At 40.5% G+C, this 72,089-nt stretch overlaps 1 protein-coding gene and 1 long non-coding RNA gene across 3 annotated transcripts; one reads left to right on the top strand and one right to left on the bottom strand.

Annotated features, from left to right (window-relative positions):
- Window positions 1–17,674: 17,674 nt before the first annotated feature.
- Window positions 17,675–39,208, bottom strand: MXRA5 (matrix remodeling associated 5). Its single transcript, XM_068921714.1, has 7 exons — window positions 38,870–39,208; window positions 36,216–36,431; window positions 32,901–33,030; window positions 32,185–32,575; window positions 24,507–29,546; window positions 23,058–23,958; window positions 17,675–20,410 (listed from the first exon to the last, which is right to left on the bottom strand). Exons 1-7 carry the CDS (start codon window positions 39,040–39,042, stop codon window positions 18,499–18,501), a joined length of 8,763 nt encoding a protein of 2,920 aa, XP_068777815.1. The 5' UTR covers window positions 39,043–39,208; the 3' UTR covers window positions 17,675–18,498.
- LOC138062712 (uncharacterized) lies at window positions 38,344–47,100 on the top strand. Of its 2 annotated transcripts, none has more exons than XR_011136586.1 (3): window positions 38,344–38,454; window positions 45,127–45,286; window positions 45,599–47,100. It is a non-coding gene; the product is annotated as an uncharacterized lncRNA (long non-coding RNA). The 2 variants fall into 2 exon arrangements; XR_011136585.1 differs by lacking the exons at window positions 45,127–45,286; window positions 45,599–47,100 and adding exons at window positions 40,357–40,502; window positions 40,623–40,750.
- Window positions 47,101–72,089: the final 24,989 nt, after the last annotated feature.

Here is a 72,089-nt window from a genome sequence, read left to right as displayed (position 1 = left end):
TGCTTTACATCACTGATACTTGTGACAGCTTCCCAGCCGCCAGTAGTACCCAAGACAAGAACATCTGTATTACTTAGCTGCTGTTGAGCTCCCAGGATGTGTGATTTTCTGGGTGAAAATAAAAAAAAAAAAAGGGCCAATGCTTTCAGGTTTCCCAGCATGGACAGACCCAAACAACTGCAGCACTTTGCAACTTGGAAACTGATGCCTGTGGTCCACAGCTCTGAGAGAATACAGAGAACCTCAATACCCTGAAAGAACAAGGTCACATCAGTGGATATAGCCCTGTAAGAAAATACAAGCCTAAGATCTTTCAGAGAAAAGATCTGGAGATGAACGAATCTGCATTTTCAAATCAACCTTAAAGAGGATTTTCTATAGGATAATCTTGAAAAGAGAAAATGTTGTATAAGCTGATAAAGAGTATGTATTAGGAGAGAAGTTAGTAGGTATCTAGCCATCAGAGAAGGGAGATACTGAAACAATCTTTCTGTAAAGAAAGGCAAAAATCCAACTGTAAATGAAGTGTGGTCACAGGTCATAGTATTGCACTTGGATTTGCTCTATCTGTGATTCCATAAATCTTTAAATTTGAACTAGAATAGCTTTAAGAAGAACACGGAGTCACCTTTCCCAAGAAAACCTGAATTAGAGAACTTTCTGAAAGACATAGTTTTGATTCTTATTAGGAATAGAGGGAAGTGAACTCAGACATCCTACAAGCAAGGCAGAGTACTTCCTTTGTGAAACTATTAATTACAGATGTCCTATATGTCCAACAGGAGTGGGAGAAGAGGATGGAGGAGAGATGCTAGAATACCACGTTTGCCCATCTTAAAAACCAGCAAACAAACAAACAAACAAACAAACAAAAACCCCTTGGTGTAGAATTGACTAGATATCTGTTCTCAGAGCAAGCATAGTAGGCTTCCTTTTGGGGTTAGGATTGAGATAGACTGTAACTGGGCAGCAATGTTAAGGTTGACTTCTCTCTGGGGAAACCTAGAAGCAGAATTTTAGTCAATTAGTGAAAGCTACTGTCTCAAATATAAGTTGGATATGAATTGTAGTATAAACTTTTTGATCCACCCAGCTGCAGCCTAGCTCTGAAGTCACATAAAATATCAATCAAGACTTTGTGCTAAATTCTTCTGTAGATCCAGCCTGCAGTTTGAGAATGTCTGCCCTTATGTGTAAAGCTATATCTGTTCATTAAGAATTAAGCTGTCTCTCATTTTGCCTGGTTTTATTTTACATGTGTTTGCTCTTTTAAGTAAAAATATCTGATTTGTATTACCAAATCTGCTTTTTTATTTTGGAGTAATAGGAAACAAAGCTCAAGGAAGTACTGCGAGCTTGTTAAAACTACTGGACTGACTGGCAAAATGATAACAAAACCTGACACAAACCAAGCGAAAAATTGCTATACGAAAACTTACTTCTGGGTAGTGCATCAGTTTTTCTCTGAGAGCTAAGAACCAAAAGGTTTGACGCTCTGCCAAGAAAAGCTTGAAGGAGAGGGATTTTTTCCAAGTCAGGAAAGGATAGTTCAGGCTAGAAAGGCTATCATATCACAGTAGGCTAAACACAGACCTGGCAGATGACATTAAAAATGCCTAAGGCCCCAATCCAGCAAAGCACTTATGCATGTGAGTACCCTCTTTGACAACGGTCTCCTAGTCACCTACTTAAAGTTATGCAAATGATTAAGTGCGTCTCTGGATCAGGGCCTGAGTCAATAAATGAAACATTTTTCCCAAGAACAATAACCTGAAAATTTTTCCTAGAACAAGACTGAAGACAAAATTACAGGAAACTCCAATAAGAACCCTTCTGAAGTTATCTTACTCTGTGGTAGCATTTTAAGCCCTGTAATGACTTTATATATTCTATTCTGGATCATAATAGAAGAAAATATATCAATGATAATATATTCATTATTAAAAAAAGCCTTTCTTCTATCGTGAAAAGAGAAAAAACGGTTTTACAAAAAAACCATTCCCTTTGACATACAATGTCAAAAGCATGTCTATAGCAGTAAGTAAAAACACTGGCTACCTAATGTGACGCCAGTTTCAGCAGATACAGTAGGAGTAGGAGAAATCAAAACAAGTTTAAATAAAAGCTCCAAGAATTCTTTCAGTTGCAAATAAATGAATGATGAGCACAGAGAATTCCATAGCGTGTAAAATAACAAATACTTCAAAATTGCTGACAGCAGGGCTGGACTGTTGGGATGATGAATGTTCAGGAAGCTATACAATATAAACGAAAGGCTGTTTTAAGTATCCCAGTGAGACCACAATTTGGGAGCAACGTCACATCATTTCAGCCTCTGGCTGCCTGTGACTCGTATCATCCCAGTGTTGGTATATTCCCTGATTACATTCAAGCACCCCAAGGATGCTGAGGATTAATCTGCGCTAGAGGATGACACAAAGGAAAGAAAAGGTTGCTTGCATTAAGAATCTGATTAGCAATCTCTCTCTTTTTTTTAATCATTCTTTTCAAAGGAACTGTTGAGAATGCAACCCCAAATCCAACAGTTAGTTACCTTCCCCGTTCAAACAAAAATCATTACTATGTGGCTAAGATATCCAACTGAAGATCCACAGTGGAAATATATCATATGGGATTGCAGCACCAGAGTAGTTTGAGTTAATGGGGAGGCAGTAAACCCTAATTCCTAGAAATGCAGTCACTGAAGAAAGTGAGATTAGAAAGTATTGTGTTGGAAGATGCACGTTAACATATTTTAAAAGTCATTGCTATTTAATAGCCCATACTTAGATTAACAGTATGAAGCACTGCGAAATTATCCAAAAGTGAAAAGAGAATTAAAGAGAAGGAGACACATGTGGGTGCTCAGATTTTGACTAAGTTAGACGACAGCAGAAGAAAGAATCCCTGTAAGATGAACACTAAGCAGCTCCGCAGTGTTTGCGGCTACTGATGTTAAATGAGAAGAAGCAAAACATATTCCTAGTCATAATCTGAACAATTTTGATACAGAACTGAACAAAATTCTGGTATTCATATATTGCTGTTTAAGTGTTAAAAATTGAGTCTCAGAAGCCATATAAGTTTAAATCCAGTTCATAGAGCATGAAAATGCGATCTATTCCTAATATTTCTAACTCCTCCAAGTGAAAAAACAGAGAAAGTAGATTTCTTATAACCCTCATAAAGAAAGCATAAGGGAACCTTATTAGACAGGTACTCCTGGTTATTTTCAGCTTAAATAGAACATACTTTGCAAAAGTATATGACAAGTGACAAGTAAAACCAAGACCTGAGACTAGCAACAGGCAACCAATATGGACTATCTTTCTTAAACTGATGCCCCCTAAAGCTCCAAATTGGGAGGAGAAGAAAGGAAGGTACTCAACATTGCCAATATATCTTGAAATTCTGTCTTGAGAATTTTAAGAAGGACATGACGGACCTAAACGGGGATGTTTAATTTTGCCCCGGTAACATGAATTCTCTTCATACTAACTCTAACCACATATATTTCCCAGGTTTAGAGAGTGCTTAAGAGAACAGTGGTGTTGTGGCCACAGTGGTCTATTGACATATTTGGAGAGAGAGAGAGACAATATATTTTATTAAGCCACTTGATATAGCCAGAGCGAATGGAAGATCTGTTAAGCTTTTCATGATACATGCCTTCAATCTCATATTCAGTTTTGGGCACTCACATTTCTGAAGTAGAGTTATGGGAATGGATATTGTGCTGATTTAAACTGACTGTAATACCTGTGATGTCAATATAAACCAGTGTAACATCTTGCACACAATTAGCACCTTTAAAGAAGCAGGTTATGAAGTACAAGGAAATGTAAAGAGATGAGAAAGAATAAACAGAAAGCACTAGCAATACCACAACTAAATAAAAAGTTTGCATTAGAAAAAAGGTTAATAAAGAGAGTGCTTACCCATATACTCCATTAATACACTCATATATTGTTTTCCAACTTGGTTCTCATTGCTTTCCTCAAGCAAATACTTACCTATTTTGTTTTAGGGCTGTTCTATTTTGATAAATACAGGTAACGTATCTCTTATTTCAAAGAATCTTTAAACCTAATGAAATATGGACTCATCTTTTTGACATACAGAAGTATTTGCACTGACAGCTCATTTCACTGTGATCAAATGCTACTGTATAAAGTATCCAAAGAATAAGGACACTATCATCTGACATCCTTTCCAGTTTTATGTCTCTGATATGTCCATCTGCTTATTTAGACATTGAAGTTTTGACGCTGGCTGTGCAGGTCCTATCATTTAAACTGTAAGTAAACAGCAGCTAAATTGCAGATGCAATTTAACTAAACTTCACTAAAATTTAACCAAATTTCTAATTTAGCTAATTTAACTAAATTTCACTAATTTAACTAAATTTCACTGCAGACAATTTTGAAAGAAAGGAAACCAAACGTATAGCTACTGCTGTAGTCATCACCTAGTAAACTAAATCTTTTGAAGCAGATATCTTTCTTTTCCTACTGTGCTTGCCCATCAGCCAGGCAGGCCCTGTCTTAGATCAAGAGAGAAGAAAGAACCTGGAGAGCTTTTAAAGCATCAACATTTTCTTCTGAGTTTATTTGACAATAAATGTATTTACTTATTTTACTGAGCCTAAGAAGGCTTCCAAATTCCCAGATCTGGGTGCATGTCCTGCCGGCATCCTGTATCCATATCAAGGCAAGGTATTGGCACATATGTCAGCTACTTTTCTGCTCCATATTCAATTTTTTGTAGAAAGGAAGCCTGGGTATACAAGCTTGCAGGACCCTTAACATGCTCCAGCAGATATCTGAATGGGAAAATCAGGAGAACAGGACTGGTTTTCACTGCAGTGAATCCCAGCAGGCAAGTCTAGACACAGTCAATGTGTTCCTTTTTCAATTGCATGTTTTGTTATAAAGCAGGAAGAATTTGATCACTGTAGAAGTTTAACTTCATTTCCAAGCCCTCAGTCCCACTGGAAATCAAACCTGGGAGGATGGAGAGGGGGGAAGAGAATAGAACTAAATTGCCACGTATTTGGTTGCCTTTTCCTGAAAGGAGACATAAGGCCATCTAATGGAATTATTCTCAAATGTCTGAAAAAACGGAATAAACTCCTTAGGCATATCATGATCTATCCAGAGCTTTATAAAACAGCAATATGGGGTTTAATCAGCACCCTTTTTGGGGAGCAGAAGCCTCAATTTCTTCTTGCTAGACTAGATTCAGACTCTCAGAAGAGCTATAAGTAAAATTATTGAATCACATATATCTTCATTCCCATGGAGATACGGGACACTTTTAGGATGGTCATGGTCTTCTGATATTTGCTTATCCTGAACTTACTGAGATTTTTGTTTAGTTGTTTTCTTATGTTGTGACCTCTTAACCAGCAATATAATACATCATGATTTAAATAGAACTATATTCATCATAATCAAGTAATTTAAAGAGTATACTCCTGTGGTAACACGGGTTCATCTTGAACTCCCAGGATTTTTTTTTTTTCCTTTTTCTTTTTTACTTTCCAATTCAGCATTTTCAATGTTTGTCATACTTAGTAAGCAGAACAAATTCTTATAAAATTTAACTTGAGATTTTTTTTCAGCACACTAAATAGACCTGGCCTCCTCTGAAAGATGCAGAACATCTGCATTCAACAACTTCATTTTAGGTTCTTTTTCCCCAAGTGGAATTGGGAATTTTAAAAGGATGTGGGAGCATCACAGAGAATTGAGCATTTTCTTACAGGGAGTCATATTAACCAGTCTGTTGCCGTTTCTACCCTTTCATCAATCGTTTAGGGTGAGAATGAGCCAGTTTAGAGTAGAATGTAAAACAGAACACATACACATGTCTTTGATGCTAGAATTATAGTCTTTCAAATATCGTAGTCTTCACTAAATGCCTCGATGACATACTTGGAAAATGTTTGTAGTATTGGCAAAATAGCTAAGTTTTTCCTTAACTTCAGTTTTGGAAACAGCTGAGCCATTTTCAGTAAAACCCTTTAAGAATTACAAAGAAATTAAATAAAAACATAATCCAGAATCAGAAGCAAAGGGCAAGCATGAAAAGTTTCAGGCCAAACAATTGGTTTAGCAAAGTTATAAATATCTGCAAACTGAGGTTTTCAATGGAAAGTGTTAGGCAATTACTACTTGCTATAACATATTTTGCAAAAAAAAAAAAAAATTATGCGACGGCCACAGTTACTAGATTACTTATTTTACAGTTTCATACTTCAACCCATTCAGATTCTTTGGCCTGCTAATACAGAAGTAAGATTCAATGCATGAATATTGTCCTAATCTAATGAATACATGTAAATAAAATTATCAGACACCAGCAAGTTTAGGCATTTTCCTGAACTAATATGTAACTAATTCTCTTTTGAACTAGTGTGTAAATAAATCTTCAAAGTTAAAGACCCATAGCTTTTAACTTAATTTAAACAGTCCAGTGGGTTCTGATGATATTCTTGTTCACCTTATACCCTCAGTTCCCTTTTTCTTATAACTTATTCCATCATTTTTTGGTGCTCATTTTTAATGTACTATTCCTGCACAAAGATCTGCCAGCTACCGTCCAGTGATTTGAAATGGATGCCAAACATAATGAATGCTTTATATGTTTCCTACTAGCCTGAACTGTAGGTAGGGGGAGAGTCTCAGCACTATAATAACCATAAAAAGCCCAGCCCCCAATAAAAAGTATCTCACTACTCTACGTCTGAGAACCTTTAGGTTTCTGCAGCCTCTTAATTTTTTTACCACTGAAGAGTCGTTGTCAAGATTTGAAAGTGTTCCATGTTTATGCATCATCTGAGACCATAGGCCTAAATCTTTCCTTATTTTCCTCTGTTTAATCTCACCAAAGTCAATAGGATTAGACCAACATAAAACAAAGAAGTATTTATTCACTTACCTCTATTCTCTGTCAGCCTCCTATGGCAGCAATAATTCTTTTGATGACTTCTGCGTGTCTTGCCTGTTGTTTCTTGTAATCTTGCTTGTTATCTTTCTCAGCATGTCTTGCAGATTAGTACAAAAGCAGGGGGAAAGGTTGAATTGGAAGTGCTATGTAAATATCCACCATGAGCCAAAGATGCTTGAGTCAAACAGACAGTGTTTCTCCCTTGCTGTCTTAGATATAGATTTTGGCAGCCTTGGAAATTCCTCTTGAGGAGCTTTGCATTTTTAAGAGAAACTTAGCAAAACCTAGTACAGCAAGAATTAAAAACTTTTAAATACCTTTTCTGTAGTAAATACCTTTAATAAATTATGGAATAATACCTCCAAAAATACATATTTTACAATATACACAGTCAGTTCTGTTCTCTTTACAGTATGATACTGCCAAGCTCATTTGAATTATAACTAAGCCAAGGACAGTCAAGCTAGGATTTTTTTTAATCTCTTTTCTTTACATAGACTGTAAATCTCATTAAAGTAAGATCAGTAGAGTGTTACTGACAGCATCTTCTCTTCTCTGGTTCATGCTGGCAGAAAGCAAGATAAAAGACTTGCACAACTGCGACTTTTCCTGAGATGATCAAAGCATTACAAAATTTGCTGCTTCACTGTACCATCTGTGGCTGGACCATCAGTTTCCAAAACAGGTCATGCTGGCTGAGAGGAAAAAAAGAGAGACTATTGAAAGATGTGCTGGAAGATGCCCCTTTGTCAGGAAAGTCAACTAGTGAGCCCCTGAGTGAGATGGAATATCCAGGTATTTGCAAAATCATCGGAAATGGTCCCCCAACTAGCCTAAGGCAAGTGTGGTTTCACAGCACGTTGGTGCATCAGCTGATTTTCCTCAAATCTGAGATTTCATTCTGCAAGACTTCATGCCTTGAAGTCAAGGAAAAGGACTTTTTTTTTTTTTAATCAGGTCAAATAAGTTTGGAGAAACTTTTCTTTTGAATTCCTGCTGATATCTCTGCAGTATCCCCTTCATCTAGCCATATAGAAGGGGTAGAATGTATATAAATATACATAAGTAGGTGCCTATATAAAAACACAGACAGTACACACCCACCCACCCCTATTTAAAGAAAGACAGTAGGTCAAACAAACACATGTGCACATGACCAAGATCTGCACATTTAAAGAAAATAATTATGAATGCAGAATGTTGCCTGTAATTTATAATTCAAAGTGCTATAATGGATTAATCCTGACATATCTACATAAGCATTTGGTCTGGATATAGGCTGAGAGCAGGATATGATACGGTTAGCCCTGCTGAATAGCATGCCATGGTATTAGTTTTGGAGTAAGTCACTAATGAATTCAGGATACTAGAAAGTGGTCGTAAGCAACAGTTTTTCTCATCCGTCGTTTTCTCTAGTGGCACTTTGACTCAGAAAACAGGTATAATAATTAGGTTGTCACAATCCATTAGGATCTTGGTGAATGGAAGGCAGATCTATCTAGGACCAAATTTTCATATTTCCATCTACATATTAAGTAATATCTTGCTCATATGCAGGTTTATCAGCTTCAGCTGAATTACTTCTACAGAAAGGTATAGTAAGGGTGGCCAAATCTAGGCCATTGTCGGTATGACTGACTATAAGGAAATACTCTGGACTATGTTTTCATTTCAGGGATGTTCCAACATCACTAATTACTACTAATTTTTGCTTTCCTCAGTTTGATGGAAACCCACATAACGTCAAGAAGCACAATTCCAGGCTTCAGTAATTGAATTTGGCTGATGGCAGGCTTCAGGCAGTATGAAAAAAATCTGTCACGAGGAAGGGTTCAAACTAGCCTTTGCTGAGAAAGTATCCCATAATCAAGTGATTTTGCTTATTGCATTGTTGTATGTAATTATGAATACATTATGGATTACCTTGAATGGATTACCTTGTTTTATGTGAGGTAAAGCAGAAAAAAAAAAAAGGTAAGGCTTCTGATCCCCTTAACTAATAATGCCTTTCAGCATTTGCCATGTGTGCTTATATATATAAAAAGAGCCTGTTTCTTATTTGCTTTGTTTTTTATGAGCTGGGAATCTCCCTCAGCTTTATTGCCATGTTGTATGAATCACCAGGATTATTTTCATTCTAATAATAGTTCTTTTCTGAAAGTTGAACTGGATAAGCTGAAATTTTTTCTTAAGCTTTGTCCAACAATTTAAGAATGGAACTGAATGCTGTAAGAGGAAATTGCAAGAGGACGCATTTTGTTTTAAAGCCTTAGCACCACAAAGCCCGAATACATACAAAATGAAGTTCGATACACCAAAAAAGACGTCAGCAAAGAAAAATCAAAACTCAGTCCCCTAATGTTTTATTGCAGATAATTTGGTGCTGTGGGGTGATGTACGCGGGGTCTCACCTCATGTCTTCTCTCCATTTAACCCTTTACAGGCTTGCCCTCAGCACAACAAGAGACAATGTATATGAGACAGAACACTATGATTAATGGATCAGCATGACATACAGCTGTTCACAGCTGTGTCACAGGGCCAAGTGGGCCTTTCTTGTAAGTATGTGCTTTACAGTACTTCGCAGAGTACTCAAATGTTCATTACTGAGGGGAAAATGAAGTGCATTGAGACACTTCCTTTTCTCATTATTGTTAGCTTCGTGGCTATTATTAAATGTAATTACATGTTCAAGGTATTGAGACGACTAGGGTGTAGTCTCTTAATGTTTCTTTTGTTGTGCCAGTTTATGAGAAGTTCTGGAATATGATCTGTTTGAGGGTAAGTTTTCAAGCCTTCCAGAACGCAGGGAAAAATCTGCATAAATTCCTCCAGCCCTTAAAAGCTGCCACAAATTCAATTCAAAGCGTTCCTCACTTATAGTCTAGAGAATGTGCAGCCAAGCCATATTTTGTAAACAGTGGAAACTATTGTAGCAGTTAATTTGCTTGAGTATTTTCCTTCTTACCAGCTCTGCATTTTGTAAGGATAACATTCTCCATTAGAATGATTATTAGACTGTATAACTTTCATGCTATCAAGAAGAATAAATATCAGGTTACAAATATAGACAAATAAATGCTGCAAGAAAGCATTAATATGTCTATATACAGTCATGCCTGCTGAATAAATTAGACAAAATACAAAAATTTCACCATAGTGTAAGAGACTTGTTTTTCCTAATTACTCGCAGGGCAAAGATAGATGAAATGGCAGGGCCACTGCACTCACTGCTGTCAAAAGAGGTGCTTCGGCTTCCCCTCACTTCACTCCAGCTCACCTTGACCTTCTTTCTCACTCATAGGCCCCTTCCCTGCCCTTTCACTAGCTACCATTCCTGGATGAGCCTGTTCAGCTCACTAAGTTGCCAGAAAACTTTTCACTTTTTTTTTCAATTAGTTTTTTAGCAAATTCATGAGTTGAACTGACTCAGAGAGAGGTCACATGAACATAAGAGATGGGAAGCAAAAGGGAATTTGTTTGGTAATAGCAGTCTAACAGGTCAGCTCACCCCACCATGCCTGACTGCATTGTGAGCAATCTTGTTGTCCGCACGCACAGCACATTGTATTACAGATGTGAGATCTAAACATGACTATAAATACATATTAATTATTTCAAATTTGTACGTTACATTACATTAGTAAGAACATATTAGGATAATATACTCTTATTGTTCTTTAGTAATTATGTACATTTGTTTATGTGTACACATCCTCCACGGGTACTATAAAAATAGCATAGTATTACTGTCACTATGACCGCCTAGTAAGACTTTTCCTCAGATTTTAAGCCAACTGCTTGGGGCCAATACTATTCTACTTTTGCATGTACAAGGCAGTTGCAATTCTGCCTGGCTTGCAAACTGGTAACCCTCAGTTATAAAAATCACTGCATTTGTAAATGTTGCCATGGAGACTCTACTGTGTACTTGTGAGAATCATCTTCTGGTCATGCTCACGTTCAGATCCTAGCATTATGACAAAACTATGGATATCATTTGCAGTTAGTCACTTAGGCTTACCTTTTTCAAAATATTTGATATCCTCAAAACGTAAACTTGATAGAAGCTGGGAGAAATGCCTAGCAGGACTTTCAAAAGTAAACTCACAAGTTAGTACCTAATCTGCACAATGTGAAGAAACTTAACATAAGTGTTTGCTTTTTAGAAAAACACAATTAAATGTCACCCTCCTTTTTGTTTAAGAAAGGTGCTCCATACCTACTGTTAACAGCGGTAAGTGACACTTGAATTATGCAGAGGTAGAAGACATCACTCTGGAGTAAAGTTATTAGATGTTTATTACCTTGAAATCCCCAAACTGCAAGGGGAACCCCAGGAACCTTGAGGGGAAGCAACCGGGCCATCCCAGGCACCAGAGCATCGACCCGTGGTGAGGTTCGGGGCGGGGGCTGTGTGTTTAAGACGAATTAATAAGCTACAATGTGAGGTACTGTGAACGTACTACAGATAACAAGGGAAGCCGTAATTCTTTAGGTATACAGGTAACAAGTCCAGATTGACACCTATGTGGCGTGAGTCTAAGGTCGCAACCTGCTGTTTCTCATGGGATTTGCACACCAAGTGTTTTGGTAGCTGGAATAATTGATCGGTCAGCATGCTCCTGTCTCCTTGACAATCTTCTGCTGTTTACCTACTACACCTACTATCTCTCTCCCACTCACAACACCATTCCTTTACTTTCAAAAGATTCAGATTTGCAATTTCCTTAACAGTTCCTGGCCCCCCTGTATTAAAAAAAAAAAAAAAAAGCTTCAGTTAAGAAACTGTTAAGTTTTTTTTTTTTTTTTAAAGAATATTTTGGTCCAAGTGCTTTCCTATTGATTTCAATGGGATATTTTGCTTGCTAGCTCTGCAGGATTTGCATGAAGTTTTTCATCCTAGATTACCAGGACTCTTTTTCCCCCAGGTTATTAAATAAACCTTTATGAAAATGTTGCTCATTTTGTCTATTATTGCCATTTTTCAGAGCAGTTCATAAAAGCACAGAGGAGTTCTTGATATGAGAGTATAGCGGCTTAGTTCATTAAAAATTGGTGGTAGAACCAAGGGGGGAAAAAAACTAGTTTTAGGTCAGGGACTTAATGCTTTTTAATTAATATTTGGAATAAAGGTGACTCTGAAGCCCACGTAGCGTGCTTAATTCAGCTGTTTGTGGAATATACACACGATGTCAGGTGTGCTCTGAGTGATACAGAGCACTGCAGGAGGTAACTAGGTGTGACAACACCACTTATTCTTTTGATTTTACAGTTTGACTCTCCAGCTCATGTCATTCCACCCCCACACCTGTCAAGGCTCGCACTGTTGGCTTCCATCTCCAGCCCCCAGCAGCTGGGAGACATCACATATTTATGCCTCTTCTGCATAGTGAGCGGTGATCTGGTACACCAGACACGGCCAGTCAGGGAACTCTTTGATATTATGGCCAGCTGTGCTTGATGAATGGGGTCATGGAGTACAGAAGGAGCCACAGTATCGTACTGCTGCCAACATATATTTCCCTTTAAGGAGGCCCCACATTCAAAGAAGCCCTTTGTAGGTGGTACACAGCTGCAGTTCAATGTCATGGCCTCTTCCCTGGCACATTACCCCAGGGGTCGGATGTATCACGCCCATCATATGAGGAGTGGCAAAAGGTCTGGCCTGTGGGAAGGGAAGAAATATGAGAGGTCTACCTCTCAGGCAAAGAAAAGTTTGCCTACTCAAAAGAAAGAAGAAAAAAACTATGAAGAGTGCTGGAAACCCAAAAGACTGTCAACAAATAGGAATGTCCTCAAGTACCATTGCACTGCCTCTTTCTCTCTCTATTACATCACCTACAAAAGCCAGCCTCCTAAATGCAAAGAAAGCGATGGGGATGCTCACACAGTAAGTGAATATTTTGGGTGGACCTTCAGCCAGGCCAAGTCCATTGATTATACCAATTAATGACCGGGGTGAGCTTCTGACTATGTTATTTACCAAAGTTACTAACGTGCGCGCTAGCTATTTTTCCTGTGGTGATGTTACTGGATTGAATCAGCAAGAACAGGTTTGTAGGGAAAAGTAGTATCTTTCGTTTGGCCAACAGGAATAGCTGAAAGAATTACACAAGCTTGCAGGGCATACAAGCTAATCCTCAACTTTAAACATCAAGAAGTGGCAATAGCTCTAATAAGCCACTATTTCTGGCACAAGATAATCACCTATGATCTACTTCCTTTATTTTTCACCGTATGCAATGACTCGTCTTATTGTTTATCCTTTTCAGGAAACATTTTTCGGAGGATGATGAATAGAGTGTTAATGGTTCTCTGTGAGGACTTACACCACATGTCATCATTCAAAATGGTCAATCATGGTCAAGTTGCAAACATAAAAGAAAGGGAATGAATGTGTATGGACTTTTCGCACATTTTTACATTAGTTGGCTACATTGAAACATGTATGAATGCATATTTGAAAATATTATTTCTGTTTATGGAGCAAAAAAAATCCAAGTGAAGTTAAATTATTACCCAAATATCTGGCAGGGTTGTTTGGTTTTTTGTTGGTTTGTTTGTTTGTTTTTTTCCTGCTCCATGTCATTTTATGAATAGTCTGGTGTGAGATGCTTTTGTAAGTTAAATTATTTAAATGACAAAGGGATCCTGCTTCTATGCCGCTTAGACGCTTCTAGAAAACCTACCACCAGATTTCCACCATAAAGATGTAATCAAAGTGAACAAATCTGTTAGTCCATATCTATCATGTACTAAACAGCTAAGAATCTCTCAGATTATCATGAAGACTGCATAGTTAAAAAAGTATAGATAAAAATTAGCAAATCAATCTTTCTTTTACCAGTGCGTAGTTTAGTGTTCACTATAGTCATTTTGACAGTTAGCATTTTGCGCTAAAAAAAAATCTAGAAACACAGAAATGTAGATTTTGAAGGGATCTCAAGATTTCTCTATTTACTCTCCTTCTGGGGCAAGGACCTTTACTATCGCTGACAGATATCTGACTAAACTGTTTTTAACTGCCTCCAAAGATGGAGGCAACCATTCTTTCATCTTTCAATCTTTCACAACCTCTTTAAGGAAAATAATACTGTGCCTAACTATTCTTACTGTTACAAAGTTGTCTTAGTATCTAACCTACAGCTCAGTTGAGGTAAGTTAACCCAATTATTTCTCAAACTAACCTCAATGAACCTGAAAAATAACTAGTCACTGTCTCCTTTATAAGAATTTCTTACTTCTTAATTAAAAGTACTATATTTAATACTTGACTTCTTTTTCTTAGGCTAAACAAACTTGACCTATTTCAACTTTCCTTAATAGATTATCTTCCCTAAAAAACTCTCCATCTTTGCATTAGTCTGGATTCTTTCTAATTTGCTTATATTTGGGCCTAGCTGGGAAGAGAATAATTATCTCCATTATGCTTCACATAATCCTTCTGCGAATAGATTTCCAAGTGACAATGTTTTGTTTGCAATAGCATCACATTAACTTCTTCAGTTCCTACTGCTTCCTCACTGATTGTTTCCTATGTATATTGAGTTTCCCCCTTCGGAATATAATTCCTTCATTTGCCTTTAGTGAATGAAATTTATTGATTTCCAACCATTTCCCTGATCTAGAAATATCATTATGATTTATAATTCTGTCTTTTGTGGTTTAACAGCACATATTATCAGTTTCATATTATCCATATATTTTTTATCATTGAAAGACATTAATGACAACGTTGAAAAGTACAAATCCCCAAAGAAACCTGTGATGAATTCAGTTGATGTCCTCCTAACTGACAGTTATTCATGACTTCTCTTTAAATGGTATGAAAACATCTCTTCCACTTTGTAATAGATTAACATATTTCTATAGTTTGCACGAGAGCATCCTGTGTGACTATGTCAAAAATTCTACTAAAGTGAGATATACCTTACCAACTCTTTCTTCCCATACTCCAGGCCAAGTATTTTTATGAGAAAGTAACTAGATTGCTTTAATATGATTCGCTGTGGAAACTTCCAGGGCAGCTGTGTCTTATCACTGTGTTATCCTACAGATGCTCATAGATTGATTGCTTAGTACTGAATTAAACAAATACTTTTCTTGTTATCAGAGTTAATCTGGCTGCTTTATATTTCCTCAATTAGTTTTAGCATTTCTCCAGTCCACTTGTCTTTTATAAGCTTTTATGAGCTTTTGAGGCTAATCACTAAAATGTGTAAGTGAATTGGCTAGTTTTTTAGGAATTTTATCAGATCTTGGTGACATGAATTCCTATAGTTTAATTCAGTGTTCTTTGCTTTTCTGCCCTATGTTCCTACCTCAGTTTTTGTTATTAATGTAAGTTATGTTATGGATATGGTCACAATTAACCTCTTTTTGTGGAAGCCAAAGCAAAAAATATATATATAGCTCTGTTCATTTGTAATCTACAGAGCTGTAATGAGTCATCTTGTTACTCTGCTTCTCCAAAGAAGATGTCAAACAAACCTTTTTGCTCAGTTTTCAAAGCAGGAAGAAAGGAATGGGAAGTTTTCATTTCCATGGCAACTATCCAGGACTTGTTTTGATTTATCAAGTAAAAATTGTGAAACTTTCTAACATCAAGAGCAATCAATTCATTTCCCAGCACCTCTCAAAATCAGAAAAGGAACACATTCCATTGTGTTTGAATGCATGGCTCCTGCTCAGTCTGAAAGATGAATGAAGAATTCTAAAAAACAATTAAGGAAGTGCTGTCTACTTAAAGCAATGAGAATTTATCATTGACCTAACACAACTCGCAGATAACCGGAAAAAAGGGAAGAAGTTATGATTTATGTTCATAGTGATTTATGTTCATAGTCGTATGGCTGCCTTCATTTGATAGCTGATTCAGCATATGGAGTGACATATAAATTCAGGCCTAAGGTGCCTAGTCCTGGGACAGACTTTTGTTTCCCACTGAGCTTTATTTCTACAAAAGGAACTCAAGATGGATACCCTGGACAACTGGTGTCTAAGCAAACATGAGAGGAAGAATATGAGAAAGACAGGATACGGAACCAAACACTGCCCGAGTGTGAAAGGTGCTCATCCAATATTTGTTAAGCTATAGTTACATCTATTTTAGAAGGGAATTGTATTTTATAAGCCTCTCATTGCTAGTCTGTTTTAATAAAAGGGGTAAAGACAAACATATTGGAAGCTAAAATATATAAAAAATGTTAATTCTGATTTTGAGTGAATTTTGCAAGCATGTAAGACTTGATCTGAATAAGGAAAATGTTTTGAGCCAAACCTTTTATTTCTTGTGTCTCCAAAACTACCATTGACATTAGTCTGGATGGGTGAATAACACATTATCAGATGCTTCATTTGATCCCAGCAGATCAAACATTTGATTTTGGATTATATTTATTTAACCTAAAAATTGTTCTGCTTAATGGAAGTACATGGAAGTCATCCAGCATCCAATAAGATCTCTAAATTCACATACGTGTTAACTGAAGATTGGACAGACAAACGAGTAAAAGTACTTGATTCCTATTCCAAAGCTAATAAGCTGACTTCAGACCCTTTTTAAAGATGTATTATTATTAACATTTATATTACAATTTTCTGAGAACTACTATAAAAGAAATGCGTTAAAATTAAGTAAAGGAATTGAAGATGTATAATCTACGACCTGTTCATAGAAAATGCCATAATAGAAACAGAGCGTACGAATGACCGAGTTAAAAACTTGGAACGCTTTCTCCCTTTCTTCGGTCACAGCTCTCATGAGCAGCACCAATCCTGCCAGACAGTTAGGCACATGCCTTAACTTGAGTACTCGTTTGCTGATTTGGGCCCAAGGACTAAAACCATAGAGGAGAAACTAGGACCTAATTATTATTTAAGCAAGCCACTAATGTAGCTGCATACATGGCTGTTTATAATGCTAAAGAAAAGAACTTTTTTCCCTGCACTGGATTTTTAAAAATAAACTTTATAAAATATTCCATCACATAATTCATGTCCCTTGTCTCTTTAGCAATATCCTGGTTTGATTCAGTGTCCTTGTACTAGTCAAACGCTTTCTCCTTCAAGTAGCTCAGCTCACTTTACCATCAAGGTAAGCATGCATTCTGTGATAGGTTACAGTCTTCCTAAACTGTATAAATTTGCTGGCTGAGGAAATCATTATGCTTATATTTTTTACAAAAGGAAAATATTGCAAGAACTTTTTGCACTACCTTCTCCCACATTTCAACTGATAAATAGAGAAGGTCAAAATGAAGCTTTTTTTCCTCATCATAGTTCTAAAACATGTGCATAAAATTTATGAGCAATGAGAACTTTAAGAATTCAGGAATATTTCAGAGACTATCTCAGAGAAGTTGTAAAGTAGAGCTAACTTTTTTAAAATTATTTTTGTAGCTGTTCATTCAAAGTATGGGTATATTCAGCCTCTTGTAGCAATGATTTAAACAGTGTATATGACGACTCACATAAAATATGCAGACATTACCAAATAAAACATCCTTGACTGCAGTGAAAGTATTAAGCATGTAAATGTATCCTAAAATATACATAACAGAAGTGTCAAGTTATTTATTACGAAATCATGTTTACTAAGATAAAAAGTATGTATAAAACTACATGACTTAATTTCTCAGATACCTTGACACACCCAGTGTTTGGACTAGCCTATTGTCTTAAAGCAAAATGAAAATGCAGTAAATAGAAATTTTGGAAAATATTTTTTATTATAAAATGTACAGTATATTGACCTTAACATTATAAAACACTGTAATGTATCAGAGTCTTGTAAAGACCAATAATTTATAAAATGAGACCAAGTTCACTGTTACTCTTTCTAGTCTCATAGTCTGATTTAGAAATATATATAAAATACATAATGCATGAATTTGACTGAAGCATCCTTTGTAGCTGGAAAAGGTTTGTTCTTATGTTATGGTAACTAATGTCTGAATTTATTTTTATTAAAAACAGATCACTCTTATTTGCTAAATTAGTCTTTGATTTTCAAGAGTTGATAGAAGAATGATCAAAAAGGTTAGTAATCATACTCTATAACGCTAGATTATGTAAAAGCACTGCAGGGGATAAAGAAAATTATGTCTCTCCAACAAAATACTAAAGCACTTCTATCACTGCAGCTCATTTATTACAGTTAATACTTCTTTGGCATTTTTAAGGTGCTTGTTAAAACAAGAAGTAGCTTTGGACTATTGACAAGTATAAGAGTACTTTAGGTCTCGGGTGCTATTGGATAGCATGAAAAACCATGTTGCATTGTCTTAACAATTTAGAGACCTTTTCCAACGTGCTAGTCCCCTCAGCTTAAATACATCTACTGCCTCCTTCTATTGCAGGAAAGTTATATCGTGTTGAATACAAAAGCAATGTATTTTGTATGAAAATAGAATGAATTCCATTGTGCTATTTTTTTTTCTGCCCTCAGCCTTCCTGGCTCTGTTTTAAACAGTACTTTCCTTGTTGCGCTTGCCTAGCAGTGACTTGGACATTAGTATCCAGGCAAAGGCATTTGTTTTAGTGTTAGAATATGTGTATGTAGGTTGTTTTCGAATCACTGCCTAGTATATTTTTAGCAGTGCACTTATAGAAGCCTGCATCTCTTTGAGTAGACTGCTGGATGACTAATGACCCCTGGGGGTGAAGGAATTTGTTTCCATACAGACGAGACTGAGCTCCTGTTGTCAGATGTGATTTGTCTGGAAGCTCCCACGTTATTTCTGCTTTAGGGATCCCAATGGCCATGCAGTTGAGTTTCACGGAATTTCCAGGCCTGGCATAGATGACAGGTGCTGGCTCACTGGTGATCCGGGGTGGATAGGCTATCACTATGACAGGCACGTTCATAACAGAAGTGCCATACTCTGTGGACACCTTGCACAGGTAAGAGCCCCTGTCAAATACAGAAGCCTCGCGCACTGTCAGTGAGCCATTCTCCAGAAGGGAGAAGCGTCCTACAGCCTGGGGGGCATCCAGGACCATCCCATTGGGCAGTGTCCAGGAGATCTGTGCCCGCAGATTCGGCTGGGTGATGCAGTGGAGCTGCAGAGTTTCTCCATTAATGATGCTCACCAGGTTGTTGTACTGGTTGCTAATTTCCGGCCTGAGTCCCACCTTCAGGAAGACAACCCTTTCCACATAACCTCCTGGGTTTCTGGCTGTGCAACGGTATGTCCCAGCATCTCCTGCAGAGAGACCACTGATGTGCAAGATCCCATCCCTCTTGTGGTAAAATCTGTGCAAATGACTTCCACTGGGGATTTCAGTGCCGTTGGGAAGGATCCAGCTTGTGCTGGGCTCAGGGCTCCCCTGGACAGAGCAGTTCAGGTTGATGCTGTGCCCAGCAATAGCAGTGATCCTTTCACTGACAGGGTCTCTGAAGGAAGGTTTCTCCAAATGGTCCGTGACAAGGAGCTGCACAATCAGCCTCGCTTCCCCTCCTTCGTTCCGCCCAATGCATATGAGCTGCACTGCATCTGTCTGCCTCACCCCTCTAATGTCCAAAGTACCATTGCGATGCACAGTGATCCTGTTCCCATAGTAGGGAGCAGGCAGGATCACCCCTTCTGGAAAAGCCCACAGGACCCGTGGAGCTGGGATGCCTTCAGCTTTACAATCAATAAGCTTCCGGCTGTCCCTTACAGCTGTCTCCCCCACATATGTTATCGCATTGAGATGTCCATTGATTCGGGGAGGCTGAACATTAACATGGATCCAGACTATTTTCCGATCTTCTCCAGCACTGTTCCGCACTACACAAGTGTAGTTACCACTGTCAGATCTTTGGGCCTTTTGGATGAGTAGGGTGCCATCCCTGTAGACCTGGTATTTGTCAGATAGGGCAGGAATGGGCCTGTTTGTTGGGGAGAGCCAAGTCACTTTGGGAGTGGGCTCTCCTTTGGCTTCACATGCTACAGTGACAACATCACCATATGGTACATTAAGGATGACATATGTTTTGTTCCTGATAGTTGCAGGCTCAGCCACTACTTTGACCCGCACTTTCATCTCATCCTTCCCAATCTGGTTCTCAGCATAGCAGGTGTAGTCCCCCTCCTCTCTCAGTCCAACATCATTGAAATACAGGGTTCCATTGTTGAAGACCACGTAGCGCTTTGTTCGGCTACCACTGTCGTCTGACTGCATGAAGGTATTAATCATGCTGCCATCTGGGAGACCCCAGGAGATCTCAGGATTTGGCAGACCTGTGGCTACACAGTCAACTTTCAGGTCCCCTCCATACTTGACCTTGTGGTTATTCACATTCTTATGTTCTATTTTGGCTGGTTTCATCATCACGTTCACTTTGAGGACCACATAGTCATCCCCAATCTTATTGCGGGCCACGCACAAATAATCTCCTGCATCTTTATCTGTGACTGAATGGACAATCAAAGTCCCATTGCTGAACACTTTGATTCTAGTCTCCAAGCTACTGTGAGGAAAGAGAAGAGAACAGGACATGAACTGCAAAATCAGGTTTTAGCAATTAATTATTCAGTGTAAACTGGAAAAAAGAAACAATAAACCCACTGTACTGAAAAAAGCATAGCATTGCTACAGTTACATAATTAGATTATCAGAGATGTCTAAGGTATTTACAGAATCACAGAAGGGGTGAGGTTGGAAGGGACCTCTGGAGATCATCTAGTCCAACCTCCCTGCTCAAGCAGGGTCACCTAAAGCATGTTGCCTGGGATCGCGTCCAGACGGCTTTTGAATATCTCCAGGGAAGGAGACTCCACCACCTCTCTGCGCAACCTGTGCCAGTGCTCAGTCACCCTCACAGGAAACGAGTTTTTCCTCACGTCCAGATGGAACGGCCTGTGTTTCAGCTTGTGCCCATTGCCTCTCATCTTATCACTGGGCACCACGGAGAAGAGTCTGGCCCTGTCCTCTTGACACCCTCCCTTCAGACCCTTATACACACTGATCAGATCCCTTCTCAGTCTTTTCTTCTCCAGGCTGAACAGGCCCAGCTCTCGCAGCCTTTCCTCAAAGGAGAGATGCTCCAGCCCCTTCATCATTTCGGTAGGCCTCTGCTGGACTCTCTCCAGGAGTGCCATGTCTCTCTTGTAGTGGGGAGCCCAGAATTGGACACAGTACTCCAGGGGAGGCCTCCCCAGGGCTGAGGAGAGGGGAAGGATCACCTCCCTCAACATGCTGGCAATACTCTGCCTAATGCAACCTAGGATGCCACTGGCTTTCTTGGCCACAAGGGCACACTGCTGGTTTGTGGCCAACTTGTTGTCCACCAGCACTCCCAGGTCCTTCTGCACAGAGCTGCTTTCCAGCACGTCAGCCCCCAGCCTGTACTGGTGCATGGGATTATTTCTCCCTAGGTGCAGCAACCTGCTGAAATTCCTGAAGTTCCTCTCTGCCCCATCTCTCCAGCCTGTTGACGTCTCTCCGAATGGCAGCACAGCCCTCTGGGGTATCAGTCCCTCCTCCTAGTTTTGTATCATCAACAAACTTGCTGGAGAGTGCACCCTGTGCCTTCCTCCAGGTCATCGATGAATACATTGAACAAGACTGGACCCAGGACTGACCTCTGGGGGACACCGCTAGCTACAGGCTCCCAACTAGGCTTTGTGCCACTGACCACAACCCTCTGAGCTCTGCCATCTAGCCAGTTCTCAGTTCACCTCACCGTCCACTCATCTAGCCCGCACTTCCTGACCTTTTGATTCACCATCAAAAAACAAATGTAAAATAATAATTCTGCTCATGTGCAACCAAGGGAAGTGCAACCCTTTTCCATGACTTTAATGGTGTTATTTTTGATTCTTCTGATTTATATTGTGTGTGTAGTATTCCGTAACATTTGAACATCGGATCTCTGAATGACTTGTTCCACGCAAACCTATACAGACTATAATTATGGAGAGATTGGCACTCGGGTCCTTAATTAAAAGACACGAAGAAGAGCTACTGCCTCTGACCTCAGGTACAGCATTTTAAACATTCAGAACAAATTCAAAGAAGCAAAATGTTCATACTCAATAATAAACAGTAAGTAAACTTTTTCAGAGTTATTTCATGACTTCAAAACTTAAGTTTTGTAATATGGAAAAAAAGATTTCCAATGTGATAAAAAGCTATTGTTCCTTTCCAGTTCACTATCTAAATGGTGCATTGTGGCCTAAACCCAGGAGTTTCACAGATTTATCTCCAAAGTGAAGACTGCTGTATTTGAAGAACAGTCCACAGATCTGTTTTGTTGTTATAGTGAGGTATAAAATGAATTCCGGATTTTGTGATATCTTCAGGCTACCTAACTATATTTTTTATCAGTGTGACAAACATGATGACTATGTTCAGCTATTGAGAAAGTTGTTGTTAAGTGAGCATTGTAATGAGAATACATTTCTTATCTGTCGTGCTCAAAGAGTGACAAATGAATAATTTATAGAGCAGAAATTGAGTTTCAGCACAAACTCTTAGGACAGTTATTGCTCTTCTTGAGAAACGATATTTTACTTGATTTGATGAATACTGGAGAGAGAATTCTTTTAAGCATCGATATGCTTAAATGTCTGTGTTTGCACAGACATTACTGCAAGGTAACATTTATTTTTACAACAATATTAAAATGACTGTGCTTCTTTAAAATAAATAATTATAAGATGATTTATTGTCCCACAGTGATAGTGTACAATGACCTGTACAACGGATAAAACAAAATTCAGTGATCCCATTTCTCTTGGGGAAAAGCAGCTACCTATGCAATCCTGTGCAAATTCTTAATTATGCAACTAGGTGTTACTGAAACAAACAGCACAACAGGCGTGAATCTTAACTTTTGCCACTGGAGCTTCTACTAAATCCACAGACTGACTGTAAAAAACATACAGTGACAACTTATCCTTTAAATTTGAAGCTGACTTTTCAAAAGTGTTATTGTTTTCAAGCAAATTGTGGTAAGTTATGACTTGGAATCTTTTGGTATCATTTTAAATTCTGCCTTTAAGGATTGAGGGATCCACTGAAATTAAGAATGAAACTTGTACAGATATGAATGGCCTTTTCTCTAAGCCCATGCAAACTGCAATGGAGTTGTAAGACCTCAAATAGTAATTTACCTGTGCAGGGAATCAATCATCCTTTTGGAAGGCAACCTCCATAATATCCGAGGCCAGGGGTCACCAGAAGCACTGCAGTCCAGACGCAGAATGCTGCCATATGTTACATCGGTCCTCTGAGGAGAACTCCCAGTGATCTTGGCGTTAGATGCTTGCTTCCTCACATGCAGCTGTACTGTTCTCCTGGCAGCTCCCACCATGTTAGCCGCAATGCACTCATAGGTCCCACTGTCCTTTGGAGAGACATTGCGAATGTAAAGAGTTCCGTTGGGGAAAACAAATAAATTCCCATTGACAAACTGGGATGGTCGAATTTGTGTGCCGTCAAAAAGCACCCAACGGATGCTGGGAAAAGGTGCTGCTTTGGCATTGCAGTGGATGTTAATACTGCTACCAAGGGGCAAGGAAATGTTCTCCTGTTTATCCTGTTGGATGATGGGGGGTAAGGCTGCAATGTGGAGCCTCACTGCAATGCTGTCAGCTCCTGCAGCATTGCTAGCTACGCATTTGTACACTCCTCGGTCTGAAAAAGTTGCTTGCTTGATAGACAGGGTTCGATTTTCATGGAGCATTACCCTGCTTTCTGCAGTGGTGACTCGCTGCAAAATCCTCCTGTCGGGGAGAATCCAGGAAATATGTGGGCTTGGAATCCCACTGGCCTGACACTGCATTGCTACAGTCTCTCCAAAATATACTGTGACATCTCGATAGCGGGAAAGTAGAATTTTGGGCTGGTGGGCTACAACCGTAAGGACAATAATCATTTTATCTATGCCATGCAGGTTCTGAACAGTGCACAAATACTGCCCGTGATCCTGAAGCTGAGCATTTCGGATAACCAAGGTGCCATTTTTCAAGACCTCAAACCTTTGTAATCTTGTGTTGGCTGTCATTAGAGCACCTGGGAAGGTGAGAGGAAAGAAAGAAATAGAAAGTCAAAGGGTTTGTTTTTAAGACGTACACTGCTGCTTTGAAAAAGGCTGATGGAAAATTTTAGATCAAAATCACTTAACACCAACTACAACTTCAGATGGGTCATATTATGTCCTCAAATACTCTCCACAGCTCAAAGCGGTCTTTGTTTCTGTTGCAAAACTAACCACACTAATTTGGAAGCCTGTACAGTGTGGGAATGTTTAAAAGCTTTATCCTTCAGGATTTCCATCAAATCTGTACATAATTTCTCTTTATCTTTTGCTTAAGGAGATGGACACACAACAACAATATATCAAAAAATAAACACATTAAATAGGTTTCATTGTACTTGAAAAAAAATAATTTTATCTATAATGATTTCTCACTAATCGATTAAATAGACAAAAACTATTATTAATTAACAGTGCTACTCAGTGTTTTGGACTATTTGTGCAATAGTACTGCATTTCTGTGTGATAACCCAAGTATTTGTATCCTACTGTATGAGGAAGAACAAATTTTTTGATGTCTTACCTGTAGAGACTTTTGTCCAAGTAAGAAAAGGTTTAGGTTCCCCTACTGCATCACAAGGGATAAAAGCATCCGTTTCAGCAAGGATGGATATGCTGTGAGATCCCTTTGTGATAATTTTAGGTCTTTCTCCAGGAGTTTTGAAATTAGTGGGAGACTGAATTATGGTGGAATTATGTGGCATTATGCCTCTCACGTAAGGCACAGATGGAGCTTTTTGATGGTGATTATGGACACTTTTAAAAGGCTGAACTGTAGCGGATATATGTGGTCTTGTGTGCTGGGAGAGAAAGGCTGGAGGAGTAATCTTCAAAATCACTGGCAGCGATGATGTGGTGGTTGTGGTGTGTGGCAACGAAGGCACTGCAATAGCTGTAGCTTTCTGCACCGTGATCCTAGTAGGGGAGACCTGGGCAATTTTGTTCTCATTTGCATCTTTTGGGACTAATTGAGTAGGGACCACTGGTTTAAGATGCACTCCTAAGTGAGGGAATATCCTTGTTCGGTTGAGAGGGAACACCATTCTGGAACCAGGATGATGGGGGATCCCTTGACTTGGTAGTCTCGCTGCTGTACCTCTATTATCTGGGGGGTAGTTACTGCCAAAAAGTCTTGAATTAATATTGTATCTGTTCTGACTCTGATTACCAAACTTGCTTGCAGTGAGTAGATTTGTTCTGTAAAATGGAGTGGCTGGTGTTGTGGTTGTTGTTTCTGTCTGAGGGGCAGTGGGTTTTTTGTCCTGGATGGTATGTGCTGCATATGCTGTTATCTCTGGTTTGTTTGTATAGTGAAGAGGCTGGTGTGTTATAAAATAGCGAAATGAGCCTTGTGTTATAATATAGGGGGGCTTCATTGTGCCTCTTACTGGAATATGCCTTGGAGGCACAACAGGCAGTCTTTGGTTTAGGCTTGGTATCATTCCAGCTGGCGGATGGGGAAGGTGTGGATATAGCAATAAACTGTTGTTTGACTTGCTACTAGAGGTTTCTTTGAATTGTTCCTCTTTAGACTGTATACTGATCCTGTTTTGGCTAGAGGAGGGAGTAGGGTATGCATTCTGTCTTGAGCTCACTGTCACTCTGTCGACACCTGTTTCAATTTGTTTTGTCACTGGGAACCTTACTTGATTAAAGGCATCGCTATCCTTGGTGGTATAATAAACAGAATGATGTGAAGTGCTTGAAATGGGTGAGGGAAGAGTAGCAAGTTTTGTAAATGGGTCAAAGGCAGTGAGTGTAGTTGGAGGCTTTTCAGTTGTCTGCATGATGGGATCATGATGAAATACATGTGGCATAGCTTCCGTTTTATCCAGGGAAGAAGTTTCTTTCCCCATCTGAGAAGGAACAGCAACAAATTTCTTCATTTCTGTTAGTGGAAAAGTTTGTGCTTCTGTTGTGCTGAAGGAGGAGGACAAAGTAATTATTTCTTGTTGCTGAGGTAGCTCAGTTATTGCTGGTGTTTTTAAAGCCACTGTAGGCTTCTGCAGCGCCTCTGAAACTGAAGGGTCCTTAAAAACTTCCACTGTGCCACCAGGAATACTTAAGTCTGTCACAGTGGGATATATCAGCTTGAATGCTCCAGTGGTGATTTCGTTAGCCAGAACTTCTGAGTCAAAAAGGATGGACTCTTCTTGAGTTTCTGGGTAACTAGGTTTTGTAGATGATATCAAGGTGCCCATATGCTCAGGAGAAGCTGTTATCCTTGATTGTTCTGCCTTACTATCTGTACTTTCATAAGCTGCTTTACTGCTTTTTTCTTCGGACATATTGTCTAATGAGTGGTATGTTGGTACATTATTTTGCTCTGGTTTCAGGGGTGTGTCTGATTTTGTCATAGGAACTGTGTTATGTCCAACATATGATGGTAAGGTTGTGGCAGCTGCAGTGACTGGAAGTGCCAAGGTTTCGGGAGCAGTAGGAAGTGTCACATCTTTTGTTTCAGGTGAAGAAGTAGTAGACTTAAAAAAAGAAGTTGTGACCACCTCTCTAATTTTGGTCACCTTCTCTAAGACAACTGGATCAGTAACTAATGAAGGAGTAACTTCCAAGCGCTCCTTTTCTTTAGTATGCATTTTGATATCAGTTTTACGATCATCATCAAGAGCTGCAGGGACACTTTTGGTAATAGCTTCAACTTTAGATGTTCTTGGAATGATAGGTATTCCGTCTGTGGTTAAAATAAAAGGGGGAAAAGGCTTTGGTCTTTGTCGGATTCTGTTTGGCCTCAGTCTCCTTCTCCCATAAGGCCTTTTTCTACCATGTTGAGTAACATGTAAGTTAGAGGGTGTGATCTTTCTATAAGGAGTTGTTGTGGCCACAGTGGTCAATTTGCTGATGGAAGCAGCAGTTGTTATCCTCTCTGCTTTTATATGAGGAGTGTTAGTACTTGTCAAAGTGAACATGGGACCTGGTTTTGGAGCAGGCAGGTTTCTGTGTTCTGCTCCTTGAGGACTCTTTGCATAGCTGCTGGACATGCTTTCTTGAGTCACCGTATCCCTCTGGGTCTCTGGTTCTTCCTTGCTCTGGACACTGACGGATGTGACAGCTTGATAATTTGTACTTAAGTCTGCAGTTTTAGTCCCACCTGTGGGTACTTCTGTGTGCTGGTGTATCAAGTTACTGCTCTTTTCTGTAACAAATGGTGAAACAGATGAAGAAATGATAGTAGCAGCTGCAAAATCTGTTGAGATGATCTTGTTCAACTGGGAAGGTGTGAAAATTATGCTATCAACACTGACGGGGTCCACTTCATTTGCATTCACATTTGTCTCCAAGACGCTATGAAGATCTAGAGCCTCAGATTGAGCTAGGACAGTAGCATCAAGTGGTAGCTCAGTAAAAGCAGAATTTTCCTCTGACTTAGAAGATACAGGTGTAGCTCCATTTCCCACTGTGAACAAACTGCTCTGAATATTCGGGAAGTTAGTTACTATCTGTTTGGTTAGAGGTCCTTCAGTGAGAGCATGGATATTTTCTGTGATTACAACTGAATAATCAGTCTTGATGTCAAGCTGCTGCTGACTTTGGGGTTGCACAGTTGCAGAGACCGGACTTGAATATGGATCTGATATAGGGCTTTCCACAGTGTATTTACTTGCAGGTGTTTCTAAAGCCCTGTGGTCAGAGGAAGGTTCTGTTTCTGATCTCGTTAATATGGATTGGGCTGAAAATGCTTTAGTGCTGTGGGAAACAGTGACTGAGAACGGTTCATCTTCACCCAAAGGCAAGGCATCAGCAGAAGAATCTACCACATCAGATGCTGTCTCTGAAGCAGGAGGAGGGCTTGCTACTGGATGAGGGACTGGAGTCGTTTTCTGCATGACTGATGGCAGTGCAGTTGTTAAAGAAACGGTTGTTGCCGTTGCCCTGGGAAGATTTTTCCCACGGACCTTCGCCAAAATGTCAGCCCAATGTTGTGGATTAATCTGTTTGTTTGCCATATTAATTCTCCTTCGAGATTCAAATACTCTCCGGCCTTCTGCAACATTGCTGTCTTGGATTCTATCAGTACCTTTCCAGATTTTCATTTTCCTTCTGCCCTTCCTCCCTTTTTTAACTTGAGTCTCTGACACCTGGTCAGTTCTTTGCTTAAAGGATATTTCCCGGTCTTTCAGATGGTTCTTTTTTCGTGGGGACTCATCCACCCCTCCTGCCCCTGATCCCTCTCCATCCTCTATTACCCGCCCTCTTGTTTTTGCTAAACTTTTTGAATTCGGACGCTTTTTTAGTTTTATCCTTTTAAATGACCTGTCAGACACCATTTTATTTACCGTAACCCTTATCACAAACTGATCGGATCCATGCAGATTGACAGCCACACATCTGTAATAGCCACTATCACTGACGTGGCTTTTTGGAATAAGCAAAGTACCGTTGCCCAACATGTATCCTTTTGATGCGTTTGATAAATCATTGAGCACCCGGTTGTTTGGAAGAATCCAGCTCAGCTGTGCCTCTGGAATGGCAACTGCACCACAAGGCAAAACTATTGGATCTCCAACATTTTTTTCAACTCTCACTACATCTGAATCAGCTGGCTGAATAGCTGGTGGCTGCACTAAAAGTCTGTAAGCCATTATATCCACATCATCGCTCACTTGGGCAATGCAGTAATACAGACCAGCATCAGTGTAAGTCACTCCTTTGATTATTAGCTGGCCACGACTGAGAATGGAAAACCTACTGTCTTTCTGATTAAACGGTGCCTCCAACTTAGTCCCATCTGGAAAGAGCCACTGAATGAAGGGACTCTCAGATGCTTTCACATTGCAGCTCAGCTGACACTCTGAACCTTCCACCACACTCTGCGCTGTCCTTGTGCTCTGATTTTGCTCTATCATTACCCAGCTTCTCTGCTGCCTGGTGTCTTTGGTATGAATTGTCTGAGAGAACTCAGTAAAAAAAGACAGCACCACTTTTTTCCCTGTACTCTGGCGTCTGTTTAATTGGATATTTACCAGAGGTTGCATTATCCAGGAAGGTTCAGAGAGTATTTGAGCTTTGACACCTGTGTAGTAAAGAGCATCATAATCTGAGCCTTGCCTGTACCGATAGCTTATTTTAGGCTCTTTGCTGAGCATAAGTTCCCTCTCCAGTTTGAGAGGTACTTCACTATAATAAGCTATGAGCTTCCATAATTTTTCATAGTTTTCTCGATTCATTGGACATTCAAAATCCAGTGAAATTGTAGCATTTATATCAATTTCTTGAGGCTGGATTTGACTCCACTGAATTTTGGTAGAGCCCGTTGGTTTTTTGATTTCACAGTTCAGGTGGACTACATTGCCATGCTCATCAGTCATATTCAGAGTAATATTCCATGGAGAGGACTGAAACTCTTCCAGAGGGAGCCTGTAATTGTCACGATCTTCTTCCTCTTGAACGCTGCTATTCTGTCTCAGTGAGGACTGAATAACAGGTTTCCTACAGGAAATATCTTTCAAATTTTGAATATCTTCTTTCTGCAGCTGTTTTGGGCTATTGCACTTAGGACAGAGCTGTCCTCCTTCATAGGCTTTGTCCTTTTTGCATTTTAAAACACCTGCAAACAAAAAAAATAAAACAAAAGATAGGTAAGCTCCTGAATTAACCAGAAATAACTAGAGTTAGGGAACTCTCAGGAGGGCTGAATGACTGCACAAGGAACACATACTACACGAAATATACGGCAAGGTTTTCAAATTGGCATTTCTTTGTTTTCACATTTGAGTGGGCCTGATTTTCAAAGTGAGCGAGTACAGTTTCCTCCAATTTTAATGAGAGGCTTGAGTACTCCTTCCTTCTGAAAATTAGATCCACAGCTTCTGAAGAAAACGCTCAGAAATTGAAGGGTCCACAGCTACTTTTTAAAGGTCAGCAAAAAACTACGCTGTGTCAAAAAAAACCAGCATGTGCATAGTGAGAACCTACCCATCTAACTCGTACACCTAAGTTGAAGAGGACTGCATCCACTCAGTTTTAAAAAACGCAGCATTTACCTGAGAAATGCTGGACATGCTCATTAAATACTCCAGGAGGCTGTTTACTATTCTCTATCCCTTAACATCCATACTGGCAATACACAAAACATACTATTGCAGCTGCCAAAATCTGCTAATTAGTTCCTGTACTTATGAACTATTTGCCAGCAGTAGAATACGCAAGTACCACTTTTTTCCCTGACCTCTAAAATACCTCCAATCTCTGTAATGATAAAAGAAAGACTAAAACAGACAAGGAGTGCTAAAACAGGAAATAATAACAAAACAAAAACAATGTCCTTGACCCCTTTCTTCTGTCAATGCCAGAGAGACTCATCTGCAGAATAACAGACATATATTTATGTTTACTTTGTTCTGCTTACTATAACTTCAAGCATTGCCTTACAAACGTAGTTTGGAAACACAATGTAAATAAAATGCGTCCTAATTATTCTAGGTATAAGTGTCATCTTGATCACTCCTGAGGAATAAGGGATCTTTGAATGAGTGAATAATATAAGGGTGGGTTATAAAGCAAAATGCTAGGAGAAGGGGGAAAAAAGACCTGGCAAAATTTCATAACCATTTTTTAATTGAAAAATACATGCTTTGTCCATTTCACAAATCTCTTTTCGTTAGAAGTTCTTACAAATGGAACTTTTAATTGAACCAGTCTGTCATTTGCAGATTGAAATATGATGTTTCAAAGACAAGGAAAGTACTTCCCATGACAGAACTGGCACATAATCAACTTGGCAGTTGCTGTACTGGTCGGAAGAACTTTTAAGAGATCACTAAAACAGCACTTTTACGACTCCACGTTTTCAGGGACAGAATTCCCAAAGAAGCCAAGGCTACAGTTGTATAAAGATACAAATCCTGTCATATGTGAACATGACAGGGATATAAATTCCCTTCTCTGTCCAAAAATTGCTGTTGTAGCTTAGAAGAGGAATCTAACGGAATAAAAATGGCAGCAAACATCACTGTGCAAGGAATAACGTTACTCAAATATTTCACCCTTTTAACTTACAGTGCTCCTTAGCGCTCCTTTAATACACCTACTCATTTGGATGAGGAAGAGTATACAAGAATACCAGGATGTAAGTAAGTCAGTTAAATATAAAGCCACATTTAGATACTTCAGGTATCAGTTCAGTCAGGAACATTTATAATACACATTCAAACACCACACACTCTTAAAAGCATAAGCTACAGTTAAGTGAAAAACTGCAAGGAATGACATAGTCCAAGATCATAAGACTCATCACCATATTGAGTCCAAATCATTATATAAACCTTATGACTCCAGCACTCATCTGAGATATTTGCAGTTGCAATTAAATGTCAATTTCCTCCAAATATTCTATCAGCAAAGCTGATGGAATGTCAGTCCCCCTGGACTACTGCAGTAAGCACTCAGCTGCCTGACATGGAGTGCTGGTGGACTCAGACACCTAAATCAAAAACCAAAATCCAAAAAAAAACCTTATTTAGTGACTACTGATCTAGAGACATCATAAAATTCACTATTGGTCTAGTATCTCGCTTCTGCATGTGTCCAGAAGTACTTCAGCCTCAGCAGTGTGATATTTATCTCACATCTAAGCCTGAATGAAGACACACCTTCCTCTGAAAAATCTGCAGGATTGCAGGTGTTCTCTAAGAATATTTAAAACAAATTGGCTCCCTCACAAAACAAAGTTGCAGTCAATGAAGAAACAGAGACAGACAAGAAAGATGCCCAAATATTACATACCAGCCTTAAACAGCTTTGAAGTTAAAGGGCTCATCCAGGAAACCTGATTTCTATTCCCTCCGTAGCCCAAAATGTTCAAATCCAAGGCTTTCACCTCCCAGGAGAGCACCTAGTTACTAATTTTGGTTGAAGGCAATTGCTAGTTGTACTACTGTGCAAAGGAACACACTAACAGCTTCCTACTTCCAATTACAAACTTTACTATCAGCTTTTTCATCTTGAATGTGACCACCAACTCCTTTGCTGTTGAATACTGAATTTTAGCTAGTGACACACAGTCGCTCCCTTTTTACATTGTTTTTTAAATACATGTATTTTTCAGATGGTAAAGGAACAGAATAGCGCATATAAACATTGTTTAAGTAATACAACTCTGGAAATAACAAAGCTATCCATACACAGAGCAGAGAAAGGACATCTAACATTATGAGTTGAAGAAGCATTGATATTTTTGCTCTTACCTGCAGAAACTTCATTCCATTCAAGGAACCACTTCAAGCTGCAGTCACAGGACCATGGATTCCCATGAAGGTAAAGATTCTCCAGCAGCGGCATGCCTTGAAACATCCCTGCGGGCAAGGTCCTAATAGCATTTTCAGACAGATACAGATGTCTTACTGTTGACAGTTTGAAATAATTAAGGACCATAAATGTTGAAAATGTGCTGGGGTGAAGCTGCTGGAGCAAATTTCCTTCCAAATGGACCAATCTCAGAGAAGTTAATCCATTAAAAGCATTTGGATGAATAAACTCAATTCTGTTGTGGTCCATGTGGAGTCTCATTAAGCTTGAAAGTCCTTGAAGGGTTTGGTCTGTTATGACTTTCAACTTATTGTAACTAATTTTGAAAACCTGGAAGAGAATAAAATGAAATTAATTGTTTTTGTACATAAATCCAAATGTAAGAGTGAGCATGCAGAAGTTTTCCTTCCACATGTAAATATTCTTTGCACTGCTGAAAAATGATACACTGATCACAGATGAGAATGTAACTGAATATTAATTGACATTATCAAGCATGACATGGTTATAGTTAATAGATTTCCAATATATTTGAGAGGAAAAAAAAAGATACCTTAACTGATACTAAGCAAGGCATTAAAGAAAACACTTTTTCTCATCCTCTGTCATTCACGGGAGCTGTAATTTGCGATATTTCAGAACATCTGAGCATTACCTGTAGAGACACGAGATCTTTCAAAGCACCATTAGGAATATTCTGAATGTCATTTCCATGAATCATGAGCAATTCCAGTTTTGTGAGTCCCGCAAAGGAGTTTTCATATATAGATTGTATACTGTTAAACCTGGAAGAAAAATCACAACTCGTTTAAGTTACATTTTACGCACTGACTGTCGCAGACCGCAAATGTAAAATCAGTATAGTCTAACTTTCAAGAAAAATTGGATGGATCTTAATGCATTGTCAAAGGGCCAGAAACTACTGAAACATTTTTACAAGGCAAAGCATACTTAGTCCATGTTTACATTAAGATTTCTTTTAACGCAATTTGTGCCATTTTAGCCATAATTCAAAAGTAAGAGCAACAAATAGGCATTTTAAGTTCTAACAGTTGTCAGCATGTTATTCCATGTAGCTCAGTTTATGGAATGGTAATAAACTAATGGACTTGCAGCCAACCAATGATGCCATGGAGCCTGGCAAATTAGATGGACTGCAGTGTTGCCAGAACTGCATCTTGCAATAAATGAATAAAGATTTAGAAAGAGGACATTAAAAATGGACATGTCCCAAAAAGCACTAGAAGCAGAAAGTCACAACCTGTTTAACTTACTGCTACAACACGTAATTGGCTACATCAATTAATTACATAAAATCTGGGAACTGACTTTCAATTATATAATTTGAGTACGGAAACTTCTTTTAGAGAAGTGATATAGAAAATCTGCTTGTTTGAAAACAATTCAGTTTCACCTGCTGGACTAATAAGTCAGGTTTTATTTGCCAATATGGGAGCCTTAAGTTTGGCTGCCTAGTTCTACATTTGGACTTTCCTCGTGCAGACACAAAGTTAGATGTATGAGCTAATCTGGGCACGAACACTCTAAATTAAGCATCTAATTTTTTCCCCCCTATTTTTTAACACTTTTCCTTCTAGAAAGGAAGTGGGGAGAGAGAGAGAGCAAGAGAGACACTGAAGTACTTTGAATATGAAGGAATACTTTTAGATCCTTTCCTTGTTATCTATGTGAAGTTTCATAATTGGTAAAAATTCAGGCTATTTTTTATAATTACTTTTAGTCCTATTACTAGGCTAATACGCTACTACGCTAATAGCAGAGATCCTATTTAAAGTTCATATTTCAACAGCAGTCCTTCTAAAGCATATGAACTTCTCTAAATAAGAAATTTTCTTAAAGTATTTCCTGGCAGGAAAATAACCTTCATCTCCTAAATATCTATAGCAACTTAAAATGGAAATATGGTAGAAGCACTTTTTCTAGAGTGAAAGAAATGCACCATTAGATAGGTAACAGCATTTCTTTTCAGGAAAGGAAAAGTCTCAGAAAATGTCATTTGTAGTGACGAAATACAGAAAGATAGGAAAGGGCTTTTATACCAGCAGTATCAGACAATACACTTCTATTTAAAAATAGCTCTCAGGATAAAACTTCCAAAATACTTAAGTAACTTAGAAGCCTACATCCCATTTTTTGAAAGCAATTTAGGAAAAGAACTTGGCATATCAAGTTGATGTAGGGAGCAGAAGTGAGTGTGAATATATATGGTGTTGAATGTGGGAAAATGAGAGGGAGGGCAGCTTAATATAATCTATAAAGACAGAGGATTTATTTTAGAAATACGATACCGAATGGGCTTAGAAGAGGAGAAATAAGTCTAAAGGGATGGAAATTAAGAAGTTACTACATTTTGGAGAAAATCTTGTGCTTTTATACGAAGTGAATGAAGAGATTACACATTCTCAGTAAAGCTCTTAGTGTTCCTGAGATGTTAGTTATTTAAATTCTGCCTTTTTTTCTCTCATTTCAGTGGCAGCAAGGTAACTAGTTATAAATGTCACAAAGAAGTCCCAGGAGACCACACAAGTAAAACTCTTTTTACATGAGCTCTACTATATGCAATAAAAATGAATAGGATATAAGAGCAATTTCCACAGCAGACAGTGCAAGAGTTCAAGATCATGGAAACAGGGACATGGATTACTGGGCATGTTCCACAACATTTTCATTTTCCTAACAAAAGTTCACAGAGACATATAAGGCCAACTGGAGGCATACATACTGTTGGGTAGGATTTGGCAACTCTGTATTGCAGCTTCTTTGGCAACAACTTTTAAATGAACTTGCTTAAATTACTCTCCTTGGTACCGTGAGTGTTAACTTAAGATTGACTCGCACTTCTTTCTGTATGCAATTTTGGCTTTTCAGTGGGGCCTGCCAACAATTATTCTGATAACACATGGCCTGAAATAATATTGAGAACATCTCCCACACCACAAAATGTTATAAGGCTGACCTAAATGGAAATCCATTCCATAGCATAGGAATTGCAGTGTTATGCATCATTCCAGTATTAGTTTCAGTGATTTTACTATGAGTTGCTTGGATGACCCAAAAATGGTATGAAAATACAGACTGCTACAACATAGATGTATGAAGTACAAGTGCATTCTGAGAATAAGATTAGGCTCTATAGGTGGATAAAGTGTTGGCAGATAAGAGACAATTTAAATTACAGAGGAGCACATAAATCTATTAATAGTGACTACTGATCAGTCGTAGTTTACAGGCACTTTGGGGGGGTTTCATACCAAGGAAGGAGGTAGCCCTCATGTCAAGTGGAAGAGAACTGAGACCCTCCTACCATGCTATGTCCTATAATGGCCCTACACACTTTGTGACATGCAGTGCATAAACTGTCCTTGCCTTCTCTTTTCAGTCTGGCAGACAGATGTCTGCTGGCAATATCCTGGTGGAGGAAAGTGAGTTGGAGACTGAGCTATCTCTCCTCACAAAAAATGTTGTCTGCTTATACTGAGCTTAAGTTCCTTGGAAAAAGACCTCTAGTACCAGTGTACTAGCTCATCTTTACCATATACCTCAATGTGCTCTAAGATGCTACCTGGCTGCATTATAGAATTTACTCCTAGCATATTTTTATACATCAGGTATAATATTCTACATCTAGTACAAATCTCACAGCACATTCTTTTTCAATAAAATTATCCAATACTGTATAAGACTGCACGTACTATTTGCCAACAGGAACCGACATCATAATATAAATGCCCACGTGAAAATAATAGCAACTTCTCTTTGCAAAATGAGGGCTAGACTAAAACCTCCTTACTACCAGTAACTTTAGCACAGCATCTGCAAGTAACCACCCGCCTCTGCAGTGCCACTTAAAAGGCACACCCAAAGAAGCCGGTGGGCAGCCCGCGCGCTCAGCGTTCCCGGATTCTCCGCCAAGACCACAAACACGCTTCGCGACGCCCGCGATACGCACCCGAAGTTGATCCTTTCCACGTGCGTCGAGATCCTGGCTGGCACGGCTGCTAGGGAGCGGAAGGTGCAGTGGACCTCGGTGGGGACGTAGCAGGCGCAGGGGCGGGGGCAGCCCCGGGCGGCGGGCGGCAGCCCCAGCGCCAGGATCAGCACCACGGAGAGCGCCCCCGCCTCCGCCCGCCCCCGCATCCTGCCGGCGCTCCTCGCCTCGCGGCTCCTGCCGCCGGGCACGCACGGGCAACAGCAGCAGCAGCAGCAAAAGGCAAGGGAAAAAAATAATTTAAAAAAAGAAGAAGAAGAAATTTTACCTTTTCAAGCACCGAGCGCTCTGCAGAAGGTCTGCGGACAATCAAGGCAAAAAAGTTCAGTTGGAGAGAGGCTTTATTTTTCCAAGTTACTTGCTACTTCAAAGCCAGCTTTTCTCCCATAATTCAGGATCCAGACCACTCAAGTTACGCTGTCTCCTTCACGGTAATAAATTTTTTGCTTTCGAAGTACACGCCAAGGAATGTGTAAACGCACATTCATCTCACCTGAAAATTTGACAACCTCAAGGGAAGCATCCAGCTCAAGCAAAATGCCATGGCTCCCTCTACAGTCAATGAAAAAAAAAAAAAAACAACCAAAAACCAAAAAACCAAAGCCAACCCATACTCACTGGAAGGTGAACAAGCTCAGGTATCTTACCACCCTCCTTAGGTGCCTAATTAGCTAACTCACTTAGCCTGGGTGCCCAACTTTTACCCAGGCCACAAACTTTTAGGAGGGTAAAATAAAGCGGAATGAATCCTATCCATTGTTTATATGGGAAATGGTACTATTGAGAGGAAATAAAAGCGAAACAAAGAATTAGCAGCCTGTGCACCTGGACTTTGCCATTCCTTGCCACGCATCTACCGTGTGATGTTGGGCAAGTCTTTACATTGTAATCACAGCCAAACCAGAGCTAAGAATGTTCAGAATTGGTAAAACTAGACCATTGATTTAGAAGCGTAAGCGTGGACCTCAGCGGAAATGTAAGTGTGACATTTTATATTCGTAATCTTGCCATGCCTCAGCATTCACATTCACCTTTGCAAAACTGTGTGTCTAAAACTGTATGCCTGCATTCAGAGAGGCATTTAAAGATGCACACTGTGCTAGAACAGATATGAAAACACAACTGCTGTTGTACTAATCATCCCTGAAAATAAGATCATTCATGTAGATGTCTAATTACAGGCTAAAGAGCCTAACTTTGGAGAAGCGGGTTTGAAATAGCCCTATTCTCATTGCTTCAGAAGAATTTTGAGCTCTTCAGATTAAATCCATGCAAGAATGCAAAGTATTATTAGCAGCAGAATGTATTATTGCTGTTGTATAACAGTGTGACAAGGAGGGAAAGACTTTCATTCCTACCAGATATTATTAATTCCGTTACTTATTAGTCTTAGCCCAAAAGTCAGATTTGCTCAGATCTGCTAGCAATAAGGCACACATTTTTTCTTACAACGTCATATGCAAACCATTACAGTTCAAAGGAGAGGCTCATCAGCCTGAAGAAGGTTTCTCAAATATCTGTGGTCAAGTTAATGACACATTTACCGTCCTTTACAAGAAAAATAGCTTTTAATTTGTTTAAGAATACTCAGGTGCCGTTTTCCTTGAGGTTCTCTTTTAATGAAAGCCGCCTTTCAAAAACATCCTACCCCTCTGCATTCTTTCGTCTTTTTGGAAGGGGGGTGGGGGGCGGGTGCCACATTTCGTTAGAGGAAGCGTTTGCAGAAGTTGAGAAGAAATTACAGAGCGAGCCGACGTGGAGTTCCCACCCGTGCGGAGAAAAAAACGCGTGTGCTGCAGGCGGTCTTCCAACGGCCGGGCGCTGCGTGGGAGGGGACCGGGCCCCCACGGGACGCGCGGCGGCCTAGCGCGGCCCCTCCGCGCCCCTCCGCCGCCGCCGCGGGGCTGGCACGCGCCGCCCGGCCGCCCCGCCATTGGCTGTCTCCAGCGCCGCCGCGCCCGCTGGCAGCCAATGGGCCTGCGGCTCGGCCGCGCCCTCCACAGCAGCCGTTGGGGAGCGGCTCCCAACGAAGCGGCGCGGGGCGAGGTGCGCGGCACAGCGCCGCGGCGCGGGGTGGTTGGGGGGGGGGGGAGGCAGAGGGCCAACTTACTTCGGCGGAACGGCGCGGGTTGTCCTCCTGCGCTGCTCCGCCGCGGAAACCTGCCTCGCTCAGGGGAAAAGCGCCCGCCCTCACGGCGAGGTTTGTGTGAGGGAGGTCGGCTGCGGCGGCGGCGGCGCTGCCCCTCCCGCCGGCCGCGGGCGTCCGCGCCGCCGAGCCGTGCCCCGCCGTGGGGGCAGGGGGACAAGCCGGAGCCGCGCGGCAACGGGGCTGAGGGGCGGGGGTTGGGGGGTGATTTTCTCTTTTTCTTTTTTTGCGTACTTGAGGGCATGTGCTTCCCATTAGGGAAGAATTTCCCTCCCTGGCGGAGTGCGAGCGCGGCGGGAGCCGATGCGCTGAGGGCGGCCAGCGCCCCCCCTCCCCACCCCGAGCGCGGCCGCCTCCCCTCTCCTCTTTCCTCACAACCCTGCGAGGGATGGCGCCGCTCAGCCCAGCCCGACCCGACGCCGGGCTCCCAAGCGCGTCCGAAGCGGCGGGGGAGGAGAGGGCACCTTACCTGCAGCCGGGCACGGCGGTCTCAGCAGGCGCTGCCCGCCGCTCCCACGCGCGGGGGGCTGCGGGCGGCCGGCCGGCGGCTAGCTGGCTCTCGGTGTCCCCTCCGGCACCGGCTCCCCGAAGTTCATCCCAGCCCGCGGCGGCCCGCCTCGACGCCGGCTTATAACTCCTCATCGCCTGTCATTGTGCAGAGTCCGCCTCCGTGGCTCCCCAAAAGCAAGCATTAAGCGATGCAACGGAGCTGGGCAGGACACTCGTCCTTTTTTTTTTTTTTAACTGTTGTTATTCTGACTCTTACTGCTGTTTTCTCTACGGGCTCGGGTTTTCTTGGGTGCCCCAAATCCAGCAGACGTCCTGTGCCCACGAGCCAGCACGGGGGGGGGGGGGGGGGGGGGAAGGGGGCGCCGAAGTCGCTCAGTGCTCGCGGGCGGCCTCCCGGCAGCCGAGCCGTTCCCCTCCGGGCGCTGTGGAAACCCTGGGCGAGGGCGGCAGGCGGCGGCGGCGGTGGTGGTGGTGGTGGTGGTGGCGGCGGCGCCTTCCCGCCGCTTGCCGGGCTGCCTCCGTGCGCGGCTCCCGCGGCGGCATGGGGACGGGGGGCGCGGGGCCGCCGCTCCGCCCGCCGCGGCTTTGCAGCGGGAGGGAGGGAGGGAGCGGCGGAGCGGCTCCTCTTGCGGGGTGGGCGGCCCCTCGGCGGGCGGGTCCGCGCCGGGGGAAGGTGGGCGCCGGGGCCGGCGGAGGGGAGGAGGGGGCCCGCGGCAGCCCCGGCGGCGAGAAGGGGCCGGTCGCCGCCTGAGTCTGGGACGTGGAGTTTGCGGAAAGTTTGATTCTGGGCAGACCCAGCACCTTCCCCCGTGAAACGCTCCAGCGTGCAGCTATTCCCCCCTTACGTGCTCGTGCGTATCCACACGTGCGTTCGCTATGTTTCTTGAATTGGCTGGTGGTATGTAACCCAACAACTAGCCCGGCTAGGCTATATTTCTTGTTTTTCCTGTAGAGATATATGGTGTTCCATCAGCACGCGCCCGCACACGCACAGAACTGCAGCATCGTCCTTAGTGTGAAGCCCGCACATGACAATTTAATCTCCTGTGTCGTACTTGAAGGCCACAGAGATAAAGGCGCGTGGCCAGGAAAGTCTCAAAACTGGAATGGACAGGGAATGGCACCAGCACAGCCAAAAGCAGCCGCCACTAGCAAAAGGAACTAGGCCCTTGAATTCATGTTCTGTAGATCAGTTGTGAATTGCCTTCTGCCTCTAAAATCCACAAGAGAAGTGGGCTTTGGTTCCGCTAGGGGAAAATTAGAATCATTAAATCATTAAAACCCATCTCCTCCGTTTCCCTCTTGTATTAGCAATTTTTCAGTACGTAACAGTAAGCCTATTTCTGGTCCAGTGAGAAAGGCGTCACTCAGAGGACCATTTGCAGCGCCATCATATATATGATTCCGTTCAGTGTATTTAAGTAAATCTTATTTTCTGTTCTCTAGATAGCCAGTATAGCAGTTACCCTCATTCATGCTGCGAAAGCAAACAACTCAGTCTTTCAAGCCAGAAAAGAGTCATAGAAGTCAGTATAGATAATCTTAAACCATTGGAATCCGTTGGCTTGGAGCTTTCAAGTTCCACCATCAAGGCAAGTAAACAGAGTGAATGACATTACCATCTAGACTGTCTGTATCATGACCAAATCAGCAGAAAGAATCAGAATCTAAGTTAATGAATGACTTTTTTTTGGCTCTGAATCCTGTAACAGGTGTGCTTACCAAAGTGGGATGAGAAAGAAGAGAGAATCCCCCCCCCTGCTTAGGGGGGGGATGTTGCCAGCATCTGAATCTGCACAAGTTGTATCTTCCAAATGCTCTAATAAACGTTCAGTTTTGGAAAAGAGCTCATAACCATGCTTTTAGCTGTGGAACTTGTTTTGAAAAACTTTGCCATTTAGTTTAATGAAAATTGAGCAAATTTTGGGAAAAAAAACAGTTCAAAGAGTAGAACTCTTTTGAGTTCTACTGTACCACAAAACATATTTCCACAATGCATCTGTGTTTAACAACATGCAGTATTTGGTCTCTACTTGTGTATCATCTGATCCCCCTGACCTACTCCAGTAAAATTACAGTGTACAGTGAGCCAGTGTAAGTACAGCCAAGAAGAAGCTGACTTTACGGAGTTCTGACTGAATAAAGCAGCAGTCAGTTCTCTGATACTCCTGTCTGTTTGAAGGCAACCGCGCTTCATCTCCACATGTAATCTGATAACCTATAATGACAGTAGGAAGGAATTATTTTGTCTGAATATAAGTTATTTTTTGAAGAAGTGTCATATAGAAAAGCTTTTGCAGATGGTCCGGTATAGGACTGAAGACTTCAAGAAAACTTGAAAATGAAGAAAATAGGCTTTTTGATCCATTCATGGCTAATAATCCTTCAATCGGGTATGTTAGCAAACTTAAACTGGTGTGAAGAGTGATATTATTACTATATTACTTAGGTTGAATTCATTTAAACAGTCCCCAAAATGCTATTTTCTACTTCTTGTAGTTAAAATAATATTCTCATTTTCACTTTCTGATTATGACCCTAGTACCTTCGGGTAGACACCAGTTTTCTCTCCTATCTCCTCTTCATAGTCCACAGGCTTTAGCATTAGTCGTTACTACTAAGTTACACAGCTGCTCCATGACTGAGAGAATTACTTTAATATTCCTATGATATTTAGTAGAAGTTACAGCTGACATATATTGTGATAGTCTTTTGTACTTAATGTGATTGATGACATGCTCATTCTGAAAATGAGTGCAATTAAAGTAAATCACATACTAGGACCAAGTAGAAAATGAAATCAGCACAACTAGACAGGAAAAAAAAAAAAAAAAAGATGCCAGAGCCCAGATGGCCAGGGCCACGCAGTAACGTCTTCATAACTTGGGTTTTGAAATTTGAGAAGGGATTTATTTTGAAAAAAATATGCTAAGGTTTGAGGGCAGTTTTTTTGACTGTATTATACATAAAAGAATAAAAATACTAAAGTGTCATTTGAAAACAACGCTTAAACCACTAAAATGACCATCACTATCTTCTTAAAAATAATTCTTCAGACAAGCAAATTTCAATATCCCCTAGCTGTACATTGCCATTAAATGTATCAACAGTTCATGAGCTAAAACTACATTCTTTTGATAACAAAGCCCATCCAGCTCTATTATATCAGCTTAACTTACTGCAAAATTTCACACGTTCCTTTTGGAATCCAGCTGAATCCAGTTAGAAAAATCTGGGTTTATGGGAATGAAAAGCATTAGGGACAGATATTTTCATTGCTATACTTAATGTGTATGTAGTAGATACAATCAGGAGGTAAGCATGGATAATAATAATTGTCCATGTCAGGAAAGTCGCAGATTCTATGTAGGGCTGGGCAGCACTGCTGTAATCTTTACTGTAGTTTGAAGTTTTAGTTATATTTCCACATGAGACGTTTGCTAGTATTTAGATTGACAGCTGGTATAAATGAGTATAATTTCTCTCATGTCAATCAAGTGATGCCAGGGTACAGCAGTTGAGGATTGCTGTATAACCTGTTGCAGTGTTACAGTGAGAGGTTGAGCACCCCAGTGATGTGAGCTGTGTTTGCACGACTGAACTTTGGTGGTTGTTGTTGTTGGAACCTTTTCTTTTTCTTAGAAGAGCTTTCTGTGAGTTTTTTCACAATAATTGTGTTAATTTGCAATAGGTGACTCAGGTCACAAAGTTACAAATTCAGTACAGATTGCTGAACCGAGGATTCTCTAACCCACAAGTTGTCTGAAGCCATGAGTAATAGTTTTACAAAGGACTCATGAATAAATACAAAGATGAAAAATATTCACAAAAAAGTGTCTGCCAGAAAAAAGTGTAAATTAATTCATCTTCTCAGTTCCCTAAAGTTGTATGCTGCTTCAGAAATTACAGTATTCCTATGCACATGTTCAGGTGCGTTCCTTTCCTTGCACTGCATGCAGAAGATGATTTCTGCCTGGCCCTCTGGATGCGCTTGGTCCATTGCCACATGGCAGGATTTAATATCCCCAGCAGTTTTAGGTGTGTACTCTTGTGTACTCTTCTGCCTGAGGGATCAAGAGCACTGATAAAGCACAAGTGGATGCTTGCTGGTCTACAGTGGAAGCGCAGAGAGCCAAAGACAGTGGCTGAAAAGCTCTCTAAAGTTAAGTTTCCATACACAGTGATGCAGAGAACGTACCAGAGTAGAAGGATCTCACACTATACTGCTCTTGTCTTCAGTTGTCTTCAACTTTTTCTGGAGAGCAAATGTCATGAGGCAGTGATGTGCTAATGTCTGCTAAGGCTGTCAAGTCGTTGCAGTAAGTGGTCAGAAAAATTCTCTACTAACTATAGCTTTGTTGTTTCAAGTCTGCTGTGGCTGAGGAAAGGCAGAGCAAACAAATGGTGAAGGTAATCATCCATGTCACTCTGATATGCCACTTCAGCTGTGGTTCCTGCTGCTTACAAAATGCTTACAAAGTGGTGGCAAAAAGGCCTGAGAGTAATCAGAATAAAACCTAAAAATATCAGGGAATGGTAAGGAGCACTTGATGAGCTTCTGGATACAGCCATTGCTGGAAGACAGGCTGGAAGATAAAAAGGCGCTGCCATTGACGTGTACAAGAACCTGTGCAACGTAGGAGAGCAATGGCACAGCAAACTAATGACATGCTGAGGACAAGAGTGGGAAAGCAAGGCTGAAAGTCTGAGAAAGGATGGTACTGGAGCTGTTTTTTGTTGTTGTTGTTGTTTTTTAAACTTGCACTGTCCTTCACCAACAATGAAATGCCTGAACTTTGTTCAGACCAGCAGTGTTTAAGGGAAACTTCCATTACTATCCCTAGCGTTGTGGTTGTTTACCTTGCTTACGGCCTCAGAAGCTGCCTTATCTTCTAAGAGCCAGCAACAAAGTAGGACATAGCAAGACATTGTCGTATTGCTCTGTCATGAATTAAGTCTTGATTTTTCTGGAGGACTGACACCAGTTCTCGTGCCTAATTATTTTTGACAGTTTGGATCAAGGAGCCCAAAATGAAGGACTGAAAAAAAGCTTAGGAAGCCATTCAAAAGTAGTTTGTAGGTAGGACGTGTAGTACAAGGCAATGATGGCCTGCAGAAATCAGGTCTGAATGTCTGGAGTGGGGGTGGAATAGGTTTTGGATGTTTTAAAGAATTACCTCCCTCTTAAATAAAAGAATTCTGTATTTACATTTTAAGAAAGTCACAACCACATTCATAACAACTGAGAATATGTAGGGAACTGCAATATTATTCACATCATACAGATTTTAATATAACCTAATTTTCAGAATAAGGGGAATCCACTTAAGTCATAGTCTTACAAACCTTATCAGTCGGGTACCATGCTTTTTAAGATGCTGCAGAAATGGAAGCTCACAAATGATACAGAAAAAGGGGCAGAGGAACTGTAAATGAGAAAAAGTCAGCGGGCTTTCAAAAAGTCTGAAATCTGAGTATCACGGTAAGTTAGGACTGCAAATAACAGAAGCAATTGTAGTAAAAGTTTATTCTCTGTTAGATAGGTACAGATCAGTATAGCCACATAAAAAGAAGTTGAGTATCAAGTTCTTTTGTTGTTTTGGTTTTTTTTTTCTTGAATTGAGAGATATATGCCACTGGTTCCTGAGAGCCCCTACTCATCACTGATTTATACTATTAAAATATGTGGATGCGAGTGTGCAAAGAAGAGCTTGTGTGGCCATGCCACACTTCACTAGGGGGATAGCATCATGGCCCTATGGTTCACTGATTAATCCTTATTCCCTGAACCTTCCAGGAAAGAGATCATTTCTGCTATCTATATCCTTGTAGCTGCAGTTCCAGTATATCACTACCCTTGGTGACCCTCTTCTCCTGTAACTTCCTTCAGACAACTTGCCTCCTCCTTGCCTTTAGGCCTTCCTGTTTGAGATTGTTTTTGCATCTCTTAGCTACTCTTTCTTCTTACCCCAGCTTCTACTTCCTGACATATAGAAGTGTCCTTGCTGAAAGAACAGCAGCATACAGGATTAAAATTTCGGTCTTCTCTCCTTCTCTGCTCCCACGCCATCGTTCTCGCAGCGACTGAGCAGGGCTTTTATCTTAGCTTCCCTTGTTAAGCAGCCTCATGCAGGAAGGAGGGAAAACACTGAGCTTGCGTTCATTGAACAAAACAGATCCTTTGAAGCTGAAACTGAATTCTTTTATTTGCTGCAGGTCAAAGAAGAGACGAGCAGACAACACCGTCTTGCTGATGGACATACCTGATGGATGGTTTGCCTTTCCTAGCTGCCTCCTAAAGAACAGAATGATGGAGCCCAGATAACTGAAATCCAGTGAAAAATCAGCTGTTTTTTAATGCCTTCTGCTGAAGCTGGTAATAGATTAACTCTCATTTATACCACTTGGCAGAGAATTGGGAATAAATTTCTGCAGATGAATTAGGACCTTGTTTAACTTCCAGTAAAAAAATGAGATGCTTTTAAAAAGGTGATGGACTACATTCAGTGTTATGATGCAGAAAAACAAACTGTTAACTTGTAGAAATAATACTTGGGAGCTGTTGTGACTTGTTCTCTACTGCTCTTCAGGCCCTGGGTATTTTTATTGGGATAGTATGCTGACTTTAGTGCCATTGTCAGTGTTTCTTCTATTTGCTTTTGACATTTCACGTGTTTGTATTTGCCAGGGCCCTGAGGGCACCAATAAGCCTCAACAGTCCTGACCAGCCTCTTCCAGGGCCTCTTCCCACACCTGCCCAGGGCCCAGGAGCCCCATTTCATCTCAGCCTGGGGCCATCAGTGCCTGCCTCAGTGACACTGGAGGAGTACGGGTCTCCAGCTCAGCCACAGCCATGCCTGTGCTTGGCCATGGACCCGGTTAAGGCAGCCCCTGACGCTGCAGAGTGACAACCCAGCTTGACCTCAGACTTACCTCATCACTGTGAACTTGCCTGATGACCTGGACTCCTGGTGAGCCTGGCCTTGATCTCCGGATTTTCCCTGCTTGCCTTGCTTGGGCACTATGGGACTGTGCCCGGTCTGGCAAGGCCCTAGTCCTGCCAGCAGTGTTATCATGCTTAGCTCCTGGCTCCCTGTTCCTTAGGGACCACCTGGCCCTTGCTGGTCACTGACAGTATTGTAGTGCCTGATAAGTTCACCGGCTAACTGGAGTAGTTAATAAGATGCGAAGCAAAATGAAGGTCAACAGAGTGGGAAGGAGAGCAATAATAGACCTAGACTCACCAAGGTATGCAGAAAACATAGGCAATGGAAAGAAGGGATCTTATAGATCTTATTACTGGTCCATCTAATCCTTGATGGGCCATCAGATGGCACAAACAAAACATAACTATTTCTTTTGCTAGTGCAAACAAGGACACCACATGACTGTCGTTACTTCCAGTGCCTTTGGGTATATCTGCATAGATGGTTGCAACTAGACAGGAGCCCACTGGCTGTGAGTGCAGGCCAACTCCAGCCTGGCATTGTGTAGCAGTGTGAGCTTGATGCTGTGTCTGCCTTTCCACAGAGTTTGCTTGCTTGAGCACACTGTGGCATATTACACACACCTCTGCACTGACTCGCATACAGTGACCTTTGAGTAGAAGCCAAACAAATGTTCATTGACCCCCAACCCAATCTAGCCTGTTTGTGTCTCGCTTATCTGAGGAGTGATCTCTGTGAAAACCTGGAGGTCAAATTCATTCGTCTTGTCATATTGAGAGACACTGTACTTGTTTACCTTTGTGCTCTAAATGACAAAGCAAAAGGGCAGTAAATGATGTGACAGCTGAAAGTACTAACAAGTGAAAGTATTTAAAAATGCATTATGATGAGAAAGTTGAATGAAGAAATCCACTAGTGAGAGAGACCTCTAGAAGAAGAAGCTTTTGTTTCCTCTGACTCATATGACCTCTTTGTCTCTTTCGTTCTATTCCTATTTTCCCAGTGAAATGGTGTGAAGAGGAAGAAGTTATGCACAAGATAATTCTATCAGGTTACTAATAGCCTGGGGGTAATATTATTGAAACAGTTGTCTGGCATTTTATATGCTAAATCTACACCTACAAAATGAAGTATTACTAAGCCACTTTTTAATGTTGTCAGATAAAGAATTAGCCGAGGAGGAAAACAATTCCCTCTTTTCAAAATAAAATATTCCATTATTACTGAAATAAAAGAGGTGATGAGAATTTTACTTCATTTGCTTTCCTTCCTGAGCCAAGAATTCAAGGTTATTAAGATACTCATAACAGAAAAAAAGAAGAATATAAGAAGATCTTTAGCAGTCTGCAACAAACACTCTCTACATGCTTCTCCTTCACTTCATTGGGGTGACTGCAGTTCATATTATTTGGCATTGCAAACTATGCAAAATTCCTCTACTTTCTCAGTCTTAACCTACTCTGCGACTGTTGTTCATTTCATACGGAAGAAAAATATTTGAAATTGAAGAACAAATTCTGTCCCTTTAAGTCTACTACCAATCCACTGCTCAACTGTGCAGGTTTCTTCTGCCAATGGAACAGAGCCAAATGCCCAACTCTTCGTAGGCTTCCCTTCAAGATCCATGTCCTGTGACGCTTCTCTGATGTACCTGAAACGCACTGTAGTCTGCAGTCACTTCACATTACCTGTCTAATAAGTGCATGAGACTCCTACACCAGTGAACTCAGCCTCCTGTTAGCACAGGCTATCCTAACATATAATCTTTTTCATAAATTTATGAAGGTCCTTTGCAAAACTAATTAGGGTTCTTTCCCCTCTTACTTCCGTTGGAGAGATATTCCAGCATATCAAGTCTCTGGTAATTAGAAACCTTTTCCCGGCTCCCAGTTTTTACCTGCTTTTGCACTTTCCTTGATTTAAGTCCTTCTCCTACCCATTTTGGTATACTTGCACATGTATTTTGGCATGTGAGGCTAACAGACAATCACTTGAGAATCATTGGATTTTACATGCCTGAAGGCAAGCCCGAAATCCTGAAGTAGATGTCCAGAAGCATTGTCTCTGAATTTATTTACTGCAGCACTGAGTGCTGCCATGCTAAACTAGGTTTTGAATAATTGGCTAATTAATGATATTCCAATGAGCACAAACCGTGGAGCAGTGACTCTGAGGAATCATACGATACATACTGCTCTGTGTATAAAGATTGCTATGGGCTACAGGCTTCTTAACGCCCTCTGCAAGAACTGAACTGAATGGGACAAAAGCAATGGTTGTTTTTAGAGGTTAAAGGACTTTAGCAATGAACAGCTTTTTGTTTCTCTTACCTTATAGCCTTATAGAATGAACAGATGTAGTTATTTTGTATATGAGCTGTGTAAATAGTCTAACAGAATGTAAGCAAAGAGGAAAGGCTAGATATTTTTCTAATGCTCAGCATGTCAGGGCAGGTGAGATTGATTTAGATTATGTTTTTCCATATCTTGTTGAGCTTAAGATTTTTGTGTTAGTGCAGCATTAGGTAAGTTTGCGTCATATGAAAGACTAAATAAAATCCAATGGACCAGAATATTAGAAATCAGAGTTTCTATGCAATATGCTTTTTGTGTATTGGTGTAGCACACATGACAAGCATATATTGAGTACTACAAAGCCACAAGCAAACTATTTGTATGAGCATGGGGCAAAGAGCAAGCGAATGGCCACTTTGCTTCCTGACCCCACTTTACTTGTCCACGTGTTTACTTGTAAGATGTGGCAGTTAGAAGAGCAGTCTGGGTTCAGGCAACCTACAGATCCCATTCAATATACTCATCTCATTCAGTATACAACCTCAGGGTCCCTCTAGGACAGTCCCTGTCTTCCTGATGTCATTAGAAACACCTAAACAATATTATGGCTAATAATATACTAAGCAGACATAGCTGAAGTCAAGGCTTTCTCCTACAGTATAACCCGAATCGCATTTAGAGGCCTTATTTAGGAGTGAGTTTACATCTAACAATGCAGAGGTAGAGTTTGAGTTTAAAGTACTATCTCGATGTATTTTAAAAATAATTTTGAAAAAAAAATCAAAAGGTAGTTACATTAAAAATATATACATTTCTTGTTTATTACTACCTCTTCAAAGAAAGACTGTATACTTCATAGACTTGTACATCTCCTGGATCTAGACTATTCAGCTTTTTAACATTTATTTGCATAGACTTACGTGTAGAACATCCAAGTCCTACGGTACTCCCATTAAATCCAGATGCAAGAAATTGGCCCTGCTTTTGTGATCGTTTCTGTTATAAATCCCTATTTCAGAGTTCAGAATCTGGTTATTAAAAATGCTTCCAGAATATAATTTGGCATCTAAGATCCCAGTCAAGGGACATGTATTATTAGTTTGTTTTAAATTTGGCTTTTGAATTTACAGATGTGCCCCAAAAGTTTTATCAATGCTTTCAGATGTTTTAAAATATTGTTGTGTAGCAAAGGGAAATCATCACACTGTGATGTGGAAAGACAGCATCATCTTTATCTAAAAAAGCCATAAAGACCTAATTGGTCACTTGACTTTTTTTCTAAATAATACGAATATTGTTACTTTGTAACAAGCTTGCACAAAGGGTGAATTGCAGCCTTGCAATGCTTAAGTGAACATGTTTTCCTCTCAATAAAGATAAGAGAATCCAACTTCCTTAAACATATGAACTACATTGTACCTATAAATTGCTATTCCAGCTATAGGGTGCAATATTGGCTTCCCTCTTTTTGAGCTCATTGCAGATAAACTGAGCCAACCCCAAAAGGCTTCTCTTCTGTCAGCTTGCTTGAGGATTGCATGGAAGAACAATTTCCCTGGCACTCAAGGAGTGTGAAAATTTCATTGAATACTCTGCCCAAGATCCTTTATGTGTTGTAGAGCTTAATCAACCCAGAGGCATTGCACTGGCTCTTTGCCAAGAGTCTAGAATTAGCCATACACACAATGAAGGTAGGTCTGTTTAATCAGAGTCACTCCTTTTTATGGCAGTAGTTGAGTAAGGTGAGTCAGGCCGATGATGAAGCTCACTTGGCATGCTGAATTGTTTCCTCCTGGCATATACTAAGTTGCACCTGGAGGAAAGGAGTTTTCTGGTATTGCTACATTTCATCACCTAGAGCAACTGACAAAATAATAGAAAAATGGTTTTAAGCCACCTTTTTGAGGCTTGACAAGTTTTTTCTGGCCCTTGAATTTGCATCTAGAAGAAAATGTCTCCTGGTCACAACTAACAGGTGAAACAGTTGAGAGTGCAATGAGTGTGAAAATCAGTTCTGCATAGCAAAATAGGCAAATGACAGTAATCACCCAAAAAAGCAGTACTGTTAAAGGTAAAGGCTGGGGAGATGCATAACCTAATTTAAGGTTCTGCGTATCACAAAACAAGAACAAACTCAAACTTCCTTCATTAATTCTGAAAATAAGAACTTCATAGGAACAGCATGAGGTAAAAGATCACTATCTATTCTTCCTACTTTTCAGAAAAAACTGCTCTGGTATTAAAGGGTTTTGGATGTCAGAGGAATACATGGTTGCACTGGGAAACTGCACTACTGGCTGTGCAATATCTTCCTTTACATGAAGTTGGCACACAACTATCTTTTTAATTTCTTAGGCCCTAAGAAATTTTCCCCTCAAAATCTGTGGGTATTGAGAGTGAAGTTACAAAGTCCAGATTAAGCCATTTATAGCACTAATGTCTACATATAAATAAGTTAATCCTTGTCGCGGTGGAGGAGCGGCAGCCACAGAATAGAAACTTTGCCATTGTTTTAAATAAATCAAATTTATTATTATTACAACAAGACAGCTGAATTGGACCTAATTCTTTTACTCCTCCTCACCGATTAGGTTTGTTTGGATGCTGGCTGAGTGGATTCTAGTAGTTGCAAAAGGCTAATGTAAGTTATGACAAGATTATAACAGTGTAATATTTTAACAAGTAAACAATTACAACAACTATAGTTCAACAACCTTGCGTCCTAAGTATATACAGAATATAACTCCTGGACCAACCCACCAAAGCAATGCTGTACAAATCCTTATTTCCCGGGAAGAGAACACTAAATTAAACAAGAAGAGGTAAAAGCTCGAGCGAAAGATAAGGAGAGGGGGAAGGACAGGAAACCCACACCCCCACTACACCGGTGGTGATATTTGTGGGATGGAGTGTGCCTCAGCACCCTACTCACCTGGGTGAGACCAGGTCACCGTACCCTGAGCAGGCATCCCTGTCGGGGACTCCAGTTGGGGATCTCAGGCCAGGTGCCAACCGAGTCCTTGCCTTCACTCACACTCCATTCCCAGCACTTTGCCAACGCACCAACGGAGTTCGGTTGGAGCCTCCTTATATAGAGCAAGGGAGTGTGCGTGTGACTGCGGTCATATACCCCTTATGTGGTAAAGGCCAGGAAGTTTCTGTCCTCCTCCAGGCCGTTCCAGGACCCTCGATATTGATGGGCAGGTCAGGTTTCAGCTCCACATGGTCTTAGTGCTGTGGCTGCAGCCACTTCAGTCGACGTCTCCAGGGAAGGCTTTGGCTGAACGTCCGCCAAACTTTCGCGGGCTTTGGCAGTGACAAAGATGCTAACGAGGTGGTTACCCGTCCTGAGAGGGGGTTAGGGGAGAGAACATGCTCCACCACAATTGTCCAAACTCCATTTGCAGCCAATGTAAAGAAGCTGATGCTTCTAGATTGCTGCCATAACAGATCTGACTTGTAATAAAAGTCTCCCTTAAAATGAGCTGAATCATGTCCTCAAGGTGCCTATTTCTCTCTGTTGTCTATGAAGGGAGCCTAGATGGCTCTTACTCAAAAAGGGTTGTAAATGTTAAGTGGTAGCACCCCTAGTTAAAGGAGAAGAACTCCACCTTAGACATGCATGTGCTTTATCAAGCTGGAAAATGCTTAAATCAAGCACGGTCTATAGACTGTCAGTCCCATCCTACACCTTCTTACACTAGTTTTCTTACTGTAGGCAATACTGAACTAGCTGCCTAAGCCTAGGGGCCTACTATCGGCATCTGAGTCTCCCTAGGTTCACCAAGACATCTGCATGGGTCCATCACCTGTGACACACAGGAGACTCCAAGACTTCTGGAGTGACAGCTGGAGATAGCAGGTTATGTCGTGGTACCTTAGATGTCTAATCCTACAATTGATCGTGTGTGTTTGTATCTGTGCAATACTTTGTATCTGCTTTGAATGTTTCTGCTAGATACTATCATCTATGACAGGTAAGAACTAACATACTCTGTGGTTGAAGTGCGGGCGTGGTTGAGTTTGGGCTGTGAAGAAAGATTGCTTCATACATTATTGCTATAAGGTATAGAAGTCCCTGGTATAAAGTTTTGGGTATAAGTGCCAGGGTATAAGGGTACAGGAAGACGCAGATATAGAGAGTCTCTGTCACTAAAGGGGCTTATATTTTTATAAGATTTTCATAAGAACCTGTTCCGTTCTGATTCATATCATCTTTAAGGAAGTACTAATAAAGAACTGATGGGTTTTGACCTGATACCAAAGATTCTTGCTTACAGTAAGGGGTGAGGGCAGCGGGCAGTACTGCTGTCCAATCCATGTAACTAAGAGAAGCAGCAAAACAACTGTGCTGTGTCCCAGGGATCTAGGATAATCTGATAAATCCTGATTATTCTGAATAATATATTTTGTAGATAGTCAGAAAGGCATTTTGTCTGTCAGTTCCAGGGTTCTTGCTCCTATCTCTGGTAAGAAGTGATGACAGTGCTAATGGCAAAACATTGTAAAAAGCTACATTCTCTACATCACTTTGTGTATTTGTGCAGTGTGCCAATTAGATAAATAAACTTATTTTTTTTAATTCTCTCCTTCACACCTAACAAAAAATTATCTTTTTTTTTTCTGTTTCAATTAGGTTCTTACTGCAATCCTCGCTGAAATCTGTCACAACTTTCAAAATTCATAAACCTTAAAAAGCCTCAACAATCTTCCCACAAAATGTGAATGAAGGTCTCTCTTGAGAAGATCCCATTTAGTATTTTTCTCTATTTACACCAAATTGGCTTGAAGAACTTTAATGGACTTCTGATTTAAGTTAAACTTGAATGTTTTAGCCATTGTGATTCAAGGATATTCAATCCAAGTGCACTTGGTGTCAGAGCATGAAGATAGTAGAGTCAGAAAGAACTATTTGGGAGCCATGAACAGCCTTCTAGAAAATCACAGAATCACAGAATCACAGAATCGTTTAGGTTGGAAGGGACCTCTGGAGATCATCTAGTCCAACCTCCCTGTTCAAGCAGGGTCACCTAGAGCATATTGCCCAGGATCACATCCAGACAGGTTTTGAATATCTCCAGGGAAGGAGACTCCACCACCTCTCTGGGCAACCTGTTCCAATGCTCTGTCACCCTCACAGTGAAGAAGTTTTTTCTCAGGTTCAGATGGAACTTCCTGTGGTTCAGTTTCTGCCCATTGCCTCTTGTCCTGTTGCTGGGCACCACGGAGAAGAGGCTGGCCTCATCCTCTTGACACTCCCCCTTCAGATACTTGTACACGTTGATGAGATCCCCTCTCAATCTTCTCTTCTCCAGGCTGAACAGGCCCAGCTCTTGCAGCCTTTCTTCAGAGGAGAGGTGCTCCAGTCCACTCATCATTTCGGTAGGCCTCTGCTGGGCTCTCTCCAGTAGTGCCATGTCTCTCTTGTAGTGGGGAGCCCAGAACTGGACACAGTACTCCAGGTGAGGCCTCCGCAGGGCTGAGTAGAGGGGCAGGATCACCTCCCTCGACCTGCTGGCAACACTCTGCCTAATGCACCCCAGGAGACCATTGGCCCTCTTGGCCACAAGGGCACACTGCTGGCTCATGTTTAACTTGTTGTCCACCAGCACTCCCAGGTCCTTCTCTGCAGAGCTACTTTCCAACAGGTCAGTCCCCAGCCTGTACTGGTGCATGGGATTATTCCTGCCTAGGTGCAGGACCTTGCACTTGCCTTTGTTGAACTTCATGAGGTTCCTCTCCGCCCACCTCTCCAGCCTCTCCAGGTCCCTCTGAAGGGCAGCACAGTCTTCTGGTGTGTTAGCCTCTCCCCCCAGTTTAGTATCATCAGCAAACTTGCTGAGGGTGCACTCTGTCCCTTCCTCCAGGTCATTGATGAATATATTGAACAAGACTGGGCCCAGGACTGACCCCTGGGGGACACCACTAGCCACAGGCCTCCAACTAGACTGCGCCACAGACCACAACTCTCCGAGTTCAGCCATCCAGCCAGTTCTCCATCCACCTCACTGTCCACTCATCCAGCCCACACTTCCTGAGTTTACCTAGGAGGATGTGATGGGAGACAGTGTCAAAAGCCTGGCTGAAGTCCAGAAAGACAACATCCACTGCTCTCCCCTCATCTACCCAGCCAGTCATTCCGTCATAGAAGGCTATCAGATTGGTCAAGCATGATTTCCCTTTGGTGAATCCATGCTGACTCCTCCTGATCACCTTCTTGCCCTCCACATGCTTAGTGATGACCTCCAGGAGGAGCTGTTCCATCACCTTTGCAGGGCTGGAGGTGAGGCTGACAGGCCTGTAGTTTCCTGGCTCCTCCTTCTTGCCCTTTTGGAAGACTGGTGTGACATTGGCTTTCTTCCAGTCCTCAGGCACCTCTCCTGATCTCCAGGACCTTTCCAAGATGATGGAGAGTGGCCTAGCAATAACATCCGCCAGCTCCCTCGGCACTCGTGGGTGCATCCCATTGGGGCCCATGGATTTATGGATGTCAAGTTTGGACAAATGATCTCTAACTGGATCCTCCTCAACCAAGGGAGAGTCTTCCTTTCTCCAGACTTCCTCTCTTGTCCCCCGGGTCTGGAATTCCCGAGGGCTGGCCTTAGCAGTCAAGACTGAAGCAAAGGTGGCATTCAGCAACTCTGCCTCCTCTGTATCCTTTGTCACCAGGGCACCCGCCCCATTCAGCAGCGGGCCCACGTTTTCCCTAGTCTTCCTTTTGCTATTGAGGTTTTGGAAGAAGCCCTTCTTGTTGTCCTTGACATCCCCTGCCAGATTTAATTCCAACTGGGCCTTAGCCTTCCTTGTCGTTTCCCTGCACGCTCTGACAACGTCCCTGTATTCCTCCCAAGTGGCCTGTCCCCTTTTCCACATTCTGTACACTTCCTTCTTCTGTTGGAGTTGTGCCAGGAGTTCCTTGCTCATCCACGCAGGTCTCCTGCCCACTTTCCTCGACTTCTTCCTCAGAGGGATGCACTGATCTTGAGCCTGGAGGAGGTGATCCTTGAATATTAACCAGCTCTCTTGGACCCCTCTTCCTTCTAGGGCCCTACCCCATGAGATTCCCCTAAGTAGCTCCCTGAAGAGGCCAAAGTCAGCTCTCCTCAAGTCCAGCGTTGCAATCCTACTCATTGCCCTGCTCCCTCCTCACAGGATCCTGAACTCCACCATCTCACGGTCACTGCAGCCAAGGCTGCCCCCAACCTTCACCTCTCCAACTAGACCTTCTTTGTTCGTTAGTACAAGGTCTAGCATTGCACCTCTCCTCGTCGGCGTCTCCACCACCTGAGTCAAGAAATTATCATCAATGCTTTGCAGGAACCTCTTTGACTGTTTGTGCCTAGCTGTGCTGTCTTCCCAACAGATGTCAGGGTGGTTGAAGTCTCCCATGAGAACCAGGGCCTGTGAGCGTGAGGCTACTTCCAGCTGTCTGTAGAAGGCCTCATCGATGACTTCCTCCTGGTCAGGTGGCCTGTAGTAGACCCCCACAACAGTGTCACCCATGTTACCCTGCCCTTTAATCCTTATCCATAGGCTCTCAACTTGCTCTTCATCCACCCCGAGGCAGAGCTCCATACATTCTAGCTGCTCCCTCACATAAAGAGCAACTCCACCACCTCGCCTTCCTGGCCTGTCTTTCCTAAAAAGCACATAGCCATCCATGACAGCATCCCAGTCACGTGAGCTATCCCACCATGTCTCTGTAACTGCAATGAGATCATGGCCCTGCGACTGCACACAGATCTCTAACTCTTCCGGCTTATTCCCCATGCTGTGTGCATTGGTATACAGGCATTTCAGAGAGCCAGTCAAGCATGCACGCTTCCCAGAAGAGGTGCAAGAGGATCCTCCATAGCCATGCCCCATGCTGTCTCCCCTGGTTGTATGCACCCGCTGGAGGCATCCTGACTTGAGCGGTGTTTTACTGACTCCCCTGCCACTATACAACTCCCCTTCCCCCATCTTGCCTAGTTTAAAGCCCTCCGTACCAGGCTGGCCAATCTGTTGGCAAAGAGACGCGTGCCCCGCTTGGTAAGGAGGATCCCGTCTCTCCCCATCAGCTGTTGATCTTCAAACAGGGTCCCATGGTCATAGAAACCAAAGCCCTGTTGCCAACACCAACAGCGCAGCCAGCTGTTAACTTGCAAAAATCGTCTACTTATATAAAATACCGTTTATATAAGCCTAATTTTGTCATTCTTCCTGAAAGATGGAGCATTGGAGGTCTGTCAAAACACACAGCAGTTTGCTGAGCATCTTGACCCTGGTTTCACTAAAATATATGATGATAAGTTAGATGTGTTATGGTGTCTGCAGTATCTTAAAGCAAAATAATTTGGCTAAAACTTTTAAATCATAGTTCCATATGAATGTTAAATCCCATTTTCAATGGTTCAGCTACACTTTGAACTACAAAATTCATTGGTCTTCAGCCCTTCTGAATATCAGACATGCAACATTTTGAACTAGGAGCTCTAGCCCCTTAGTGTTTGAAAGTTTAGATTTTCTTTCATAAATGCTTTTGCAGTTTTAGGTGCATGACTGTCTTTGTTTCTAATAGGACTAAAGTTCTAATATTATTAGTATTAAACAACCTTTTCTAAGCTAATAAGCTATCTGAGACTGCCTGAATGAAGTTGTCTGAGTTAGTTAACGCATTACTGTTCCTTACTCCAGTTTAGAGTTTTCAAACCTTTTCCAATTGTGAAATCCTGAAAATGTTCCAATGGAGGTTTTGAGAGCTGGAAAGCAATTTCAGCCAACCAGCCATAGATTTGTTGTTCATAATTAAATTTCACAGGCATAATCTAGATACCTCCATAGTTTTAGGAAGCACAGGATGAAAACTAATAATGTAGTTATTAATAAAAAATGAAATACTAACCTTTTTTGAAATGTTATTTTTCATTTTTTTTCAGGTGTCCAATATCCAAGGTGCATGCCAGGCCAGTGGCTATACAAAGAAATGAATATGGCATTTTGAATGCTAGCTTAGTTCAACATCCATTAGACTATCTTGCAGTCTACTTAATACAGTAGGTAGTTTAATACACTACAGTGAATGTGAAGTAGATACAGTAAGAAGGTAGTATATTCTAGGGGCTACTGAAACTCAGGGAATTATTTTTGTGTAAGTAGTAAAATTTGACGAAAACTCCAAGTTTATAGACCTTATTCAGGGAAAAAGATGAGATAAAAGTGTCAGTAAAAAAGAAACTGAACAATCAAAACACTAAATAAACAACATATACACCTTTAGTATATTTTATTATGATTTTAACCCCAGCAAGTGAGGAGAAGAGCATAGGAAGGCAGGATAAGTGCTATACAGAGCACTCAGCAGGATTGCTGAGCATGTTTGATTTTGTGTTGCATTGTGAGGGCAACATTCAGAACTACCTGGAAAATTTTAAAAGGAATATTACTTCATTGGAAAATACTGATTTGTTGAAACTGTTTGCAGGGATGTAGACAAGACTGATGGATGAAAATCTACCTCCCTGACTCCTTAGCAGAGCTTCCTCTCCAAGCCTCAGGATCATCAGCAAATCACCTCGAGGGATATTTCTGAGCCAAGAACATGGAAGTCTTGAGAGACCTGATCTCATCAACCTTCTTGACTTCTTGCAGCTCACTTGGTAATGTGCCAGACTCTGTGATTCTCAGGCTTCTCAGAGCAATTAGGTTCCCCAGGTCCATGGCAGCCCACCTCAATATAAAGCCTACTATAAGTTGGGACTGAAAAAAATTATAAAAAAGGAATATTTTTCTTGGACTTGGTAATTCATTGCCCTGCCATGTCAAGTACCAGGTTTTTTTATTTAACAGAAATGGTTTGGCTGTCATAAAACCAGTGTTTGCAGGTTATGTCAGCTTTAGTTTAAATTTTTTCTGTTGGGTCCCTGCTAGTTGACTCTCTGTCCTGAAATAAGACCAAAACTTTCAGTTTCGGAGAAAGACACTGCTCAAGTGAATTATAAAAAGAAACTAAAAAGACATACTCTGTTACAATTAGAACACCAAAATATGTTCATGATATGGAAAAGGTCACTCATTTCATAGTTTCAGGTCCTCATCCTGTGAGGGAACTGTCTGCACCAGTAGCTACTGCAATGGAGTCTTCACTAACAGACAGTCTTGAGGAAAAAAAAGCTAAAATTAACCCCCTTCCCAAGTAATTAGGAACCTTAATTAAGATTAAACATTGTAAAACCCTTTTATATTAAACAATATCCATGTATCTATTACAGAATCCAACAAACACTGTACTTTAGAAAGACTGACATCACTGCTTGCTATTATGTATTACTCAGAAGGCAAGAAGCTTGAGTATTTTCACTTTTTTTTCTTTTTAAACTCCCACAGATCTATGAATGTTTGCTAGTGAAATCTTTTCTCCATTAAAGTCAACAAAAATTTAATTACGACTTCAGTTTTAATAGTTGAGATTTCTCCATTTTCAGTAGGGGTTTGTGGTCGTTATGACAGAGTAGCTTCCATGTTCTGTTCTGTGTAATGTTTTCCTCTTTCAAAAAAGGAACATGGTTCAGATCTAATTGCCAAGATTAAGCTTGTCAACAGACCCATGTTTGTGATGTATGCGTTCAATGATTTGCTCCCTATGGATCTTTTCTCCTCTGTTGCTTAAGGTTAGTGTTCTCATGAATGTAATGCACTCCGTGATTAAACTCAGTGTTTAATACAGGTCTGTATAATACGATTGATCAGATGGATCCAGTCCAGCCAGCCCCCTTTAAGCTTAACTCATTTTTTCTCTAGTTAGGTACATAGTCATTATTTTTAGGAAGTGTATGTTATCTGAGAGAAAATTAGGGAATGGGGAAGCATAGGGGAGGAAGTTCCTTTCAAACACAGACAGAGGAAAAAGACAAATGACAAAAGGTGTAGCTGAGATTTTCTAACATTTAAGACTTTTTTTGGTCAAGGCAATGGCAACACAGGAAAGATGAGTAATCCATAAATTTAATGAAAACCAAATATAAAGCGAGTATCATGAATCATGGAGTTCAAGGATGTCACCATGTATTTACTAGACCTTGTTGAAATCTGTGGAAGAACTGAATCAGCTTTTGACATATGTCAAGTAGCTACTTCGTGAGGTTTTCCTGTTGGATGATGTGATGCTGGAATTTTGCATTCTTTCTTTCATGGTTTACACTTCTGCCAGCACTCGGGCCGTGCTGTAAAATCTGTAAATTTCTTTTCAGATGCAGACTGACCTTCCCTACAAGATTTACAATGCAAACATATGCTCATGCACAGTCTCAGGTTGCACTCCGGTACACTGCTGACCAGAGTTGGGGACACGCAGAAGGGGACCTACAAATACTTGGCAGCTTAATGTTGGAGCAAGCTCTTCTTGTGGTCTGGGTACACTGGGTATGGGAATGGCTGGCCGTGCAACAGTGTATTACACTCTCAGATTTCCAGGGCTTGCCTCTTCCTAACCACAACCTGGGTGCTCTGTGCTCTGAGCTCACATTTTTGTGGAGTGTCACTGAGACAAGCGTCTGGAAATCAGTGGATCCCAAGTCTTGGCATGGTTATCCTTAACCTGAAAACTTCTTTTCATCTAATCATAGAGATAAAGTCTTGGGGTCCAGTTGCAATGGGATGCTAGTTGTGGCAAAAATCTACATTATATGCAAAATAAAACACTCCTTTTTCATTTAAACAAGTGAGTCACCTCTCTGTATGCCCTATTTTAGAGTAAGGCTGGCCTCTATAATTACATAGAACTGCATGGAAGATATAAGAAAGCAGAAGCGATTATCCCACAGAAAGGAATAGAGGAATGTAATGGAATAATAAGGGGAATTGCTTAAAATTCACTTTTGGTAAAATAATTTCTTCATCCAAGTATCAGGAGGTAATAAATCAGAAATTAATTACTTACAAAGCAAACAACCATCTTAGAGATTTATGATGTCATTCCTCGATCATCAGCTGGAGAGTCAGATTATCTAGATGGCATACATAGGGGTATGGGATTACACCCTGCTTTCTTCCAAGATACATGAACTCCATGTGTTATAACTTTCTTAAGAACTGCGTTGCGGTTAGGCCGCTTTGTACTTTTTCAGTTTGCTTGTGAGGAAAGACTAATCTCACAAAGAAAAACAATTCTTTAGAATACAGTCTGGATTTTATTAGGCAAACATTACTACTATTTCCTGACATTGTTACTTTTGCAGTATAACTTTTGCACAAATTTGTAAGCAGTAGTGTGACACAACATCCTGAAATGCCCTCAGAACAACTTTATAGACTACGTTTACAGACACTTCCAACTTAAATGCAGGGATTACATACCAAAACCTATCTAAATAAGGACCTGCTCCTGTACCCAGGGAAGTTCGTAACACAATTCTCAGCCACTTCAGTAAGTCAGATTCACAGTCAGGAATTTACCGATTCTTTCTTCATCTGCATACAGTGCAATTATAGAAATGTATTTCATATTAAGGTAACTAACTAGATAATTTAGGTTTTACAACAAATGGACAGGAAGAGGTATGTCAAGGTTATATTTGAAATAAACATAATTAATCTGTGCACAAAAGCAAATATTGTCAACTCAGCTACTGAAATGATTGGTTCTTTTTTAAAAAAATAGATAGCTCTGAATGCTTAAAACTTTCTTGGGGAAGTTCAAAGTTAAACAAAGCAGCTTAGGACTGATCTTATACTCTTAATGTAAGTCACTATTTCTGAAGCCTCAGGAAAAGCCCATATTAACCTTGGTGAACTTTAGATCAGAGCTTTAAACAAGAACAGGGATTTTGGTGCAGTTTTCCCTGTTTAAATCCACATTGGAGAATCCTTTGTGAAAACTGTATAATATGATTTCCTGGAAATGGAAAACTTTAGAAAAATCAAGCAAACAAAAAAACAGAATATCTGCTATAGCTAGAATTAAAGAATAAACTACGTCCCCTTCCCTTCTCTTCCCTTCCCCTCTTCTTCTGTCTTCCCCTTCCACTTCCTCTTCCCCTTCCCGTTTTACTCTCCTGTAGTGTGTGTGTTTAGATAGGCCCTTGAAAAGCTGCCCCCTTCTTCCTTTGTAGACATCAAAGTGGTGTTCACACCACTGACTTACTCTTTAGTTTAGCCACTACTGTTATTGCCATGTCTTTCCTAGCTGATACTTAGGTAAAAGGAGCACCACAAAAGTGACAGTGATTGTCTGCAAAGCTAGGGGTTGTCGAAAGCAAAATGTGAAAATAAAGTGAAAAACAGAGAGAAGCAAATTCTTCTAATCTCACTCAGTTATATTAAGCACACAGTGATGACATTTCTGCCAAACATCTTCCTAGAAGGAAGAGTCAGGCTGAGATTAAAGTCCAGAATGGTTGCATCAGGATCAGACTTATCTACTCCAAGATATAGTTATTTGGAAGAGCAGGGAAAAATTGGGATTATTTATATTAATCTATTTGCCTGGGAATGTGAGAAATGGGCAGCACGTAAGATTTTGTGTGGTTTTAATGAGAAGCAGGTTTTGGTGGCATCACTCCTCTGGGGCTTGGGCTTGTGGCAGCACTGATTCTCGAGGCTTCTGGTCTCAGCATAATGTCTACATTTTTATTGGCCTGGTGACCTGGCTAGGTAACTATTTTGAAATGTGGGTCTGCCAATCAAAGCAAATTGGTTACAGCCACATTTTGCTGCAGAGAGCGTATTCTTCTTTCTTCCCTCCCCAGTGAGGTATATTTATTTCACATACAGAATATCTACATGAGCAGCTGGAGGCAGTTATGCATCTGTTTAACCCATCGTCTTGGAAAGCCAGATGTAACCAGCTTGGATTTAAAAGTCAACACACATGTTAGCTCAGGCCCAGCCTAATGCTAACACAGTTACGTTTTCCAAATTTATACAGCCTTGTTAAAGACTGGGCAATATGGGCAAATGTCCCCTAGGTGGGCACAGTTATGGCCTTTGTGACACAAATTACCATTATGCAGTGGGGGTCTCCTCAAACAAAAATACTTGGTCAGAGAGGAGCATTTTTATTAATTTTGATCACTTTTCTGGGCATAAAATGCAGCTCTAACAAAGTGCTGCTCTCTCTTTCCCTTTTCCACTTTTACTTTCCCTTCTTTCCAAGCTCTGACCTTAATTCCCTTCAGTACCATTTTCACTGAGCAAGACGACATGTTGCAGAGATGTTCTATAGCTTTGTGACCCAACTAGAAGGAAAGGGACGATGGGCCTCACACAATACAGAATTCTCAGATTCTTCGGCATGCTGATTGTACAAATATTATTACTTAATTAAATGAAGCTGATGTTCGTGTCCTGTAGAAGACTTTAGCCCATTTTATGGAAACGTGTACAAACTTGGAAATCACTGCACTCAGAATTGCTGATACTTATTTATAGTATCTTAAAGTAATCCTATCCCTTCCCCTGGAGATTATTATACTTAGGAAAATAAATAGCTAAGGAGCAATTTGTAAACAAAGTCTAAACTACATTTTAAATTTGTTATAAACTCTTGAAAATAGGTTCTATAATAGAAAGCATGGCGCAACCTTTTCCATCTTTTCAGAAGTAATAAATGCTTTTTTGGACTATCCAGAACTGGCATAAAACTCATGGACCTAATAAAAATGTTATTAGATTTATTTGCCTCGTATGCTGTTCACTTACAAATTTTATTGCAACTACCAGATTAAGGAATTCTTTGTTTCTGTACAGATGCAGAATTGGGCTGGATGACTCAGTCTGAAATTTATAAAGAAAAGCATCATTTTCAGCTAAAGACTCTTAACTGAAACGGGACATGATAAAGCCTAAATGTCAGACTAAAAGAATTCTCCGTCTCTCAGTTCACTGTTGCATTGTAGGTTATTCACAGATCAGTTACATTTTTAAAGTAACAAGCTTAGTTCCTGCAGAGGAAATAAAACTGCCAGAAGCAGCAGTGACTCAGCATTTTGAATGTTTTTTTGTCTAAATAATTGTTTCTAAGGTGGTACAAATTCTAGAAATAATAACCTGAGGACCCTACCTTTTGATTAATTAATAGGGAGCTTAGCCCTATACATTACTAGTGGCAAAGAAACCTCCCTTGTTAAATGCAAAACTGTAATACTGTAGGTGTTAAAGTCTTCACTGTTGTACGTCTACTTGCATTAATTCAGAGCTGCATCCAAAACGAAAGGGAAATGGCTTTCATGAGAGAAGCAGTGAAAAGGTGAGTAGTGAATAAAATATAATGATTTGAAAAATAAATTAAAAAAAAACAATCATCATTGCAATGTGGTGTGGTAAGATAGGCACAAACCATAGCATAGCAGTTAAATAGAATCTTCCACCATGTATAATCTAAAGTATTTGTACTTATGACATTTTTTAATAGCTGTTTGAATTTCTTACAGTTCTGCAGGGTTTATATATTCATTCATACAGAACAGCCAGTGAAGACGTTAGTAACTGAAAGAAGATATTTATTCAGAGCTCAGTATAAAATATTTTCTGTTATTTCCATTGAGTTGTCTCCGCTGATTGTCTTTGCTTTAATAACACTCATTCTCTTTTTCTCCCTATTTCTCTCCCTGTATACATATACATCTATGTAAGTATATGTGTAGATAGAAATTTATGTCTGTATTTCACGTTTTGTGCAAAATCTGTGATTTTCAACATGTACCCATATATCATGTGAAGCAAGACTGCAAAACAGGCAATGTAAATATTTTCACAGAAGGGCACAGTGTGTAGGAGTATAAAGACGATATCACTCATCTTTTCCCTAAGGTGACTGTAACTAACAACTCCATATTTTTTTTTAAATGACTTTCGTAATATAGCAATATTTACTTACGTTAGATAACTTGTCAAATGAATCATCTCAGCAGTCTGATTTGTATCTCAAGGTGTTCCCTGCATTTACAGCTGCAACTTGATTCTCATTTTGCATTCTTGATCTAATTAAGATTATAATTTTCTTACGCATTTGTGAAACATAGAAACCATTACAAACAAACAATTCAGATGCAAAGAATGCTCAGAATGGCAGCAGTTGTCAGAATTTCAAGCACTTAAGAGATATTTTCCTGGAATTTTTGTTCATCAAATGGGAATTTACCCTACCCTCTTGCCCCTTCTTTCCTTTTACCCGTTATTTATGCTCTTATTTTAATTAAAAAATGTGTTGTCTATTTATCTGTCTTGGTTCTATTTTTTATTCTTTCCTAGTAGAAGCGCTGAAGGGATAAAATATTCCACATGAGAGGTAACCAAAGACTCAGAATTGAGAATTTTTTATTTATAAACCATATGAAGGCAATGAAGAAGATTCAGTTCTTCTCTTTTGAATAAAATAACATATATACTAGGATAGACGGCTTCAGGGCACGGAATAGATTATCTAGCACCAAAAGCTTTTGAGACCGGAAAGTGTATTTGGCTTACAGTTGGATTGGTGATTACATGAAATGCCCTCCCAAAGTCCTTTCCAGCTATATTTTCTCTGTTACTTACTTCTGGAAGAGTGTCCCTTCTAGTTCATCTAAGAAAGATGGGAAGAGATGGCTCTTATCACCTCAGCAGCCTTTTATCTCTAGGCACTAGATTTTTATGCTCAATGTCCACTTTGCTTTGCAGAGATGAAAGTAGAACTGTGTGAATAAATCAACATTTCTAATCATTAAAGTATGTTGAAAAAGGAAAAGATGAACAGCTCATGCATTTCTGTATCTCAGAATTCTGTATCTCAGAACTCTTCTCTCAGTATCTCTGTATTGAGAGAAGAGGGAATAGGCCTTTTCTTCATCTTACATGCGTTCATCTTTGATGCAAGGGTTGACACTGATTGTATACTTATTTATCTGAAGAAGAATAAAATCAGGCAAAACTGGAAATCAAACAGAAAGAAGATTAGTCCTAATCTTAATTCAGTCTTGAAAATAAATATGATTAAGTCAGGCTAATTAAAAAAAAAAAAAAAACTGATAGATTCATCTAGTAACTGCCTGACTAGCAGAACCAAGACAAACTGGTTCCTCATGGATTTACATTCCTTATATTTTCCACTGTGATTCATCTACTATGCTCCATATACCTGCTCTCGTCTCCTAGGCCTCCGTAATGTCATCCCGTCTTACCATCCGTTCTCCCCTGCTTCTCCTAGCGCTTGCAATGCTACACTCAGCTTCCTCGTAGGACCCCAGCAGCCACCTCGCAATAGTCTCGATTTTGTACCATAACCCCTAAATATCTTTCTTTGGCTCTCTAGCTGAGCGAGAGGCAGCATGCTGAGCTAGTAGTTCAGAGATGCATGTTCCCAGTTGGCCAGCCAGCCACTACTTCTATGCTGCATGGTGGACCAAAGGAGAATCCTCTCCTTTTCTTTAAGTGGGCACATGGATGGGGCTCCCTCTTCTAACCAACTGATTTTCACGAAAAATGTAAGAACTTAATGTCACCTGGGTTCTCCACCTCTCTCTGAGATATAGTTGAAATGGTTGAAGGATTTCACAGGTTACTGGATAGGAGGAAAGGGGGAGAAGAGAGAAAGACAGAGGACAGTCAGAGGGACATACAGATGGTGATTATGTAAGTCTTATTTTCTTAGAGAACTGGGCGAAAGAAACTACTTATGATCATTTCCATTTATAGTTGGATAAGAAAAGATGCTGAGAACAATTCAGCATTTTTCATGAGAAAAAAAAAATCTATTTTTCTTCTTTGGCAAGAATATTCTTCCCATTTTGCAACTGGAATAGAAAACATTCCGAATAAATTGTCTGGTCTCTTAATTTATCGTTACTCTTCAAAGGTTTCCTTGGTGTATAAAATTTGTGAACCTTTGTAACAAGGCCAAGTATGAAAACAAAGAGAGAGAAAGTTCACGGGCAACCAAGCTTAAGCATGAAAGAGAAAACCTCTTTAAGGGCTTTGGTATATTACAGAACTTTTGCTCAATAAAAACAACCAGAGCCAGAGAAGTTTCTGGATGTATTCCCTTTGTGCAAAGTAACAATCTATAAACACCAAACAAGGAAACTAAAAAAAAAACAAAACAGAACAAGAGCCCAGCCTAGACAGATGATCACTGTCTCTTCCCTACGCTTAGAGCAGCTTTTTAGTGTTCAAGTTTAACTAGGCCCAGTTGAACCTGGTGGCATCAGTGACCAGTGTCACAGTTCTAGTCATGAACTCTTGAGAATCCTCTGGCACATTAACACTGAAAAGCCATGTCATCCTCTGTGTGCCACTGCTAAAGCACAATGCATTGTTTTTTAGAGGTTCTCGGCCACGGGGAACTGCAGGATCTGTACACAATATCAAACTATTAAATATAACTAAAGGACAGTATCCTGCAGTCAAAACAGAAATATCGGTGTGGAAATTTTAAAGCCTCAGGATAATCATCATCTGTCCTTTTTCCATTCTCTGGAAACTGCATTTGTTTGAAATAGCTTTATTTGGTAAAGTTAAGAAACCATTGAAATTAAGTTTTATCACACCTATTTTAACAAGAGACCTTTTAGAAATATATAAGTAGGAATACTTAAGAAACGAATTAGCATTTTATGCACTGAGAAGTTTGTTTTTGTTTTGTTTTGATCTGGTTTCTTTTTGGTGGCATTGAATAATTATGTGATTTGCTATAACTTTGACAAACTGTCTCAAAGGGCACATTAAACGCCTTATATGGCCAATTGCTACATCTACCTTTTCTGAAATCCCATGCTTTCTTGTCTGCTGTGCTCCCTCTTGCCATGCTTTTTCTCTTTGGACTGTTTTTGTTACTATTGCTTTATTCTTCAACTGGAATTAAACTCAAATTGAATTTACTATTGCCAAAGCACCATTAAAATTGCTTGGAATTTCAAGAACCCTGAACGTTAAATATGGCTTCTCTTGCCTCAGTGGAAGGCGTTGCCAACCAATTCACATCTGACTTTTCCTGAACGCACAGCACAACAAATGACAGCAAGAAGGTGGAGAACAAAGAGCTTTTATATATGCTGAAATTATTTTCCCTATGATTAGCTGTGTAGTATTTTATGTCTTTTCCAGCAGTGCTGGTTATTGTTGATTCTACAATTCATGGTTTTACATACCATTTTAATGAACTGTAGGATAGATAGAAACCACCTCACATTACCAAGTGAGGTCATGCATGTAGCTGGAATAGAGACCATGACCTCTTGATCCAAAGAGAAGAAACGAAAAAAGAAAAGAAAGTATTTATCGTTCAGATGTCTATTAATGGTTTCCCTCTGCTTCCTCAGACTACTTGAGCACCAGAGTACATTTTTGACCAGTAGAGGGGACTAGTGCATGTACACAAAAGTCAGTAAGTAGCACCAAAGATGGCTGCATTAGGGTTTAGGTTAAACTCATTGAAAGAGCACTGGTGTTAATGTAGTGAGACTTAATAAGATATCTTCAGCCAATTTGCACTATTTTCTTATTTATTGAGAAGATCTATCATCATCAATTGAACACATTCTAATTTAAAAGTAGGTTATTGTTAACACACACTTTAGGAGACCAACATAGACATCAGGCGTAAGAGTTTCATCCTGCTACATCAATACTTTTGAGAAGGTGTTTCAGGAAAAAAGGGAGCCTTGGAAAGACATAATCACAATACTGTTAATGTCTATATGATAGCATTTTTTCCTTCCAAAATGAAGGAAGTATTTGTAACAACAGTGTCATGGAATTAGAATTATTATTGGCAGGGATCAATAGCCTAGGTGGAGTGTCAGATTAACACAGCCATACTTTTTCAGAGCTATCTAGGTTATCTCCAAACTGTGTACAGTTCCTCAAGTCTGACAGTTCCTCAAGATTCATACCTAGAAACCTAGACACCTCACCTTCTGATTTTTAGAATTGCTGAGCCATCGTCTCTTAATGACGACAGTGAGAGCTGTGTTAACTGTTTATTTATAACTCCCCTTTGACCTTGTCCCTGGATCCTTGTCCAATAATCCCATGCACCGGAGCTTATTCAGTGTTCTACCTCCTAAGCACATTTGAACAGCTGCTATTCATTAAAAGAAAAAAAAAAAACCTACAACCTCAATCTGCAAGGGATATCATTCCTTCTTTTCTCTCCAAATGAATGATTTCCCTAAAATATATATATGTCTGGCCCAGGCCCAGGGCTAGCAATAAGTTTTCTATGCACAGAGATAATATGGCCCTAAGATCCAATATCCTTTGCCCTACAGGGTGAGAAAAGGGAGCTTTATCCTGTTTATACAATGGCATATGCAGAATTCAATCCATTTGCTGGCAGAGCTGGAAGGGATTTTAACTGTTTCCATGTAATATTGTACTTATTAAAAAGTTCCTGTACATAATTTTGTCAAGTATTTTGCATATAGTAGTTTTATTTTTCACCTTTGGAGCTCTGCATTGCTAGATTCTAGATGATTGATCCAAATGTCAGTTATACAAGTTTAACATCAATGTAACTAATTTCACTCTTGTTAAAACAAGAGAACTGTAGTCTTGAAGAGCTCCGCAAACTGACTTTTCATAGAAGGAAAAAAAGGTCTTTAAAAAACTATAAAAAAATCCCAACCGCCCAACTACTAAGTTCCTGTGATATTATGGATAAAAACGTAGGGATGGAAAGCTCCTGCTTTTTTGTGACTTTGAATACAGTCTTTTACAGCCAGTTATCGTGGCTTTGCAACTGGAGGTTAAGACACTACCACTGATCAGCTCAATAATAGTTTTCAAAAACTCCATAGAGATCAAGGATTTTGTGCCAGCTGAGATTCCTTAGGGTATCTGAGATATCCAGCAGGGCCTGGCAGATATGACATGGGATGATAAAAGACCAGTGCCCTGTTGGAACTGCATCTGGAGGCCAGGTGGGATTTTTTATGGCATCTTGAATGGCTCTAGACACGTGTGTTTATGCACCTGAATAGATTTATGCACCTGAAGAGAATTTCTAAATTAAAAAAAATATATATATATTTTACAGGAGTCTTTTAAGTGTACCATATTAAGACTTTGGAAGACCAAAATGCATATAATTGTAATGACTAGTCGCAGAGAGTTCGTTTTCTACAACTTCACAGTGTCGGTCACAGTGTCTGTCTTTAAATACAGTTCAGAGTGTTTAGCCCCTTTGAAACAAAGGGCCTAAAATGGTTGTGTTTATGTCAGCACAAACTGCATTGCTATGACAGAGCCCTGAATTAGGTCCAAGCTTATAATATTCTAATGACTTACTAAACCCTGGAAAATCTTTCTGCAATAACATTTCTTTAGAAGGAATAGAAATTTTTACTGAAGATAAGAAGGTAAAGAGGAATAACGAAGGTAGATGAAAAAAAAGGCAATGAGGAGATATATTTGAAATTGATTATGACAAATGGCAAGCAGCCATCCATTGGCTTCTTTTCACATCTTGGAAGAAGTATAGCAAAAGCAAGCCAGTTCCTTTAATTTTTTTTTTTTTTTTTGAGCTCAGCCAGAGAGCATTTTTTCCATGCCTTGCAAGTTTTCCCTCTTCTATTCCCAACTGTTTACCATCCGGGAATTTGTGGTTGTGAATGGTTAAAACTTAATATTTAAAAATATACATAAATTTAACTCAAAATTAGCATTTTTGGTAAAGTGACTGGATTCCACTTCTGGGTGGAATGTGGTGAGATGAATATGCACAATGGTTGGCACTGGAAAGTTGGCTTTGCACTGAGAGATATTTGGGAGTTTTGGTGAGCTCTAGAGTTTTGATTTTATTGCTAATGAATAAGTTATAATTAACATAATAAAAAACAAAAAAGTCTTTAAACACTTCTTTCTGTGACTTATTTTAAGTTAATGTTTTTACAGTATGCATCGTGGGATTGGTAACAGGATACTGAACATCTTACCTCTAAGGCTACGGGCTTGACATCACTGTTGTGATATTAGTGTAGAATAGGCAGAGCTGAAGGAGCTTTAATGAGTTGGAATGGATAAAGGCAGCATAAGCAAACTACCCTCATACTAGCCCTGACACTTAGGTTTTATAGTAACACAGAGTTCTGGGGCTGGGGCTTGGCTCGCACTTCCAGAGCTGGATAAATTAATAATTATCTTGAGTATGTTTACACTGAACGGTAGTTGCTGCAGTGTCTGATCTTCAGATATATCTTAAATTGCCATTTCAAACCCAGCTCTCTCAGTATTTTATATGAAAGAAATTGGTAGTTTCAGAGTACTATCTTCTGTCTGTGTATTCCTTCATTTTCATCCCAGTGCCTCAGAATAAAGCAGATCTCTGTCCTGGTAGATTTAGCAGAACAGTTGAAGACTGACTGAGCAGGGGAATGAACCCACCTTGAGGTCATTGGTCTGGAATAATGTTCAGGCAGTGTTTGGGCGCTCTCCAGGATTTAAATGCCCCTGTTTGTCTTCTACTCCTTGTTCTTTCTTCTACTGATTTGCTTGTGAAGTTGTTTTTGGGCTTTTTTTGTTCCACTTTGGCACTACTTCACGTCTCTCTGCCCATCTCTCCCCTTACACTGTCTGTTTCACTAATCTCCATTGCTGGCTCATCTTCAAACATTTTCTTTTTCTGCTTCTGTTCTTGTGTGAACACCTTTGGAAAAAATCTCATGACCATGTAGAATTACTAAACGCTAACTTCATTCTCTGCTGCTTTTACTCTGCCGTTCTTCAGTCAAGTATTGTGCTTGACAGGGTTATGTTTGAGGTCCTTCATGCCTCACTACCTTAGCTTCCATCATGAAAAGCTCTCTGTGCCTCTTGTGCTCTCCTCTCTTTCTGCAAGGAACAATGATTATCCTTTCACAGAATCAATTCCAAGTCAGATCCAAGGGTATCTCTCCACTTTTCCACTTTCCTCCCTGTCATTGTGTCCTACTTTCCCTGACCCTGAAGCTTTGGTCTTTTTTTTTTTTTTTCTTCAACTTTTCCTCAGTTTTAGCAATCCTTTTTTACCTTTTTCCCTCAAGCTTTTACCATTCATTATTATTCCTCTCTCTCATCATCTGTCACAAATAAAAACACTTTTAAATCTCTGCCATCCTTACAAATACACAAGTAAAAAATATTAAAGCACATCTTCCCCTCTAACTATAGAATACCATCCTTTCAGTTGATGATATATCTGTCATCGATCCTTAGGTTTTCCTCCTTACTGCTCGCCCCCCCACCAGAGCAGTATCTTAGGGATGTTTTCATGCTTTTTAAATTAAGCTTGCATTGGAGTTTAGTCATGAAGATGTCAGGGAATGATTAATACCACTCACTTTGAAGCACAGTCTAAGCTGCAATGGGATGGGGTATAAGTTGGTTTAGATTCTTGTTCCAGGCTCTGCATTTGCATTTTAGCCAGTGATTCTAGGAAATGAAAACACTGCACTGGGATTCAGCTTTTATGCCTTCTTTCTGAGTCACTTTCTGTCTGTCTTTCCCTTCCTGGCTGTGTCTATGCTCCCTGAACGGGTTACATGGTGTCCCAGATTCAACGGGAGGTTTGGAGAGCAACTAGTAGCCCTTAATTGAAAAAATAGGAGCTATGCGCTCAAATACTCTGAAGCCATCGAAGGTCTAGGGTCTCAGCCACATACTTTATCAGGAAATAAAGTCGTAAGGTTGTAGAATCAGAGAAAGAAAAGGATCTTTGGAGGCCACCAAGTACAACCTCTCATGAACAGCAGGCTGATGCCAACAGTAGATCAAGTCAGGCATGGCTTTGTCTGGGTAAGTCCACCAGATCTCTGAAGATGAAGATTTCTTGATCTCTCTGGTAGCCCTCTCATGACCATCTTGATGCTGGACCCTGTCCACTTTCTTCACACCTCTCTTAAACTGGGGTTGGAGACACAAAATTGTACACGTTATTCCAAGCATGGCCTCATTGGCACTGAGTAGAGGGGAATCATAACTTCCCATTATCTTCTGGCTATGCTTCTCC

The sequence above is a fragment of the Struthio camelus genome, chromosome 1, assembly GCF_040807025.1.
Source record: "Struthio camelus isolate bStrCam1 chromosome 1, bStrCam1.hap1, whole genome shotgun sequence".
Lineage (NCBI taxonomy): Eukaryota > Metazoa > Chordata > Aves > Struthioniformes > Struthionidae > Struthio > Struthio camelus.
Note: the sequence above shows the minus strand (reverse complement) of the source record. Positions and strands in the feature narration are given on the sequence as shown.

Coding starts and splice junctions, on each gene's coding strand:
- MXRA5 (XM_068921714.1), bottom strand. CDS start 39,042: ATGAGGAGTTATAAGCCGGCGTCGAGGCGGGCCGCCGCGGGCTGGGAT. Junction 33,031..36,215: donor GTGGAAAGGATCAACTTCGG/GTGCGTATCGCG, acceptor TTTTTCTTCCAG/GTTTAACAGTATACAATCTA. Junction 23,959..24,506: donor TTGGACAAAAGTCTCTACAG/GTAAGACATCAA, acceptor TCACCTTCCCAG/GTGCTCTAATGACAGCCAAC.